General features: G+C 38.2%; 1 protein-coding gene across 1 annotated transcript; it reads left to right on the top strand.

Annotated features, from left to right (window-relative positions):
- The first annotated feature begins 11499 nt into the window (after positions 1 to 11499).
- On the top strand, positions 11500 to 53693 carry LOC132377784 (transketolase-like). The gene is made up of 14 exons (XM_059944134.1): positions 11500 to 11771; positions 15842 to 15959; positions 18676 to 18789; positions 21228 to 21325; positions 23905 to 24096; positions 33854 to 33981; positions 37340 to 37533; positions 37796 to 37960; positions 38244 to 38400; positions 38662 to 38792; positions 41649 to 41732; positions 48984 to 49080; positions 51120 to 51242; positions 51952 to 53693. The coding sequence occupies exons 1-14, from the start codon at positions 11665 to 11667 to the stop codon at positions 52128 to 52130; spliced, it is 1887 nt and encodes a 628-aa protein (XP_059800117.1). The 5' UTR covers positions 11500 to 11664; the 3' UTR covers positions 52131 to 53693.
- Positions 53694 to 55874: the final 2181 nt, after the last annotated feature.

Here is a 55874-nt window from a genome sequence, read left to right as displayed (position 1 = left end):
GTTCAATAGAATCTCCTTAATTTTGTAGTTTCTATCCCTGTAAGTCCAGGTTTCCATATGCTTAACAGACTCAATATGTCAGATACTTTGACCCCAACATACCTTGGTTGGTCTGTTCCTCTTTAAGTACGGGCAGTTCTCATCACCTACTACTAAAGTCAAAGTCTATTATCATATGCACAGGTATATGTATACACAGCTGCAATGAAAACCTTACTTAAAGTAGCATCACAGCACATACTATCATACAAGCAGTACTTAGAAGAAAAACATAAGAAAATCATAAATTATACACAATATATGCACTATATTACTTCACTCCTGCCTGGCCTACTACTGTTTAAAGGAATCCTTCCTCATCCCATCAGCTCTTTGCCCTTGATGCCCCAATTCCTCTACCCTTTGCCTCTTTCATTATTTCCTTAACTCACTAATTGACTAATCTATTGGAGTTTTTTGAGGATGTAACCAGGAAGTTAGACAAGGGAGATCCAGTGGATGTAGTGTACCTCAATTTTCAGGAGGCATTTGATAAGGTCCCCCATAGGAGATTGGTGGGTAAAATCAGAGCTCATGGTATTGGGGGGAAGATATTGACATGGATAGAAAACTGGTTGGCAGAAAGCAAAGGGGTCGTGGTGAATGGGTGTTTCTCGGAATGGCAGGTAGTGACTAGTGGGGTGTCACAGGGCTCGGTATTGGGACCACAGCTGTTTATGGTTTACATCAACGATTTAGATGAAGGCATTGAGAATAACATCAGCAAGTTTGCTGATGATACTAAGCTGGGTGGCAGTGTGACATGTGATGAGGATGTTAGGAGAATTCAGGGTGACTTGGATAGGCTGGGTGAGTGGGCAGATAACGTTTAATGTGAATAAGTGTGAGGTTATCCACTTTGGGAGTAAGAACAGGAAGGCAGATTATTATCTGAACGGTGTAGAGTTAGGTAAGGGAGAAATACAAAGATCTGGGAGTCCTTGTTCATCAGTCAGTGAAGGTGAATGAGCAAGTGCAGCAGGCAGTGAAGAAGGCTAATGAAATGTTGGCCTTTATTACAAAGGGAATTGAGTACAAGAGCAAGGAAATCCTTTTGCATTTGTACAGGGCCCTGGTGAGACCACACCTGGAGTATTGTGTACAGTTTTGGTCTCCAGGGTTAAGGAAGGACATCCTGGCTGTAGAGGAAGTGCAGTTTAGATTCACAAGGTTAATTCCTGGGATGTCCGGACTGTCTTACGCAGAGAGGTCAGAGAGACAGGGCTTGTACATGCTGGAATTAAGGAGATTGAGAGGGGATCTGATTGTAACATATAAGATTATTAAGGGATTGGACAAGATAGAGGCAGGAAGTATGTTCCAGATGCTGGGAGAGTCCAGTACCAGAGGGTGTGGTTTAAGAATAAGGGGTAGGTCATTTAGGACAGAGTTAAGAAAAAACTTCTTCTCCCAGAGAGTTGTGGGGGTGTGGAATGCACTGCCTCAGAAGGCAGTGGAGGCCAATTCTCTGGATACTTTCAAGAAGGAGCTAGATAGGTATCTTATGGATAGGGGAATCAAGGGATATGGGAACAAGGCAGGAACTGGGTTATTGATAGTAGATGATCAGCCATGATCTCAGAATGGTGGTGCAGGCTCGAAGGGCCGAATGGTCTACTACTGCACCTACTGTTTATTGTCTAATTTCTGATACTATTCCTGTACCTCTAAATCTCACCCATCTGGCCCAAAGGTTAATTTACCAACAAAATCTTTAGTATACTCTTAGATAAATTGCATGTCTGTCAACTTAATCAGAAGTATAGTCCAACCCAGTGTGGCTACTGCAGACAGGTGCATGATGGGTTGGAGAACCAATTTAACAGATGGATCAAACAATTCTATGCAATGAATGTGATAGGTGGAATGAAGATATTCAGAAGTTCAGTAGTAGGTAATGTGTTTAGACAATGCTCAATAAAGACACAGTTTTCTTCCTCAAGTGCCATTACAACAAAACTAAATGAAAATCGATCCTAAAGAGCAGTTGCATCTGATGTTTTAAAAACCAAAAAAAAGTTATGGCATGCATGTGTTGTACTGAAAGTAGTTCTCAGATACTCTGCCTGAATGTGATGAAAAATCATGAGGCAAGTAAGTGGAAGCTTAATGCTTATTACAACAATTAAAATGCATTATACAAAGTATTTAGAATTGTGTCCAAAAATCTTTCACATTGCCAATGGTGCTAATGTCATAGCTGTCATGGAATATTTGCTTATGGAGAGAACAGCTCATGAGTACAGATCTTAGCATTATACTGTAGTTGAGATCTTGTTAGGACCTGAAGCCTTCACATCAGTGTATAATGAAGCTGCTTGAATCTTTTCATGCTGGATGTAGGATAGCTTCACTGCATTCGTGCCTTGTTCAGGGATAGTTATGCCTTGAACTTTTGCACTTCACATTCCACCAGGGTTCGTACCTTAGTGAATAGAGGTTAAAGATTTCTGTGGTAATAATGCTATTGCTACTGATGGCCTGGGCATTTCACAATTTTTTCCTATTTGATAGAGCAATAATGCATGAAATGTGACTTCATACTTCCTTAGAGTTACACTGTTCAGATGTGGCTTTAATTTACTACATTGCAGAATAGGAAAAAAGTTATTATAACTAACACTTAGAAAGAAAAGAATTGTAGCCTGGTGATATTTCCTTCAGAACCATCATTAGAGTTCAATTAGTCTGCTTTCAAAATGTTCTTGCTTTTTGGTTCTGGTAGATGAGAAGGTCTGAATTTTGCACCACATACAAAGTGAAGATGCTTTAATTTTTAATGGAAGAAATCAACCTCCCTTGTTGTCAATTAAGCAATGTCTATTCCTTGCTGGGTACGTTGAAACCAAAAGTTTAATTGTTAGATCAAATGGTTATTCTGTTCTTGCATTTTATCTGTGAAAATCTGAAATAAGTCATGTTTAAGTACAGTGAATGTCTAGAATAGATGACTAAATTTCAATGGCTTTTTAAGGATGTTGTTAAATGGTAGGCAGGTATATGAGAATTTGTTTTTATATGCTGTGCATGTTTTATTGCAACTGAAGGTAAATGGATTCTTCCTCCATGAACTTCTGTCAGCATCTCATTATGTGTTCAAGAAAAAAATCAGGAGCTATCAGGACTGGTCCTACATCACTGTAAGTATCTTAGAAAGGGATAATGGTTTAATAGTTCAGAATGTTGGATGAATGATGTTAATTATGCATAATTATCTCTACCTCAATTTTTGCTCTGCTGTTTTTAAGGGTTGTTTTTTTTTTAATGATCGATTTACTGGAGCCCTTTAAGTCCACAAATTATTTGTAAAGAACAGGCTAGTTCTTGGGCATTGGTGTTTCTATACCAGGCCATGATGCACCAGTCAGGACTTTCAACACTAAACTGGTTCCACAACCTGTGGACTCCTCTTCAAGGACTCAATAAATTGTTGCCTCAGCATTGTTTATTTATTTATTTAAATTTATTTTTACATATTTATTTGTACAATTTGTCTTCTTTTGCACATTGGTTGTTTATCAATCGCTGTGTGTAGTTTTTCATTGATTCTATTGTATTTCTTTGCCTGCAAGAAATCTCAAGAGTAGTATATACTAACATATATGTACTTTGATAATAAATTTACTTTGGACTTTGAATATACTCAGCCATTTCTTATGAAATGAGTCAAATGTAGTTTTCGTGGGAACTTCAGGAGGATGCCAGGATGGATCATCCGCTTTGCATTTTTCACTAAACATAATCTTAAGCTCTCCACCCTTGTCTTTTGCTCTCACACCACAAATGCTGGGGGCAGAATGCTTACAGAGCTGCTTCCTTGCTTCAATTGCTTGATTCTGCCACATCCAATTATTCACAGCCCGGTGCTCCTCCAGATGTGCTTTGACATTTTTCATTGAACCAAGATTAGCCTTATAGTTTGATGCAATGGTAGAGTGAAGAAAATGTTTTATCTCAGTTACAGATTGTGATGTAATTAATTCAGGAACTTCAAAAGAACCTCCTTTTGTCAATTTTTCTATTGGTAGATCTGTTGTCAGACTACAAGGTGAAAATATTTATTTATTGAGATACAGCATAGATTAGGCCTTTCAAGCCATGTCTTCCAGCAGCCCTGCAATTTAATCCTAGTCTAATCATGGGAAATTTACAATGACCAACCCACCAATCGATACATTTTTGGACTGTGGGAGGAAACCAGAGCACCCAGAGGAAATCCATGCAGTCACTGGGGGAATGTACAAATTCCTTACAGGCAGCGGCAATCTTGAACCTGGGTTGCTGGTACAGTAATGCATTGTGCTAACCACTATGCTACTGCGCTGCCTCATGAGGGTGTCTGAAGATAGCTCTCATCTCAACATGCACAGTAAACTTCTACAAATATTGTCATGAATAGATGTGTCCGTAAGAACATGGTAGAGAAGAGTTCTCCTTTATGCTGGTTCTCTCATTGCTTACTAAATGCCAGTATTGAAATCACATCCTTCAGAGGTCGGTCAATAGTTGTGTTACTAAGCTGCTGAAGTCCTTTCCCCACAATTCATTAAGTTCTTGCTGCTCCTTACACTTCTAATAGTCTGCATCATACAACACAAAATTCATAATTACCTTTTTCCTAGTGGGTTCAACCACAAGCTACTCTAAAAAGCCATCTCATAGGCATTTTTCAATTTCCCTGTTTAGAACTCCCATCTGGTAATATGGTGGCGTGCTCAGTTGCAGCAGCTTCTACAGGGCCAGCCAAAGGTGTTATTGTCTTTTTTTAAGCATATTTTATAATGGTCACAAGATCCTGCTGGTCATTGAGAACTTAAAGTACTGCAGGTCTACCCCATCAGTTAGCTGCTCGTTGGCAGAGAAACTGAAGGAGCTGGACTTGGTGTGGGTCGTGCTACTGCCTGCATCAGAGGAGTTGGTGCACAAAGGCAGTGAAAGACATTTAAACTTGAATGTCAGAGCCTTTTCACCCTTGCAGTATCTTAACTCTGTGCACAAAGATCCTATACCTTCTGATTCCATGTCACCTCTTTCTAAGGCTTTGATTTCAGCTTTTACCAACAGATCTACCCCACACCCTCTGACTACCTGCCTGTCCTTTCAATACAAAGTGTATCCTTGGATGTTAAATTCCCAACTATGATCTTCTTTTAGCCATAACTCCATGATGTCCACGACATATCTGCTATTCTCTAACTACAACAAAATAACCTATTCTCCATATACTGTGTCAAATCAAATATAACACCTTCAGTTCTGTGTTCATCACCCTTTTTGATTTTGCCATGTTACACCTCAACTCATCCCACTAACTGCAATTTTGCCCAATTATCTGCCTCTTTCCTCAGTCTCACTCCACACTGCATCTATTTATAAAGCAACTGCCTCATGCTCAGCTCTATCACTCCAGTTCCTGTCAAATTATTTAAACCTTCTTCCCAACAGCTATAGCAAACTTGCCCGTAAGGATATTATTGATCCTTAAGTTCAGGTGTACCTGTCCTTTTTGTACAGGTCATACCTTCCCCAGAAAAGATCCCAATGATCCAAAAATCTGAAACCATGCCCCCTGCATCATTTCCTCAGCCTATTCCCTTTCCCTCTCCTGACGGTCATCCAGCCACCTGCTTCCTGCACTTAGGAGCTACAGTAGGTAGTCACTCTTATTTATCACCTCTTCATTCTCCCATATGAGCCAAAAGTTATCCAGCTACAGCTCTAGTTATCAGGGAGACTACAGGTTTCCGAGTTCCCACATCTCACTGGAAGAACATACCACTAAAAGTGGATCCATTCTCACTGTACTAGCTATATGCTGTTAGACAAACTCTAGCACTAGCCAACTCACACAATAGCCACTCTGCTTGTACCTTACTTCCTTTTATTGGCCTTTGCCAGTTGATCTTTCTAAACCTTATGCTGACTCTCCCATGAGTGAGTGCTTGTGATGATTGCAGCCAGCCAAGTAACTAGAGTAAAGTTTAGGGGTTAGATATGAAGAACCTCTAGCCCAACTCATCACAATCAAGTTCTACCTAGAGTTCCAACATCACTACCTGTTCATTCCTAACATATCTGCTGCAGTGTACAGGCATGGAAGTCAGGAATGCACTATCCACAAAGTTCACTTGGCTGACCATCACGTTCAATGATCTAATTTGTGCAGTCTTCATTGATGAACCACAGTGCGTGGCTGCAAGAAGGCGGTCAGGAATGCATTACCCTCAGATAAAACCTCAACAGTGTTTCTCCAAACCACTGACAAAAGGCATTTATGGATTAGACAATTTTGTAAAATATGTAGTTGTTTAAAATTATTATTGAGTATTGACTGACTCAAAATGGAACTGATCTTCTGTAAAGCTGTATTATTGCTTTTTGAAATTCCAAAAGTATTCTGAGAAATACAGTTGAAGCGTGGGCAGCATTGTGGTACCAGCTGTAGAGCTGCTACCTCAGATTTGCAGAGACTCCAGTTCACTCCTCACCTCAGGGACTAACAATGTGTAAATTTCATGTTCTTCCTGTGATCACGTAGAATTTCTCTGGGTACTCCAACTTCCTCCCACATCAGAAAGAAATGCATGATTAGTTAATTGGCCACAGGAAATCTGCCCCTAATACATTGCCTCTAATATCCTACATTTACACTGTTGACGGTCGGTGTGGGTACAGTGGGCTGAAAGGCCTGCTTCCATACCTTATCTCTCTCTCAGATGTTCTATCACCTGTTTCAAGACCTGTGTTTGCTTCTCCAGCCCTCTGGTCTAATTTATTCCTTCAAACTCCAAGCAAAATGTGATATGTTCCACTCCAAAGTTAAAGGTAAATTTATTATCAAAGTACATATATGTCACCTTATACAACACTGAGATTATTTTTCTTGTAGGTAATCACTGTAAAGACAAGAAACTCAATAGAATCAATGAAAGACCCCTCCCAACAGGACAATGTGCAAAAAAAAAACTGAAAATACAAAAAGATAAAACAAGGAATTTTAAAGTAAACAAACAAATAAAATATCAAGAAGAGAGGAAGAGTCCTTGAAAGTGAGTCCAGAGTTTTGTGGGAACAGTTCAGTACTGGGGTGAATGAAGTTATCCCCTCTGGTTCAAGAGCCTGATGGTTGAAGGGTATAACAGTTTCTAAACCTGGTAGTGCATATCCTGAGGCTGCTGTACCTTCTTTCAGAAGGCAGCAGCGAGCATGGCCTGACTGGTTGTGGTCCTTGATGATTGATACTGCTTTCTTGCGTCACCGCTCAGTGTAGATGTGCTCAATGGTTGGGAGGGCTTTACCCGTGATGGACTGCACCGTATCCACTACTTTTTGTAGGCTTTCTGTACAAGGGCATTGGTGTTTCTATACCAGGCCATGATGCAATGAGTCAATATACTCTCCACCATGCATCTGCAGAAGTTTATCAAAATTTTAAATGATATAACAAATCATCACAAGCTTCTAAGAAAGTAGGGGTGCTACCATGCTTTCTTGGTAAAGGCACATAAGTGCTGGGCCAGGACAGATCCTCTGAAATGATTACACCAAGTAATTTAAAGTTGTTGACCCACTTCACTTATAATCTCCCAGGGTAGGATTTGAACAAATGATAAGTGTTGAGGAATGGAGGAACCTAGGAGATCAAGTACATAGTTCACTAAAAGTGACATCACAGACAGATGGAAGAGCTTGTTCGACGCTGTATCACAATAAATAAATAAAAATTAGACTAATTCAGTTGGGTACCTTGGTCAGCATGGACGAGTTGGACCAAAAAGTCTGATTCTGTGCTGTATTACTCTATGACTATGACTATCATAATAAGAACCTAGAGAATTTCTTGACAATTTTGAAAAGAGTTGATTAAAGAAGGGCTGCAGCTCTTACCTGAAATATTTGTTTGCTTCAAGACAAATACAGCAAATACAAATTGGGAAATCTCATCCAAGCTCTTTTGCCTAAAGGATGAGGCTGAAACTCGAAGCCATCTGAGCAACCCAATGGCAATAAATTATCTTTAGAGCACCGTGTGAATATCGCTGAAGTGTCTTTTCTATTGAATATTTTCTTGGATAATAGTTTCACTGTGAAAACAATGTATTACCCTAGTGCACTAACTCAAATAATTAAATGCTTTAATATTTGACTTGAATGCAAAGGTCACTCAGTATACAAAAGATAACATTGTAAAAACATTGCAGGTTAAAGTTCAGAATGCTATGAATGTCCATTTCTTCAGTATTTTCCATCAAAAAGTTAGATGGAGAATTCACCTTGTCTTCATATAAACATTTTGTTTTGACTTGTTGCCCATGAATAATTTTGCTGCATTAACATTATTGCTGAACCCTTTTTGAGATTAGGATCTCTCCTTCTGGACATCCCAGCCATGGGAAACATTATCCACAAGAGACATCTGCCTTTTCAAGTCCCAGGAGAGTTCTATGTGTATTATGAATACACTTACTCAGCATTCTAAAATTGGGTGTAGAATCACTTTGCTTAATTACTCCTCACACAACAAACCAGCCATTTAAGAAATAAATATGGTAAACCCTGTGGTTCATTTTCTCTATCTTCTTTCTTACCACAGTAGAGAAGACATTCTGTATACAACCAGGTGTAGTTGGAATAAAAGGTACCTTCTCTTGTACACAAATTTTGCAATAAAGGGCACCATACTTCCTAGTCTTTCTAGTTTTTCTTTATTTCCACCTGCATGTGAAAAAGGGTCCCAACTGTGTGGAAAACATCATTTGTGGTCACAGTACTCAAGAGGGGCTAACCATGTCCTGAATGACTACCGTCCATTGGGCCTAACCTCACACATCATGAAGACCCTAGAGGGGCCAGCCTGATTCACCTCCGACCCCTGATCAGATCAGCCCTCGATCCTCTGCAGTTTGCCCTCCAGGTTCAAATTGGAGTCAACGATGCTGTCACCTACCTGAACAGAGCCTACTTCCATTTGGATAAGCAGGGAAACACTGTGAGGATCATGCTTTTTTGATTTCTCAAGTGCCTTCAATACCATACAGCCCTCAATGCTGGGGGAACAGCTCTGTTCAAATCAGGTTGGCACTCCCATTGTATTCGGATAATGGACTACCTGACTGACAGACCACAGTTTGTGCTGCTTCAGAGCTGTGCATCTGACATGGCTGTAAACAGAACCCGGGCCCCACAGGGAACTGTATTTTCTCTCTTCCTGTTTACCCTGTATATCTCAAACTTTAGATACAACACTGAGTCATGTCACTTGCAGAAATTCTCTGATGACTCGGCAGCAGTTGGGTATTTAAAGTGAAGACAGGAGGATGAATACAGGGCCCTGGCGGAGGACTTTATCAAACAGTGATAACTTAATCATCTGCCGCTCAACATCAGTAAGACAAAGGAGATGGTGATGGACTTTAGGAAGACTCCTGCACTGCTTCCTGTTACTATTGATGGTGAGGATGTGGATGTGGTGAAGACCTACAAGTACCTGGGGGTGCACCTGGATGACAGACACAGGCTGTGTACAAGAAGGGCCAGAGTATACAGTCCTCTCCTTTACGCTTTACCAGTCTGTTGTTGCCAGTTCTATGCAACGGTGTGCTGGGGCAATGGCATCAGCATGGTAAATGCCAACAAGCTCAATAAACTGATCAGGAAGTCTGGCTCTGTCAAGGAGTCAAACTGGACACACTGGAGGCTGTGTTAGAACAAAGGACCCCAGGGAAAATCCTGGCAATTCTGGACAATGTTTCTCACCCTCTGTGTGCCATCTTGGAGCACTTTTAGTGATTGACTAAGACAAATGCGCTGCTCCAAAGAGCGCCATATTCTTACCCTTGGCCATTCGGCTTTATAATGAGTCAACCTATAGCCAGGGAAGTGATGACCCTCTCCTGCTAGACTGTTTGAGGTAAATAACTTCTTATTCTTTCTTACTTCTCTTCTAATATTTGTATATCTGTACACTTGTAATGCTACTATGACACTGTAATTTCCTTTGGGATCAATAAAGTATCTATCATTGTCAACCTGAGGATAATTTGTATACAAAGGCACTGATGTCTTCCCAAAAACAAATGCCTTACAATCTCTCACCATTTAAAAAACTCTACATTTTTTTCCTGTTAGAATGGATTATTTTATTTTTCCACTTTCATCTTCCATACCGTTACCCATTCACATAATATCTATATTCTCTGAAGCCTCTCTGAGTCTCCTTCATTAACCACACTACCACAAGATTTAATAAAATCAGAATATGCAATATTGTACATTTCAATCACTCATTTCATATGCCTCAAAACTTTATATTTATTTGTTTCCACCAGCAATTAATAAACAAACAGTACACTGCAGTTCTTCAGTTGATAGCTTTTCAGTGCTAAAACTCGCCTCTTTGAAGACTGTTGACTACCATGTCAGTGGGCTTGCTTTTCGTTCCTTCCTGTAAATGAAGACAAGAGCAAGAAAATACCTAGTGCATTAACAGTAGTAAAATATCTCCATACACTTCAGACATTAAGACCACAGATGCCAAGTGGAGCAATATACACAAAATTTTGGAAGAACTCAGCTGGTCAAACAGCATCGATGGAGGGAAATGAACAACTGGCATTTCCGGACACAATCCTTCATGGGGAGTGGAAAGAAAGGAGGACCTCCCAGTGGCAACCCATTTTAATTCCACTCTCCATTCCCATGTGTCCGTCCATTGCCACTTCTCAGCTTGGCAGAAGAGGCTAGGCAGCAATTAGAAGAACAATATTCCATTTTGGTAGTCTCCAACCTAATATTGATTTATCTAACTTCCAGTAACCACTCTCCTGTTTTCCCTCATTACCCCCCCCCCAACCATCCCCTTTACCTATTCTCTTTCCTTCCCTTCTTCATGATCTGCCTATTCCCTTTATTCCATGGTACACTGTAATTTTCCTTCAGATTCCATCTTCCTCAGTTCCTTACCTCATCCATCTATCACCTCCCAGCACTTCACAACATTCCTAACCCCCACCCCTTGCCTGGATTCGCCTATTACCCACCAGTACATACCCCACTCCACCCAACCTTTCATTCTGGCTTTTGTCCCCTTTCTTTCCAGCCCTGACGGAGGATCTCGGCCCTAAACGTCGACTGTTCACTTCCTTTCATTGGTGCTGCCTGACCCGCTGCATTCTTCCAGCACATTTCTTTTCGAACATTGCTCCATACTCTTCTGGGAGTGCTCACTGGGTAAATATTGACACAGCGCCAAATACCAGGAGATATTAGGACATGACCCGCTCTGGGATACCTCTTGGAAAGCCTTTCGACGTACCTTCCTGTTTCAGCCATCTGCTCATGCACTTTTGCAAATCTTACTTCCACTTTAATTGCTGACTCCTACCAATCTCTCTCTGTCTCTTCGAATTAAAAGGCGCAAGACTGACCTCCTGTCAACTCTGGCTAAGCCCTCATCAATGGGGTAACCTGAATGTGAGCAGAGTACGTGCAGCATGGGCCGGCGCATTCCTCTGCTCAGCCTGTCAGGTTGCTGATGGGAGGCCGATAGGCTGAGCTCAGCTCCTCCCTTCTCAGTGCCGGTGCACAGGAAACTCCCTCTTCCCTCTCGGCAGAAACGGAGCTGCCATGGCGTGCTACCACAGACCCGATGCCTGCACCCTGCAGGCCCTGAAGGACATGGCCAACACGCTGAGGATTCACTCCATCACCTCCACCACCGAGGCTGGGTCGGGGTAGGTACGATCCGCCCGTCGGGCCAACTCACGCGGTGTGCGAGCGACGCTTTCCCGCCGCCGCCGCCGCCCGGACACCCTGCAGAAATTAATAAACTGCCAGACCCAACACCAAGTGAAGGCGTCTGTAAAGCGCGGCCACCCGGAACCGAAGGAGAAGGGATCCTTCTCACAAAGTGTCGGCGGTCTGAAGTAAATCTTCATGTTGGAGGAGGCCTCTGCTCGGCCTGAGCCCGCTTGTCAGGAGATGGCGGCAGCCCCGGACTTTAATATCCCTTGCCATTTTTTCCCCTGTTTTGTTCCGCGCTCCATTCCTCAATCCCAAAGTCCCAGGTCGGTGTGGATCAGCAAACCTACTCGGATCGCCACAATGAATCCGCACTGTTAGTTGATTTTAACTACCGCTGGGGTAGGCACTGCTTTCGCAAAAGTCGAAGAGTGAAGTAATTTCGATATACTGATTTGAAAAAAAAATTCCAGTATATTAAATAGTCAATATCTTGACTAATTTTTTTTGTTGGATTTAAATTAAGTAGAAAAAATGATAACAAAGGGCAAATATCGTCTTAGGTTTAATTCCTGGCTAGTTCACCAGTTTTTAATCTAACCCCTCCGACTATTACTCAGTTGTCTTCATTGAAACTCACGTGAAACCGGTATTTCCAGTTATCAAGATGATGAGCATGAATTCTTGAAAGGGTTTTCATTTGAAGGAACGTCTTTATAATTATCTGAGAAATTGAGTTTTCTTTTAGTCAAACAGTATTGACCACCTTGTGGCTAAGTGAATAAGTAATCCCGAGGCTATGCAGATAACGCTGGGCTGAATCTTTTTGGCTTTAGCAGTACTGCTTGGTTACTACTAAGGCTTATGATTTTTCTTGGGGAGTGTCTGAAATGCACACTGCTCATTTTTAAGATTAGTTATTTGGGATAGTCAGCTCACTTTGGGAGACTTTCAAGTGGGTTGATTAGTATGTTTGCAAATGATATAGAAATTGGAAGTTGTGGATCATGAGGAAGGTATTGAAGGATACAGTAGGATATAGATCAGATAGAAATTTGGGCAACAAAGTGTTTAAATGGCGCTTAATCTGCCAAGTGAAGTGGTTCATTTGGGAGGTCAAGTGTAAGAGGGAAGTTTATAGTAAATGGCATGACCCTTCAAAGCAGTGATGTGCAAAGGGATCTTGGGGTGCAAGTCCATGGGCACCTTGAGTAACAACAAGTGGATAGGGTGATAATGAAGGTGTGAGGCATTCTCCCTCCATCAATGGGGGCATTGGATACACAAGATGAGCAGTCACCATACACTAGGAAGGAAGAGGAGGCTTTGGAGAGGGTACAGGAGAATGTTGCTTGGAATTGAGTATATTTTATAACTAAAGGCCTGACAAGCTTGGATTATTTTTTGTGGATCATTTAAACTGAGGGGAGATCAGATGAAGGTGTATAAAAATTGAAAGGTATAGATAGGTCAGAGTGGAAAGGTCAAAATACTATAGAGCATTGGTTTAAGATGAGCAGGAAAATTTAGGAGATTCGCAGGATTTTTTTAAATAAAAAGTGGTACATGCTTGTAATGAGCTGCTTGGGGAGACGGCAAAAACAGATACCATGGGACTTAGCAGAATTAGGTGTTAGACCATTGAGTCTACTTTGCCATTCTGTCATGGCTAATTTATGTTCTCTTAGCCCCCCTTCTCCCCATAACCTTTGATGCCCTTATTAATTAAATACCTATCAAAGTCCACTCTAAAAATACCCAGTGACTTGGCCTCCACAGCCATCAATGGCAATGAATTTCATAGATTCACCACCCTCTGGCCGATGCAATAACAACATTTATGAAACATTTAGACACAAACAGGCAAGAAATGGAGGTAAACAGACCATGTGCGTGCAGATGAGATTAAGTTAGACTCACAGTAATCATGGTAGCTGAAGGCCTGTTCCTTCATTGTAAGGTTATAGGTCTTATTTGAAAACAGGAAAGGTCTTGCTTGTGGTGTTCCTTTAGTAATTGCCTGTGATCTCTTGCTGCCATAGATTAGTCATGAATAAAAAGTAAAAGTTTCCTTCCAGGGAAAAACAGAAGTGGTTAAAAAGAGAAATATTTCCAGCATCTGCTGAATCTTTTGTGTTTAGTTATTCCAGAAAAACACACATTCTCAAAACTGTTCCATTATTGTTTTTCCCTCTTCTGTTATCTTATTTTTATCTGCTCTAGGCAAGTCACCTGCAATCACCACCATCATTTGATCGTCATCTCTTTGGGAGTCCATTCTCTCAAATATTCTCCTAGTTCCCTCCACCTTTCCCCTTTCTCTATTACATATGTTGGATTTCTAGTTTTACTCAGCTCTGGTAAGCTATGAACTTGAACTATTGCCTCTGTTTTTCTCTCTTAGTGCCTGACCTGCTGAATATTTCTAGCATTTCTGTATTAATGACAGCTATATTTTACTGTTCATAAAATAGGAAATGTATTAACCACACTGAGTGCTGTATCTTTTTTATATGTAGAATCAATATCAACTAGAATGTCTCTATAAAGCAGTAAGGAGATTTCAAAGGAAATGTTTAGTTTTCTGTTTCAATGTCTACTATAGTGATTTACTTTGTTCTTATTACCTGTTATTACAGGTTTAGGTCATTTTAGCAAGACACAGAATTTTGATGGAAACTGGTTAAGTATAGCATGAAAGGCTTGCTCAGGACTGGAGCATGTGAAGCATCAATATTTAACATATGATGTGTCTTAAGTAATCCAGTTCCATTTGGGATTTCATTTGGTGGAACTGAGGTTCTGTACAAAATTAACTGTGCTCTAACCTGCATGGAAGATATTTACTAAAAGCAACAGTGGTATGCAGTGCGAATCCAATTTATTATTAATCTGTTGAAATGATATTTCCTGTGTTTCCAAATTATTTTGTTTATTTAACAAATTAATATTGTTTTCATTAGTTGAAGATATGGTTAGCTAGCGTCTCCTCTTAAGATAACAACAAATAAAAATTACAATAAACATTAAGATTTTGATTGCCAAATATTTTTAATAATTTGCTTCTAATATGGAGATTGGTTTATTATTTCGATCAGTGAATGATTGATCCTGTGCCATATGTTCAGATATTTGCTTTGTCTATTGACAATTTTTCATATTTAATTAAGATATTTTTATTGTTAAGCAAATTACATTTTTCAGAAAAAGCTTTTAATGTTATTGATGAAGAATGCTATATATTATAGTAGCTTGTTCTTTGGTGTAGTAACTTTTAAAATAAAGAATTTACTGGGGTGTGAAAGATAGGATCATTTATTATGCTTTGAAACAATGGTCTGCTATTTAGAAAAGGGTGTGCTTTCCATTTCAAAATGAGATAATTAAACAGAAAGATGAACTCATTTTCAATCTATATATTCCCAGACTACTGTTGCCAAAATTGTGTACATCAGTCTTTAATTGTAATTTGTTTTCAAATGCAGTTCTGAAACTGTGGTAAACACAATTTTTTTTTAATGAAGTATTTTGCAAATTGCAATTAATCACATCTAAAATAATTGCCTACTCTAAAAGGAAATGAGACCATAAGATATAGGAGCAGAATTAGGCAATTTAGCCCATCAAGCCTGCTCTGCCATTTTATCATGGCTGATCCAGTTCCCTAATTTGCCCCAATCCCCTGCCTTCTCCCTGTATCCCTTCAGACCCTGACTAATCAACCTGTGCCTTAAATATATCCAATGATTTGGCCTCCACAGCTGCCTGTAGCAGCAAATTCCATAGATTTACCATTCTCATCCATCTATCAGTGATCTCTTCAATTGTCAGTGAATATGGAAGACTCACAGATTTGTTTTTAATTTTATTTATTTAGAGCACAGTAACAAGTCCTTCCCATCCAATGAGTCCATGCCACCCAATTACACCCTTTTGATCAATTAACCTACTAACCCGTAAGTCATTGGAATGTGGGAGGCAGTGGGAATGCTGCAGAGTTGAAGATGATTACTGTCAGACTCTGACTGTGTTCAAGTTAGCTTGCTGTTTATTTGATTTACAGACACCCTACATCATGCTGCAGTGCAGCCGAAATCATGTCTGTCCTGTTCTTCCACACCATGAAATTCAAAGTACAAGATCCGAGGAATCCCAACAATGATCGCTTTATACTTTCAAAGGTAATGGTGATCCAATAAGAAGGAAAAGTCGTCATTAAGTCTTGTAATCTTTGCCTTGAATTGTTAGCAGATAATCAGACAAACTATCAAGCCTTGAGTAGAATACAGTAAGTTATGAACATTCTAATGTTGAAAAAGAAAATGCATTAGAATTTTAATTAATCTTCTGTGTAATAATTCCACAAAATGTAGTTTTAAGTTGTTATGAGTGTATTTTGATTGCTGACTTTTTTCTGATTTTTTTTTTCAAAACTAATCAATTATGAAACATTTCACTTAGGAATATGCTACAAAGTTATTTGAAGTCAGATAGGAGATGAGAAAGTCTGACTTGCACATTCAGCCAGTAGGTCAAAATCTTGCCTGATGAACAGATGAAAATAATCAGCGTTGTTCATTGATAAAGCCATAATTTTTAACAAGATTGAAAGATGAAATTGAATTCAGAAACCATTAAAGTTGTACTTCATAACTATTTATTTTAACAACTTGGATTTTTTCAATTGATGAACACTTAGTAAGGATTAGTTGCATGTTAAAAATCAGTAGTATTGTTGTTAAATGTAAACTCCTGTTAATTGTAAATTCAACTATTCATATGTAGGATGGAAGGGAGTTATTTGGCCCATCAAGTCAGTTTTGACCCTGACTGTTCCACCACTTGTGTCTCGAGAACCAATTCTCTTGCCTGCCCATCGCCCTGATTTTCCTACTGTCCTACTAGGGTTAATTGGCAGTAATTATTTAAGCCAGCAACCTTCAGAAAAGGGAAAGGAAGCTTGGGTAAATGGGTATGCTTGCACAAATGGCACCATAGGTCAGGATCAAATCTGGATCGCTGGACCTGTGAAGCAATAATATGACCTGCTACCCACTGTGCCTACTCTATATCTCTACTAGCATTTTGCTGGAGTGGTCCTGCTCTCCTTTTGCCTTTTATGTTTTAAAAAAGTTTACACATCTTTTGTAAAAGAAGCTAAGGTAGATAAATGCAATAATCTGCCTCATTCTCCTGTGGTATTTCATTGCTCTTACTTAATAAAATGTGTTGAGTGGTTACTGGATGAGTGGTGAGGCTGTCAGATTGCTCATTGCCAGTGATGAGGCTGATCTCTTAGCAGCAGACAATCACAAACTAATATTTGTCCCAAAGCAAATGGTCAGTCTCAGATGATCTTTCAATTTTCAGCAATAAGGCACATCTCATTGATCAAAATCAAAATGTTATTCTGAACTATCTAGCACACCTTTTGCTACCAGAATCAAACAGCACAAAAATAGACCCTCTAACTTAACATGTCCAAGCTGATTGTTTTTGGCCCATCTACACAAATCCCATTTGTCCATGTGAGGACAGTCTTTTTGTATCTTAACTGCCTGTCTAAATGCTTCTATCACCTGTTCTGGTAGTCAATTCCAGGGATCAACTACCATCTGCACATTTATATGTTTAAACAAACTTGGACTCTTTTATAGTCCTACTTTGAGAAAACTACTTTTGTTGCATATACTGTATCCTATTTATGCCAACTTGCCTTATTCACTCCAACAGAAACCAGTCCAACCTATCCATTCTCCCAATAATTAAAGTCTTACAATCTAGACAACATGTTGGTGAATATCTGCACTCTCTGAAACAATCATAACATTCCTGTTTTGTAGCAACCAAAACTGCACAATACTCCAAGTGTGATCTTACCAGTATTTTGTGAAGTTGCAACATAATGTAAGAACTCTTATATTTTGTGCAATGATTTACGAAACAAGCATGGTATTTCTTCATTGGCCCATTGACCTCTTTTATTGCTCTCAGGAAACTATGGACTTGGATTCCAAGGTGTTTCACTTCATTAACATTCCTTAATGCCCTGCCAAATACAATATAAATTATGTCCTATCCCTATTTGATTTCCAAAGTGTAACAGCTCACACTTGGTGGGATTAAGACCCATCTGTGAATACTCTGCCCAACGTTCCAGCTGTTCTATATCCTGTTGTAGCCTTAACTGATCAAACTCACTATCCATAATCTCACCAATTTTTGTCATTTGCAAAGTTGCTAATAATATCCATCTTCACTTTTATATTCACATTCAAGTTGTTAGTCTATGTCACATAAAACAAAGCCCCAGCACCAATTCCTGGTGTACACCATTAATTATAGGCTTTTAATTTTTAAAAAAAAAACGTTATACCACTGCCTCCTACCACTGAGCTAACTTCATGGATCCCATGTACTTTAAAACTTCTGGAGCAGCTTATCATCTGGATCCACGTCAAATACCTTACTAAAGTCCATATGAACAAAGTCTACTAGCCTGTCTTCATGAACTTCATTTGTTTCCTTCTAAGAATATTTTAAACAAAATTATTGAGACAGGATTTTCCCCTTGCAAAGCTATACTGACTATCCCTAATCAGTCCTGCCTTTCCAAGTGTACATAAATCCTGTCCCTTAGAATTTTCTCCAGTAATTTCCCCACCACTAATGTAAGACTCAGCAGTCTGGCTCCCACATAACAGATTCAAGTGGAGGTTGCCTGGCCCTTCACATTTAGAGCTGAGTCTACTATAGGCTGCCAATGGAACAGACCAAATTTTTGTGCTTGTGTATTTTCTTATAAGTAATATTGCTCTAATGACTTTAACTCCGTTTATCTTTGATAGAGTTTTTATTAAAATGCAAAATTAAGCTATTTTGAAACTCTTGTTCTAGGGCCATGCAGCTCCAATACTGTATGCTGTCTGGGCAGAACTTGGTTACCTGAAACTGGATCAGTTACCAACACTGAGGAAAATGGGTTCCATTCTTGAAGGGCACCCTGTTCCAGTGAGTATTAAGGAAATGTCATCTTCATGTACTATGGAACACTTGCTAATGCACTTTAATTTGGGGAATGGAAAGGGGTAATACCTTTTAATTTCACTGGAGTCTGTAGCAGCTGTCATTATTAAGGCGTGACCACATTCATTTGGGCTGCTCTAAGAAATTTAAAGTCCAAGGCAAAGTGAAAGAAGCTGCATGTTTCTTTGGGGGATATAAAACTACTTGTATCCACTTGTCTTCTTTCCAGCACTTTGTTATAGAACAGTACAGCACAGGAACAGGCCTTTCAGTGCACAGTGTTGTGCCAAACCAATTAAATTAGTAATCAAATCACCAACTAATCCTGACAGCATCCTGGTTAATTTTCTGTGGAACCTCTCCAAAGCTTCAACATCCTTCTTATAATGGGGCAACAAACTGTACGCAATATTTCAGATGCAGCCTAACCAGTCTTATAAAACTGCAACATAATTACCTGAATTTTCAACTCAGTGCTTCTCATGCTGACAGCATCCTGGTATATTTAGGTAAGGATGCCACCTGCCTTCTGCCACCCTATCAACCTGTATAACTCGGGGAGCTATGAACTTGGACCCCAAGATCCCTCTGCTCATCAACACTGTTAAGATTCTTGTCCTTAACAGTATACTGTCTCTTTACATTTGACTTGCCAAGACGTAACACTTCACATTTGGCTGGGTTAAACTCCGTCTGCCATTTCTCTGCCCAAATCTACAAATGGTCTATATCATGCTGAATTATTTGCTAGTTTTCTGCACTATTTAGAAAACTACCAATCTTTATATCAAATGCAAACTTACTAACCCGTCCACCTACATTTTAATCCAAGCTATTTATGTACATCACAAACAACAGAGTTGCTAATACGGATCCCTGGGGAACACCACGTAGAGTAAGTCCCTTTGATCAGTATCCTCTGTCTTCTATAGGCAAGCCAGTTCTGAATCTGAATTGCCAATTCACCATGCATCCCATGCATCTTGATATTCTGGATGAGGCTCCCATAAGCGATCTTGCCAACATTCCCTTGAATTACTTTTTTACGGCTGTGTGGGCCAACCATTGCTCTGAGTGGGAAACGTTTATACTACCTGAATGCCACATGGAACTTTAAATGTTTCTTTTTGTAGAATGTATATTGTTAATATTTAGAATGAAGATTGGAAAAATTGCATATTTTTGATATTAATTGAAGGGTATAAATGAAATACGATACAGCAAATAAAATCTTTTACATTTTGTAAGTATTTTTCAGCTGCATGCAATTCCAGCTGCACAGCAAAAAAACTGATGTGCATGGGAGCATTTCAATTACTATGTGGATGTGCAGCTTAGAGGGAACAATGCCTTTTACTAAAATCCATGCAGACCACAGCCACTGCTGCACCTTCAATCACCCTCGTAATCTTGTGGGGGGAATAAAACTTAGTCGAGTTAGTAAGACAGAATTGGCCCTGCACATGTGGCCATGTGGCTCTCCCTAATTAGGCGATAGTTTTCCAAATGCTCATAAATCATATCCTTGATAAATTTCTGCAGTAATTTCCCTACCACTGACATGAGACTCACTGATCTATATTTTCCAGGATTTTCCCTGGTTCCTTTCTTGAAGAATGGAACAACATTAGCTACTCGCCAGTCCTCCGGGACCTCACCTGTGGCTAGAGAGGACACAAATACATTGGTCAAAGCCTCACCAATCTCTTCACTTGCCTTTCTCAGGTATCAGGACTTGAGGACTTATCCACTTTAATGCTCTTTAAGAGACCCAACGCTATCTTCTTCTGTACTCTGAGATGCCCTGGTGTATTATTACTCTCGGCACCAATCTCATTATCCTCCATGTCCTTTTCCTTCGTAAATACTGGTGTAAAATACTCATTAAGAACCTTACCCACATCCTTTGCACCCAAGCAAATGTTTTTCCCCTTTATCCTTCAGTGGTCCTACCATTTCCCTAGACTTCCTCTTGCTGCTGGTGTATATATAGAATGCCTTGAGATTCCCTCTAATCCTACTTGCCAAAGACTTTTCCTTGTCCAGCTGAGCTTTCCTATTTCCCTACTGGAGTTCTTTTCTGGCTTCTTTTTACTCCTCAAGGGCTCTGTTTGATTCTAGCTTCCTAAGATTCAAGTACTCTTTCTTGATGGAAATTCAACCCCACCCTCGACATCTAGTGTTTTCTTACTTTGCCATCCTTGTCCTTTCTTCTGGCTGGAACATACCTGTTCTATACACTGCATTTGGTCTTTAAACACCCTCCATATGTCAGATGTTGGCAGCTATTGCAATTAACTGCTCTACTCCAATTTAATACTCTCTTGCAAGGTCCATATTATCTTTATCTGTAGCTATCTTAAAACTCAAGGATTATGTCCCATGTCATATTGTCATACTTTTGTCTTTTGTTGTTTTTTCAGAAACAAGCTTTTGTTGACGTTGCTACTGGATCCTTAGGACAAGGTCTGGGAGCTGCCGCAGGAATGGCTTATACTGGGAAATATTTTGATAAAGCCAGGTGATCATTTTTATCTCATTAAGCTCTCTTAAAAACCAAATCATTTTCTTTTTTGTTTTTTATACTAAAATTGTAGTTTTAGTCATGCATGCAGATTTTTCTCTTTTTATTGCAACCTGTTGTGCACATTGATATTTCAAAATTTTCACAAACATCATGACGTTCAGTCTTTCACTTCTTCGGCCATTCAACAAAATCAGGCTGCTATCATTAGCTTTGATTTCTATCAGTGGAGTAATTAGAAAATTATTACTATTTGTCTAGAAAAATTCATTTGCCTCAATGTATTTTTTTTCCTGCAGAGTGTTCTAAATTTCCACTGGTTCTCGTGTAAAGAAACTTCTCTGATTTTTATATCTAAATAGTTAAGCTCCAATGTTAAATGTATGGTGCCTTTAGTTTCCCCTTTTAAAAATTTCTTGGTATTAACCTGGTCAAAAATCTTCCTTATTAAATCCCTTGTTCACAGCTGAACATCAATAATATAAGTAATATTCATGCAACCTGTGCACATCTTTAAACCCTGGTATCATCATGTTTTTTTTCTTTATACCCCTCAAGATTGTACATCTTTTTAAGACTGATATCCAAAACAATCTACAGCACTGCTGAAGGCCTTGAACCAATACATTCTGTAACTGAACCATTTTCTTATTTCAGCTCTTAGAAATAAAGACTAAACTGCACTAACCTTTCTGATTACTTTTGGCACCTTTTCACTTGCTATGTTCCTCCAAAACTTCTAGTTTCTGTATTTAAAAAAATTATTATTCTCAAAACTAACATTTTTTTTCCCACTGAAGTTTTTATTTACCTTTGTTTTGTCATTTAGACAGGCCTACTGCCCTGAGGACTTGTGCTTTCCCCCCCCCCCCCCCCTCTGCATGTTCGCTTTCTTTGACCCTCTCATTGCTGGCTATGTCTTTGAATGTTTAGGCTTTCAAATTCAGAAACACCTGCCCATTTAACTCAGTAGTTCATTCTAACTTTATTTTGGTCCTCTTCAAATGTAGGTCAGGTTCAGTGGCCATAATAAAACAAGTATAGGCTAAGCTCATGAACTTTAGTAAATACTAAATGTTAACCATACTCTGGTGCCCCTATGGAAAATGGAGGTAAATACATGTTCAACTCTAAAAGAAATAGTGAAAGTTGCAAAGGAATTAATGAAATGCAGGATCTTAGTTGATGTTGCTTGATGTGATGAGGCTGGTGATTGAAATTGCTGAGGATGTTGAGGGTTAAGGGATACCAAATTTGCTTGCTAAGGATTTACTTAAATTCCATGCAAATAAGGCATGAATAGGTGTTTCACAATTTTTATTAGCAAATTGGATTGATAAATCTGCAATTTTATTACTGGAAATTGTTCAGCCATGGGCAATGGGTGGGAACTGAAACTAACAACAAATACTGTCTGTTAATAAGTTTGTTTCCTTTTTTTTAAAAAAAAGCTGCTTAGTCATAGTGACTTCCAAAGTTTTTACTTGTGTCAAATAGTTAATAGTGGAAGCATTCAGCAGGTCAGACAGCATCTGGGCAAAGTGAAAAGGTTAGGTATTCAAGTCAAGGATCCTTGGTCTCAACTAGGAAAGAGATATTTAACTGTTCAACTTGTTCCTAGTTCTGATGAAGGGTCCCTGGCCTGAAACAATAATTCTGCTTCTCTTTCTGCATAAGCTTTTTTTGTTTTTTGTTTTTACTTTAGACCCAGAATTTGATTTATGTATTTTTTTAAATGTTCGTATACTTTTCACTTTGCAACACATTGCCTTGCTTTAAAAGGATCCCTTTAAATACTAGGGAATATTTCTAATTATAAATAATTTTTGACAGATATTTGCAATGGAAACTTAAATTTAAGGAATTAGAGATGGTCTAAGCACCACCATTGAACCATTGATTCTGATGAATTAAATTGATAATTTCCACATGAAATAACACTACTGTGGCATATTAATTAAATATAATGCACAAGTTCTTTTTTTAAATTGTGTATGAAAGTTAGTAATAAAACACATATTTGAAAACCATTCTGAATCATCATATTTTTTATATTTTTATGAAAAGTACTAGTTTTCTCAAAACACAGTTATGTATGCATTAATATTTAGGATCAGGCTCTTGTTTCAGAGTAATTTATCAATTTAGAATTTTGGTTGTATGTTATTTGGTTACATGTTTACTTTCCTGAATCTAATGTTCTTATCAAACATTCAAACTCAATTTTAAATATTGTCTTTGACTACATTACTGGACATCCAGCTAATAATGTGAAAAAATTGCTCCAGTTAGTTAACAAATAAAGGACAGTGTCAATTGCTAATTCAATTTTACTGTGCGACATGATCTTGACATCAAGTCAGCCTCTGACTGTTTCAAAGTTTCCTGGTTAAATTCATTAATTTTGGGTTAAAGCTTTTAGGAGAATGTTGAGATTGCATTAACTTTGAACTCTGAATTACTTTATTTTGCTTTTATTGGCTTTCATAAGATGACCTCAATTTTAAAACAAGATTTTAAACTGGGCATGAGAAATCTAGAAATTTTATAGATGTTTTATTTTTCTCTGCTTCTAGTTACCGTGTATATTGCTTACTGGGAGATGGAGAATCGTCAGAAGGTTCAGTCTGGGAGGCCATGGCATTTGCTTCTTACTACAAACTTGACAATTTAATGGCTATTTTAGATGTGAACCGCTTGGGTCAAAGTGAACCGACTCCATTGCAGCACAAAATTGAAACCTATCGTAAACGTTGTGAATCTTTTGGGTAAGTTTGCAATTTTGAACTTCAGATGTGGAATTTCAAACGTTGGTTGCTGGAAAAGAGGAAAGGCACAACAATCTGTTCCCTTTTAAATACTGGTAATTGATTAAACAATAGTTTTTGACAATAAGTATGAGGTACTGTCAATGTTTATACTTAAACTAATATTTCAGGAAGTTGAATGATTAGATACTAATTATGGATATTGCTGTGTGCATTCTGAATTGCAGTGCTCCAAACATCATAACAGTAATCTCATCAAAATTACTTCTCTGGCTCTAAGTCACAGGGGAGCAACTTAAAATTCTGAAAAATGCTATCTAAATGTTGTTATTTCTTCACAGTATTATCAATTACATTTTTATGCTTACCTACCAAGTGTCGATCTATATCATTTAGACCCAAAAGAGGGTTAAGATTAAGAACTTCCCAGGCATGAAGATTGGCCATGTGATTGATAGTGAGGAAGAAACTTCTAATCAACAAGAAGTTATCACCGTATTGGTTCAATATGCAGAATAATAACGTGATAGAATTCATTTTGGAGTGTAGGGTAATACATTCTTGGGATGCTAAAAAGGTGAGAGAATACATAATATTCCAGTAGAATATTGAAAGGAGTAGAGGGACAGGAATAATTTTTAAATGCTGGTCTACATATACCTGATTGCATGTTTTACAAAGCTACCATGTCCTTTGGTGAGGCATGGAATACAGGACATTTTAGAACTGCTTAAACCCTGATGATAATAAGAGTATAGTTCTAATTATGTTCCTGAGTAACCCACAATTTTGGAGGAACTTGGGGGTGGAGTTTCAAGATGGCGACGTAAGCATCTGCCTTTTAGGCGCTCTTCATTTTTTCAACTATAATCACCCTTTAATCAAATCTTTTCGAACCTAATCATATGAGTTGATACTTTTGATTAACTTTTTTTTTTCCTAAAACAATATTTGATTTAATCTTGTCAAACTTAAAATGGCTACAAGCAAGAAATTGTCTAAGGATCCTTTATCCATCGACGCTATTTCTCATCTTCTGGATGCTAAACTTGCAACTCTGGAAAGCAGGCTAGAAAGTAAATTGGAAAGTAAACTGGCAAGTTTGGAAAATAAGCTTACCACGAAAATATCTGAACTCGAAGGAGTTGTTAGATCGCTTGATACTAAGCTTCAATCGCAGGCATCAGATATTCAGCGGCATGAAGATAAGATCACGACTCTTGAAAAATTAATTTGTGAAAAAGTACATACAATTGAAGCACTGGAGAAGAAGGTACATTCGACTGTTAAAACATTAGATCAGTATAAGTTTAAAATTACTGATCTCGAAAACCGATCTCGCAGACAGAATTTGCGAATTATTGGGTTCCCCGAAAAAGTTGAGTCCGGTGATTTAACTGAATTTTTCTCTAAATTATTGTGGGAAATTTTCGGTGGTGAAGGTTTGCATACTAAACCTGTTATCGACCGCGCTCACAGAGTTGCGAGGTTTTCGGCTGTGAGTGGCAAACCACGAGCTGTGATTGTTCGCCTTCATTATCCTCGGGAGAAAGAGCTTTTAATTCGATTAGCTCGTAAAAAAGGTATGATTTCTCACAACAGCAACACATTTCGAATTGTTGAGGATTATTCATTCGAAGTAATGAGAGCGAGAATCGCTTTTAAGCCAGTGATGGCAGAGATTCATTCGATTGGACTAAAACAAGCTTTAAGATTTCCAGCGAATCTTAGAATTACGTTGAACGACAACAGTCAACAATTTTTTAATACTTCGGAAGAAGCGAAGAAATTCATTGAAGAATATCGATCTTCTAGTGCAAGTTGAACTATGTGTTATGCTGAAGATTTTTTGGAGAGAAGATGCCATTTCATTTTAAGTTTTAACCTATGAAGCTGGGTTATAACTTCTTATCCTGATCAACGGGTCTGGTTTCTTTTTTTTTACTATCACCATCGTTTATAGATGCTCTTTTAATTTTTTATAATATCTTTTTTTTATTATTCTTTTTTCTGTTTCGGATATACACGTTTATATTTTGTAATAAGGATTTACTTTTTTTAAGATGTCGTTTCTTCTTCCCATAAGACTTTGCTTTCTGTAAGCATTTATTTGTTTGCCTGCACTTGGAAATGGGACGAATGTTTTGGATTTTTTGGGTCTTTTTTTATTATATATTGTAGTGTTTATTAAATCTTTTTTTAATCCTATTTTGATAACTTTTTTTAATTAAATTTTTTAATAGATCGTTGAATTTACATTTATATTTTGTAATATGGCTTTTTCAAAATGTTGTTTCTTCTTCCCATAAGTCTTTGCTTTTGAAACGTCATTTTTCTTGTATTTGAACATGGAATTTTTTTTAAAAGTATATTACACTTTTAAATTTTAATGTTTATACTTTTTTTTATTAATGATCGTTTGTTTTATTATATTATTTTTTTCATTCTGATTGATATACATTTTCTCTTTGCAACCCTATATTTAAATCTGGGTGTTATATAGTTTTTTTTTAATCTTTTCATGGAGCTGCCATCTTGAAATGGGGGTAATATTAGTGTTAGTTTATGCGCCTGCCGCTTGGCTTTCTTTCGAGGGGTGGAGGGAGGGGGTAGGGATCTTTTTTCACGCTTTTGCTTTTTATTTTTTTGCTTTTAGTTCATGGGCGGACTTCAAATTATTAATATTGGTGAGGTGTCATGTTCTCCGGTTGCTCCTGTACCATTTTTCCTTCTTCCTGAATTATGGGTTATGTGTTTTTTTCAACCTTTCATGGTATATACAATTAATATTAGCATGATGGATAAGTCTATTAATTTTATTTCTTGGAATACTAATGGTTTAAATCATCCGATTAAACGTAAAAAAATATTTAAAGTATTCCATAGACTAAATGCTAATATTATCTTTGTACAGGAGACCCATATTAGGAGGGAGGATAATCAACGCTTTTTTAGGTTCTGGAAGGGCCAACAATTTTATTTGAATTGTACTGCCAAAATTAGGGGTGTGTCTATTTTTATAGACCCCTCAATCTCGTTTATACATCATGAAATTATATCTGATCCACAGGGCAGATTTTTGTTGATTACTGGTTCACTTTTTAACCGAAAAGTGGCTTTAGTTAATATTTACGCTCCAAATTTTGACTGCCCTGATTTTTTTAAACGTTTATTTACTACTACCCTTCCTAATCTAAATGAATATATGTTGATAATGGGTGGAGATTTCAATTGTTGTTTGAATCCTTTGATGGATAGATCTAAACCTATTTGAACTCTTCCGAATAGATCAGCTTTACTTATTAACTCTTTTATGGTTGATTTGGGAATTACTGAAATATGGCGGTTTTTGAACCCTAAAGTTAAAGAATTTTCGTTTTTTTCACATGTATATCGTAGTTATTCTAGAATTGATTATTTTCTTATTGATCATCGTTTATTAGCAGATGTTATTGACTGTAAATATGATTCTATTGCTATTTTGGATCATGCACCTTTGAAATTATCTTTCAAGATTTCGGACTCTTTCATTAATACTAGATCTTGGAGACTCAACGCTACTTTGTTTCAAGATCCAGAATTTATTACCTTCATAAAACAGCAAATTGACTTATTTTTTTCAACAAACTATACCAAAGAGATTGACAGGGGAATACTTTGGGACTCTTTTAAGGCTTTTATTCGTGGACAAATTATCTCATATTCTGCTGGTAAAAGAAAACAAAGATATTTAGATATAGCTTTATTGGTGGATAAACTTAAAGAAATTGTTAAGATTTATTCCGTTACTCCTACCAAGGAACTTTATAAGAAGAGAGTTGAACTGCAAATGGAACATAGCTTACTGTTATCTTCTTCAATTGAGAATCAATTAATTAAGACCAGGGCTCAATTTTATATCCATAGAGATCGAACTGGTAAATTGTTAGCTAATCAATTAAAAGCTATTTCGACTAAGCGACAAATTATTAAAATTTGTAAACAAGACGGTAATCTGACTACTGATCATAAAGAAATTATAATACTTTCCAAGATTTTTATAAATCTTTATATCAATCAGAATTTGATGGTGATCTGTCTATGATGGATAATTTTTTTAACAATTTGAATATTCCCAAATTGACAGATGAAGATCGAAGTTTATTTGATGCTCCTATTTCTATGGCTGAGGTAGGAGAGGCTATTTCATCGATGAATTCAGGCAAAACTCCTGGTCCTGATGGTTATATTATAGAATTTTTTAAAACTTTTTCTTCTTTGCTTTCCCCTTGGCTATGTGAAATCTTTAATGATGCATTTATTAAGAAGAGACTACCCCAGTCCTTTTATGAAGCTACTATCTCTTTAATTCTTAAAAAAGATAAAGACCCTACTTTATGTGCATCTTATCGCCCTATATCATTATTAAATGTAGACTCTTAAGATTCTTACAAAAATTTTAGCTATTAGGTTAGAAAAGGTACTATCACAGATTATTTCAGGAGATCAAACTGGTTTCATTAGGAACCGATACTCCTTTTTTAATGTTAGAAAATTGATTAATATAATTTACACTTCCTCACCCACAACCCCAGAATGTGTTATTTCATTAGATGCTGAAAAAGCTTTTGATAGAGTTGAATGGACATACTTATTTAATGCCTTGAAGAATTTTAATTTTAGTTCTAATTTTATATCATGGATTAAATTAATATATTATAAACCTGTTGCTTCTGTTCTTACGAATAATTATAGATCCTCTTTTTTTCAATTATCTCGTGGTACAAGACAAGGTTGTCCCTTAAGTCCTTTATTATTAGAACCTTTAGCCATTGCTGTTCGTGAATCCCCTAATATTTCTGGTATTACCCGTAATGAGAAATTATACGCTCTATGCTGATGACTTGCTGTTATATATTTCTGGTCCTGATAATTCTATTCCCGCTATTCTATCCTTGTTGGTTCAATTTGGTAGTTTTTCTGGTTACAAATTAAATTTGGGTAAGAGTGAACTCTTCCCTTTAAATGCACAAACTTTACTGAATGACAGGATACCATTTAAAATTGTTACTGATAATTTTATTTATTTAGGTATAAAAATTACCAAGAAATATAAAGATTTATTCAGATTGAATTTTTTACCCATGCTTCATCAAATTCAACAACTTACTACTAGATGGTCTCCTTTATCCTTATCATTGGTTGGTCGGATCAATGCTGTTAAAATGATGATTTTACCGAAATTTTTATATTTATTTCAAGCCTTACCAATTTTTATTCCTGTCTTTTTTTGATAGCATTGATTCAAAAATTTCCTCATTTGTGTGACAAAATAAAAACCCCAGATTAAGTAAAAGACAGTTACAGAAATCTAAAAAAGATGGTGGTTTAGCTTTACCCAATTTTAGATTTTACTATTGGGCGAATAATATTCGGAATTTATTATACTGGAAATTAGATTTAGATTTACCATTGTGCCCACAGTGGGTAAATTTAGAATGTAATGGTACACAAGGATATTCCTTATTTTCTGTTCTTGGCTCTTCTCTCCCTGTTGATTTAGCTAAACTTAATAAACAGATATCTAACCCTATTGTCAAACATACATTACGAATTTGGTTCCAATTCCGTAAATTTTTTACTCTAAAAAACTTCGTTCTTGATAGCCCTATCTTACTTAATTTTTTCTTTAAACCCTCTTTAACAGATCAAGCTTTTAGTGTATGGAAAAGGAAAGGTATAATATGTTTCCGCGATCTTTTTTCTGAAGGTAGTTTGATGTCTTTTGATCAACTTTCTAACAAATTTAAATTACCTAAATCTAATTTTTTTAGATACTTACAAATTAGAAACTTTTTGTATAAAGTTTTACCATCCTTTCCTAATTCAACTTTGATAGATTTTTCAGATATGATTTTTACTTTAAATCCCTGTCAGAAGAGATTAGTGGCTCTTATTTATAATATGATTATGAAGATACAACCAGAGATATCAGGTAGAATTAAACAGGAATGGGAAAAAGAACTTCAATACAATATTTCAACGGAAAAATGGGAAAAAATTTTACAAATGGTTAATTCTTCTTCTATATGTTCTAAACATGCTTTAATACAATTTAAGGTTGTACATAGAGCTCATATGTCTAAAGATAAGCTTGCTCGGTTTTATTCTCATGTTAATCCTCAATGTGACAGATGTCATTTAGATGTGGCTTCATTGACCCACATGTTTTGGTCATGTCCTACTTTACATAATTATTGGAAGGACATATTTGCTACCATTTCCTCAATTTGGAATATCGATTTACAACCTCATTTTATTACTGCAATTTTTGGTATACCAAATGAAGATGATAGTCAATTCTCCCCTTCAATTAGATGAATGATTGCCTTTGTAACATTAGTGGCCAGGAGATCTATATTACAAAATTGGAAAGAAGTAAATCCTCCTACCACATTTCAGTGGTTCTCTCAAACTATTTCTTGTTTAAGTTTAGAAAAAATTAGAAGTACTATTTTTGATTCATCAATTAAATTTGAAGAAACTTGGGGACCGTTCATTCGACACTTTCATATGAATTAATTTGACTTCTTCCAGACCTTTACTCTTATTATTCTTGTTCTGGTATGGAGTTCCAGAGTTTTTTGACACTATCATATACTTATAAACTATTATTATTGCCCATGTTAGTTTAGGTTTATTTTTTTAATTATTTCTTTAAATATAAATTTTTTCTTATATTTTACACTTTTTTTTCTTTTGATGATTATTTTTAATCTTTTCATGTATAATCAATATAGATTAGATTGATATTGTATGATCCTTTTTCGCTGATAGTTTAATAAGATATTGTTATCTTGTTACCAACTCAATTTCAAATCTATTGTATTCATAACCTATTTAATATAATATTATGTTAGGTTTTTTTTTAAAAACTAATAAAAAGATTGAAAAAGAAAAGACAATTTTGGAGGAACTCAGCAGGTTACATAAGGTGACTGGAAGGAAATAATACAAACGATGTTTTGGATAGAGACCCTTCAAAATCTGAGCTCTTTACAGAAAGTGGCAAGATATTTACCCAGATCACTGGCACTGTAAGTGTTGGTGAGGAGCCTCTGCCTATAACATTGACTGTTTATATTGTTACGAACCCCGTAACTGGGTCACTTACCAGCAAAGATAGAGAGTCCATTGAAGTCTGATGGTACTATTTTAACAGTATTTATTGATAAAAATACACAAAATATTATCAATGCAAACATACAGATAATATACGTCATCAATACTAAATCTAAAAGCGCAGGTATAATAATAATCAATAAGAAATAGCTCTATCGTTGTCTAGGGGATAATGTATTGTCCGATGGAAATATAAAAGTCACTGTTAGTTCGTTCAAGCTGCAGCGTTTTGGTTTGAGAGAAAGACGGGTTAAAACTTGCCCAGTCCTTTTAGGATGTCAACCCTTTGAGAGTCGTTGGGAGTTGGTTTCCCCGTTGTTAGCTAAAAGCCATTCTCCCGTGGTAAAAGCCACCGGTTCCAGGGCAAATGGAACCGAATGCACGTAGCCTCCTCCCACTGGCTTCCACTATTACGGGATCGCTAGCGTTTTTTCTGGTGCATCTGAGGGGCTGTTCCCACAGACCCTCTTTTATCCTGACTCACAGGGTCTCAGATGTCAATCAGGTTGGGGTGATGCAATCCCTCCCTCAACCAGCCCACTTTGCCTGAGGGCTTCCACGTAGCACAGTATTGTAATACACAAGTCTGTCTCCAAGAGACAATGGCCGTTTCCCGTAGCTTTATATCGCCGGAGGGGTCAAGACATTCCAAAAGTCTCTCTCTCATTTCCCGGGCCTCCTGAACTGACTCAATAGTGATCTTGTGATTCTCACAAAGGAGGGAGCTACCCCGCACCCTTCGGCCCCTCAGAGTTGTGGTACATTCATAACAATATTCTTCTATTGATGCTGCCTGGCCTGCTGAGTTCCTCCACAATTTTGAGTGTGTTGCTACACTAATCACAATGCTGCTATGCTGCCTCTGACTGGATGAACAGAGTGAGCCAACTAGGATTGTTCTTATTTAAATTTCGGGGGGGTGGGGGGGTAGTAGATTTTAAGAGGATGTGATACTGATGTAGCAGAGGTAGTGTATATTTGAGACAAAATGCACAGGGATTCGTTAGGACGAATGAAAGTGGGGATTCTAACAGCAGATAGGCTGAAGCAGAGGCAAGGCCATCTTATGAAGAAGTTTAGAGTTATTATCCTGACGGTATAAGATTGGAAGCTTTATTAAGGGTAAGATTGATGCTAGTAGTGCATGTACTGAATAAAAAGCTGGAGGGGGATACCACTGTTTCAGAAGCAAAAGTATGAATTTAGTACAGAGGCTGAATTGATTTGCCTTTTCATATTTGTTTTTATTTAATAGCTTATAGACCACAAGACATAGGAGCAGATTTAGGTCATTGAGTCTGCTCCGCCATTCCATCATGGCTGGGTTTTTTTTTTGTCCTCTCAACCCCAACCTCTTGCCTTCTTCCTGTAATCTTTGCCATCATTACGAATTAAGAACCTATTAACCTCCACTTTAAATATACCCAAATGACTTGGCCTCCTCAGCTGTCTGTGGCAGTGAATTCCACAGATTCACCACCCTCTGACTAAAGAAATATTTCATCTCTGTTCTAAAGGGTCATCGTTATAGTCTGAGGCTATGGCCACTGGTCCTAGGTTCCCCCACTACAGGAAGCATCCTCCCCACATCCACTCTATCCAGGCCTTTCAGTTTTCAATAGGTTTCAAAGGTACATTTAATGTCAGAGAAATGTATACAATATACATCCTGAAATGCTTTTCATTAGGATTACCCCCCCCCCCCCCCCCCAGTTCTTCTAAACTACAATGTACAGGCCGAGAGCCATCAAATGCTCATTCCCGGAATCATTCTTGTGAACTTCTGGTCGATCCTCTCCAATGCCAGCAAATCCTTTATTAGATAAAGGGTCCAAAGCTTCTTGTACTGTATTACTGTCCTAGGTAAAATAAATTTCCTGATGTGTCAATGATAATAAATCTGATTCTGAGTTAATCTGTAGCAAGTAGTCAGTTAGATATTAGGCCAGAATTTTTCTAACCATTACTAGTTATTGGAATGGAACTACTGGCCTTTAATTAATTAACGGCAGTAAATCCCGTATATTTTAACACTGCGTCCTGTTTATTCCAATAGGAATTACAAGACAAACACTTGGGAGGTATTTGGAAAGAATAGCTACTTTAAGTTGCTTATATTAATACTTTTAATAACTGGTATATTATGTGATAAGTTCAGAATTTTTTGTTTAACAAAATTTTAAATATTATGTAAGTTTCCATTTGTGAAATGTCTCTGAATACCAGACTTCTTAAAAACTCAAAATTTAGTAACAATTCTTATAGCCAACAAAGTCAGGTGTGATTTTGAATGCCCTGTCACTGTTCAGACCTGCTAGAATCCTAAGAAGCATTAAATCATCTGCAGGAGGCTCAGGAAAGTGAGGGCATGAGCATGCCAGGAGCACTTATTCTGATGTCTTTGGCACCAAGTCAGTGAGTTTCAGCCCATTGTTTTAATTGACCAAATAATTTTCTTGCATACTAATTTGTACATTTACTATGACTAGCTCTTTTGAAACTAACCAAGTGACTATATCCTCTTATCAACAGCTTGAATAGGTATTTGTGTTGGTTAGTATGATTTAATCATAAACTCTAATCTTTTTTTATTCAGGTGGCATGCTGAAGTGGTGGATGGACACAGTGTAGATGAACTCTGCAAAGCTTTTTGGCAGGCGGGCATGGTTGACAACAAACCAACCGTTATTATTGCTAAGACTCTTAAAGGAAAAGGCATCGAAGGTACCTTGACTAATTTTCAATGGAAATTCTATTTTTGTTTTGAGTGCAGAGGTCTATATTTGAATACATTAACATCAAAACTGTTATGTGAAGAGAGCAGGACAGTAACTGCGCAGGAGCACTAACAGTAACAGATGCCCAATCAAATTCCCATTATGGCTCATCGTTCATGCTGGGGTTTTTTTTATCTTTAATTCCACAGTGATGAGGAAATTGAAAAGCAAATGCTAAAGTGTAATCCAGTAATCTCTTCCAATTTACATATTTTTTCATCTATTTTATCCCATCATAATTGTGGAGACGTTTGCATGTTGAAAGTCCAATGCACTGGGTCATAAATATAAATCACTTGTAATTCTAACTGATATAACCTTGAGGAGTAATTGAGGAATTGCTTTCAGGGGGAAGCTAGATGCTACTTTATGGGATATGCTCTTAACTATTTTTATAAATACCATTGGCTGAAAGAGTGGGAGAAGGATATACAAAGCATAAACATTAGCAAAGGCAAGTTGAGCCAAATGACTGCTGCAAATTTTATGTGAACTTGTATGCCAAGAGCAACACAAACAAAATGCTGGAGGTACTCAGCATCTATGGAAATGAAACAAACAATTAACATTTTAACATAGAAACACAGAAAACTTACAGCACAATGCTGTGCCAAACATGTCCTTACTTTAAAAATTACCTTGGGTTACCCATAGCCCTCTATTTTTCTAAGCTCCATGTACCTATCCAGGAGTCTCTTAAAAGACCCTATTGCATCCGCCCCCACCACTGTCACTGGTAGCCCATTCCACACACTCACCACTGTCTGTGTTTCTTTAAAAAAAAAACTTACCCCTAACATCTCCTCTGTACCTACTTCCAAGCACTTTAAAACTGCACCCTCTCATGTTGGCCATTTCAGCCCTGGGAAAAAGTCTCTGACTGTCGACATGATCAATGCCTCTCATCATTTTATGCACCTCTGTCAGGTCACCTCTCATCCTCTCTCACTCTGAGGAGAAAAGGCCATGTTCACTCAACCTATTATAAGGCATGCTTCCCAATCCAGGCAACATCCTTGCAAATCTCCTCTGCATCCTTTCTATAATTTCCATATTCCTTCCTGTAGTGAGGTGACCAGAACTGAGCACAATAATCCAAATGGGGTCTGACAAGGGTACTATATAGGTGTAACATTACCTTTCAGCTCTTGAACTCAATCCTATGGTTGATAAAGGCCAATACACCCACCATATGCCGCCTTAACCATACAGTCAATCTGTGTGGCAGCTTTGAATGTCCTGTGGACTTGGACCACAAGATCTCTCTGATCCTCCACACTGCCAGGAGTCTTGCCATTAATACCAAATTCTGCCATCATATTTGACCTACCAAATTAACCACTTCACACTTATATGGATTGAACTCCATCTGCCACTTCTCAGCTCAGTTTTGCATCCTATCGATGCTCTGCTGTAACCTCGGCCTTCCACACTATCCACAACACCCTCAACCTTTGTGTCATAAGCAAATTTACTTAACCCATCCCTCCACTTCCTCATCCAGGTCATTTATAAAAATCACAAAGAGTAGGGATTCCAGAACAGATCCCTGAGGCTCATCACTGGTCACCAACCTCCATGCAGAATATGACCTGACCAGAATATAAACTACTCTTGGCCTTGGCCTTCTGTGAGCAAGTCAATTCTGGATCCAGAAAGCAAGGTCCCCTTGGATCCCATGCCTCCTTACTTTCTCAGTAAGCCTTGCATTGGGTGCCTTATCAAATGCCTTGCTGAAATCCATATACATTACATCTACTGCTCTATCTTCATCAATGTGCTTAGTTCATACTCCAGAAATTCAATCAGGCTCATAAGGCATGACTTGCCTTTGACAAAGCCATGCTGACTATTCCTAATCATATTGTGCCTCTCCAAATGTTCATAAATTCTGCCTCTTAGGATCGTCTCCATCAACTTTCCAACCACAGAAATAATTTCCTGAGCTATCTCAACTCCCCTTCTTGAATAAGGGGACAACATCTGCTACCCTCCAATCCTCTGGAACCTCTCCCATTCTCATTGATGATGCAAAGATCATTGCCAGAGACTCAGCAATCTCCTCCCTCCCCTCCCACAGTAGCCTGGTGTATATCCCATCCGGTTCCACACACACCTTTCCACTGTCAGATTTGATTGGTCCTGTTCTCTATCATCTTATCCTCTTGCTCTTCACATACTTGTCAAATGCCTTGGGGTTTTCTTTAATCTTGCTCACCAAATCTGTCTCATGGCCCCTTCTGGCTCTCCTAATTTCATTCTTAAGCTCCTTCCTGCTAGCCTTACAATTTTCTAGATCTCTAATATTGTATAGTTTTTTGAACCTTTGGTAAGCTTTTCTTTTCTTCTTGACTAGATTTTCAACTACCTTTGTACACCACGGTTTGTACCATCCTTTCCCTGTCTCATTGGAATGTACCTATGCAGAACGCCACACAAATATCCCCTGAGCATTTGCCGCATTTCTGCCGTACATTTCCCTGAGAACATCTGCTCTCAATTAGATCACGTGTCATTTCTAAATCATGGTGCTGTAGCAATTGTGATACCCTGGAAGACTAGGGTATATATTATGTCTTGTGTCTGGAGAATTTTCATGACTGGAATATGTCATAGCTCTGGTGTAGCCTGACTAGCCTTGAATCTTTTTAGTCTTTTTTCTATTTTCTGGAAATCCATATGAAGGGCAATTCCCATGGAGAAAACTAATGTAGTTTTATTGGTAATAGGCACGGAGGATTCTGGAAAGCACAGTGGGGTGGGGGAGGGGAATAAGCAGAACAGGAATTATGTGAACTCTTCAAGGATTTCCCTTGGTACCAAGCTGTTTAACTAAATTCAATAATTAATTTGTAAACAATCCTGTGTGCCAATTTTGTTTGAATCCTAAGTTATTCTGAAACATCTGAAAATTGAATGACTGTCAAGATGAGACCATTGCAATACAATCAGTTTTGAAGCAATTCTATTTTAAAGCTGGAACCTGCCTTCACTTAATTCTAATGAATGTGATGTGCACAAAATCAATGCTTTACAGAGAAATTTTCAGCAAATTTTCTTCCTAATACTGTTGCATTATTCCTAAATGTTAGGTGTTCCTGAATCTTAATGCGTGCAGTCTGCAATATTGATTGCTATGTGTATTCTTTGTGTTCTAAAAGCTTGGAGGATGAAGTAAGAAATTCTCTATGCTGGAGCATAGCAGTTAGAGCAAATTTGCTGATCAGTGGGTTTTGAATTCCTGAGGCTATTGGACTTTGTGGATGTATGTTCTGTTGCCTTCTAAGTTCTTGAAATATTTTCAGGTATTGAGGATCAAGAAAATTGGCATGGCAAACCCATTCCAAAAGATAAAGTGGAAGGAATCATTAACTCCATCAGATCTGGAATCACAAACAGCAAGAAGCTTACCCCAGGGCAGCCAGTGAATGATGCACCAACTGTATCTATTGAAAATATTAAACTGAACTCACCACCAAAGTACAAGCATCAGGAGAAGGTAACCAATCCCACTAATATCCCTGGTCTTGGTCACGAACTCTAATTAGTGTGTTCTCAGAGTTAAAATGCAAATGTGGATTTGCACTAGGGTTTGGGGGAGTGGATGAATGACATCTTGAGCATCAGATAGCTCATAGTTTGGTGGGGTTGGAATGGAGGAGAGGCAATCCAGACCTGATGCTGGTAGGAAAATAGATAACATTTTTGGGATGAAAGGAACTTTCCCTATTTTTTAAAATTACTTATTGGATATTTTTCAGGTAGCTACACGGAAAGCATATGGAACTGCACTGGCAAAGTTGGGTCATGGCAATAAGCATGTAATTGCTTTAGATGGCGACACGAAGAATTCCACCTTTTCAGAGCTGTTCAAGAAAGAACATCCTACACGTTTTGTTGAATGTTTCATTGCAGAGCAGAACATGGTAACTTGTAATATTTAGTTTGTGCATGAAAATAAAACTAAAAGTAAGGACAAATAGTGGCTTACGATAACATTGAGACTGATTGCTTCTTTCTAGGATAGCTTCTTATCTTCATCTCCCTGTTTCTGTACAAGCCAACTCTGCTCATGGGTTGCCACCCAAATAATCTTAGCTATTTGCTAACTTTTTTCTTTCTGGCGTGTTTACACTGTAGCAGGAAATCATTTGGGATTGTTTATGGTGTGAACATTTGTATAAGATAATATTTTTTCTACCTTTGCAGGTGAGTGTTGGTGTAGGCTGTTGTGCACGGGACAGGACCGTTGTCTTCGCCAGCACTTTTGCGACTTTCTTTTGTCGAGCACTTGATCAGATTCGTATGGCAGCAATTTCTGAAAGTAATATTAATCTTGTTGGATCCCACTGTGGTATTTCAATTGGTGAGTTTAATCTAAATACTTCTATTAAAATCCCTAATTCATCTGGAGGCTTTTCTTTAACGCCCTTTCCAGCATTCTACCTGCGCTGAATGTGGGCTTGTATAGGTTTTTCAGTAACTTCTAAAAGTGGTTGTACATTACCTATGAGCAAAGAAAGGTATCAGGTGAATTTTCCTTCATCTTGTCCCTACCTTGGAATCCGAACTTGTATTTCCCTCCAAGAGCAGTAGAATATTCTCTAATGCTGCTAATTCTTTTTAGGTGAGGATGGGCCTTCACAAATGGGTCTGGAAGATTTGGCTTTGTTTCGTGCCATTCCCTCCTCAACAGTCTTCTATCCAAGTGATGCTGTTTCAACTGAACGGGCAGTGGAACTAGCTGCTAACACCAAGGTATAGTCTGCAAACTTTAATTCAGCACCTTTTAAAACCACACGGCTCCTAACAGCGGAGTAACTATTAAACCATCAGTTCGTTCCACACCCCCCCCCCCCAATGACCTGTAACCCCAGTCATCCTGAGAATAGAGAGCAGTATCAATTTGGGGATGACGATTCTTTGAAAATCAAAAGAAAATCTTACAGAATTCTGGAAGTGAATTCCAAGGGGACTATTCGCTTATCAGTTATTTTATTCCACTAAACATTCTCCTTTAACTATTGTTCTTTAATCACATCAGATAGTCCTTTCAGACGAAGCAGCAATTTACTTGCACTTCTCTCAATCAAGATGTGCCTGGTTGAATGTTCCCACACTGAACAACTTCTTCAGTTCTACCCAAGTGCTCCTAGTTTCAGTCCTTCTTGGGCTCCTTAGCTCAACACTTGCTGATACGTTGATGACTGTATTGGTGTTGCTTCCAGCACTCATACAGAACTTGAAGTTTAGTACTCTTGCTGTCATTTTCCACTTTGCCTTTCTCTCACATGGTCCATTGTTCAGAGTCTTCTCTTTCCTTTATGGACCACTCTGTTCTCTCCAGAGAGCTTAGTGACAAACATTCTTTAAGTCCTCTGATTTCCACAGTGATTTCAACTATATTTCCTCCCACCCTGCCTCCTGAACCATTTTCACTTTCCCAAGATAACATTGTGTGTATGTGTGTGTATATATATGCGCGCACATGCCCTTAACTCCTAATGGAGTTGTTGGGGCACCATCATGACAAGCTTTTTGCACTGATATTTTTGGTGATTGCTCATCGTACAGCATGTCTTGGGCATCTGAAACCTAATGGAGCCCATCCCTCTCTAGGAAGATAATATTACCACAATGTAAAATTTGCACATACTCCCTGTGACCACATGTTCTCTCCTGGATGATCCTGTTTCCTCTTATATGCCAAAAGTATGCTATTTGTTCAGTTAATTGGCTATTATAAATTTTCCTAGCAATTGATAGTGGCAGGAAAATTGGGATGGAGTTGGGGATGAAAGATTTAAAATAGGATAAATGGTTTAATTTATGAATTAATAGGATTAATGGCTTGGACGCAGTGGGCCTATTTCTGTGCTGTACGACCCTCGTGTTCCTCCATTTCCATCGTATTTTCAGTTCCATTCAGGTTCTTGTGAGATAGCTATCTTAACTATCATGGTCACTGACTGTACCACATTTTTATCCTGCATCTCTGTTCTGAACTCTTCCTCTCAAATGAGCAAAATTAGAGTTCTGCTGGTCCTAACCTTCCATTCTTCTTCAGTTTATGTTACCTTCAATGAGATTATACCATCAGACAGACCTTCCCCATTCTGAAGGCACCCATTTATGTGTGACTCCCTATTCCAATCTTTTATCGATACCGATCTCATTCTTAATAGCACTTTCTCAAAACATAGCAGGAGGCTTCACACCAGTTCTTTTGCCTTATCTGAACTTATCATCCAGCAGAACAAATAACTCATTCAGGTAATGCGGCAGTTTATTTCAATCAAGTATATTTATGACATTCATTGCTCTCAAAATGGTATCCTCTAATGGAGAAACCAAATGCAGGCCGGGTGACCATTCTATGTTCAACCACTTTATCATTTTAGTTTTCTATCCCACTTCCATCTCTCTGGCCTCCTGTGCCATTTCAATGTTGTCCAATGATGCTTGAGGAACAGAACATCTTCCATCCACATTGGATGGAGATTGATTTTTGGCAATCTCTGGCCTCCTGTTGTAGCTTATCCATCTGTTATTTATAACGCTTTTCCTCCTCTACTAACACTATCCGATTGACTGGGCATTTTCTGCAGTTCTGACATATGATGTATAGATTTTACATGTCCTTTTTGCTTGCTTTGTAACTTATTAATCTATCATCTAGTTGGCTTCATCACCATGGCATTAAAGTCCCCAATCCAATCAAAGGTATTGCCATTGTACTTTCCATTCCTCCTCCCTCACCTGCTTTGTAACTTATAACTAACTTGTTTTCTCTCTTTCCTGAGTTCTGATTAAGTGTCTTCAAACTGAAATGTTAGCTTTTATTCTATTTTTTGCTAATGCTGCCTGACCTCCTGAGTATTCCAGCATTTCTCTAGTCTTTGTATTTCCAGAATGACAAGGCTTTGCTTGAAACAATTTCACAGGTCATGAACGATAGATGTTAACTCTGTTTTTCTTTCTCTACACAGATTTTTAGCATTCTTGAACATTAATGATGTTTTTTAAGCACTGCAGTATTTGGGAAAAGTTAGCAACTGCATTCTGCTCTGCATTACAGTAATAAATTGTGCGGCTAGATTCCCAGTGCAGTAGATTTGCAGCCCAATTAACTGAAAATGATTGGAAGTTGTAGTGTAAATTTTTTCATAAAATTAACATTCGGTTTGATTGAAGACTTGCACAGAAGGGGACTGAGAGGGAGAATGAATCAGCCATGATGGAATGGTGGAGCAGACTCAATGAGCCAAATGGCAGAATTCTGCTCCTGTGTCTTAAAGTTTTTTTGCGACCAAAATGCAGTGTTACTTTTGACCAAGACTGATTTACAAGTTTGGCATTTGATCTTGTTTAGAAAAAAAATGTGAACTTGTATCATGGTTATAAGATTACTTAAAGTGCTTCACAGTGTGATTTTTTACAGTGTTGAAGTTTCAATTAACATTATGTTTTCCTTCCCTAGATGGAGCTGAACCATAATCTTGAATCAGATACAAGTTTTTCTTCAATGATGTCCAGTATTGGTTTTATTTGGAATATTTTCTGTGGATTTAGCCATATTTTGCTTACTAACTGAAATTTTGGTTTCATCTCCAGGGTATCTGTTTCATTCGAACCAGTCGTCCAGAGACTACAATAATTTATAAAAATACTGAAATATTTGAAGTTGGAAAAGCTAAGGTAAGCACGGTAGCAGAAGTTATTCATGAAAACTCATGGAGCAGCTTCTCATTTCATTCTTGTTTGAATGAACATGCCACTCCAGTTGTAGGCAAGCAAGCTTGATTAGCAGTGTCTTTTTCTCATGAGAGGATTGGATTCTTTTGGTGGCTTTTAGTTACCCATTTTTGTGTTATCTGTTATTACCCTGTTACAGTTTGTTCCTGGGCTATATCAACCATGTTATCATTAACTTAGAGAATTCAAGGGCTTATATTAAATATTGTACTTATTGATGATCATGCATCAGCTACACTCGTCTGTTTTAGTTTAAATAGTTAAGAATTGGTCCCGATCCTGCTGGTGTAATCTTGATGCGAATTAGCCTTGCATTTAAGAGTGTTCTCAAGTACAGGGTTATCCACAGAACCATGTGAAAATTCAGATACAAGTAGGTGTGACAACAACTCTGAAGATCTATCCTGGATCCATCATATTGGTGCAATTATTGAAGATGTTCAATTTAATTGTCATCCAACCATACAATAACCATGAATATAGCCAAATGAAACGGGGTTCTTCCGAGGTCAAGGTACAAGACTCAGTACCAGCAGTCATGCACAGCACAAAACATATAGCACGTATAAGTAAACATAGTCACAAAAAAAAGCCCAAATCCCTGAATCCATGAGTGTTGTTGGCAAGAGCAAAGCCACAGCAGTCAGTAGATCAGGGGATAAAGCCACAGCAGTCAGTAGATCAGGGGTGGGCAAACTTTTTGACTTGAGGGCCACAAAGGGTTCTAAAATTTGACAGGGGGGCCGGACCAGGAGCAGATGGGCGGAGTGTTTTGGTAATACACCTCATAAGAGAAAATAAAATATCATGGGATATGTAGAAAACATGTGCTTTAATTTCAATTGAAAATGAACAAATGCATTACAACAAAATATCTGTCTTTGAAGTCCCATGGTATTTAGCTATTTATTGAAATGACTTTTAAAACTCTGAAAATTAAATGAATAAAATATAGCTTTTTTAATAGTAACAGTTATTATTTTAAAGCACTGAAAATTCTGTTATCCTTCAAGATATTATCATCATCACTCTCCTCCTGACTGTCTTTATTTCAAAAACAGTAGGAGATGCAGGTCTACTTGTTCTGCTCCTTCTTATTCAATTGTCCCCTGTGCCAAAACTCAACAACGACCCGCACAATGACAGAACAGTGAGAGCGCGCCAGTATGCGGAGCGCGTTTTTTATTTTGAGAATGTACTTGCACCTGCGCACTACTCATGTCCATCACTTAACAGAAATGATATGTAACATGTAAGGCTTATTGATAAAAATATTTTCAAATGCATTTTTTACATACCACAATGAAGAAACTTATTTTTAATTTCAGTGGGAACAGTGTTGTTGGTCTCCCTTTTTAGCCAGCGCATCAAAGTCTGGATTTAGTTTTGTTGTGGCGATTCTCAGGATGGATCTGAGGTGTTGGTCAGTTAACTTGGATCTGTGGCTGGCTTTGTTGATGTTCATGACGCTGAACGCCTGTTCACACAAATAGGTCGAGCCGAACAACGCCAGCATCTTCTGTGCCGTCCTCCAAAGGTTTGGAAACACCTCTTTACCAAGTGAAGCATAAAAGTCATTCAGTTTAAGAGAGTTGAACTTCTCTTTTAAGACGGGGTCAGACTGAAGGTCGATCAGTTCCAGCTGTAGCTCCTCTGGTGCTGTTTCAGGATCTTGTGACGGGACAGGCCACCATCTGAAGTGACTTGTCAATTTTTTCAAAATCAGAAAAGCGACGGCAGAATTCTCTGTGCAGCACATCCAGTGACTCGCTGTATTTTTTCACATTTGTGCCGGCCTCTTCCAGCGTGGCTAGTGTGGGAAAATGAGTGAATAACTTATTCGAAATTTGCCTGGAGAAAAAAGCCAGCTTGTATTTAAAGGCTTTCACGTTTGTGTACATGTCATGCACAAACTGATCCTTCCCCTGTAGCTTCACGTTCAGTTCATTCATGTGTGAAAATATATCCACAGCAAACGCAAAGTCACAAAGCCAGCTCTTGTTGCTCAGCTCAGGAAATTCGCCAGCCTTCCTCAGTAACTCCAAAAATGCACCGATCTCCTCTTTGAGCTCCCATACTCGTTGAAACACTTTGCCCAAACTTAACCAGCGGACACGGGAGTGATAAAGTAGGTCCTGGTGATCCACATCAGTTTCCTCCAGGAACGTGATGAACTGACAGTGCTGAAGTCCCCTTGCACGTATAAAGTTGACAAGTTTTACGACAGGATTCACAACATGATTCAGCTGTAATACCGATTTACATAGAGATTCCTGGTGGATGATGCAGTGAAGGAAAATAACATCCTGGTCAGGATTTTCATCTTTCACTTTATTCTGTATTCTCCTCAGCAGGCCGACATTTTTCCCCGTCAAATTAGAAGATCCATCTGTGGTGACGCTGATAAGTTTACTCCAAGGGAGCTTCATATTTTCGATGACAGCAGACACCCGGTCATACAAGTCCTCTCCCCGTGTTTTTCCTTTCAGAGACTCCATTGTCAAAAACTCCTCCGTTATTTCAAAAGTATTGTTGATTCCTCGGTTAAAAATGAGGAGCTGAGCAGTGTCTTTTACATCGTTGCTTTCATCCAGTGCTAATGAATATAACGTGAACGACTCTGCCTTTTTATTTAAGTCGCTGGTTATATCTTCATCTATCAGTTCCACACGGCGAGTCACTGTCCTGCGTGATAAACTGATTTTTTCAAATTTGTCTTTGCTCTCCGGACACAATACACCTGCTGTTTCCACCATACATTCTTTTAAAAACTCGCCTTCAGACAGAGGCTTGTTGGCCTTTGCTAATTTGAATGACAGCATAAAACTCACCTTGGTACTTGAGTCATGAATGGCAGTTTGACGGTGAAAAAAAATTTTGTTGAGCCTGTAAGTTAGCTGCCAACCTCTGAGCATTAGCTTCCCGTTCTTTCGTTGACTGGTCGTTAGCATAGTTGGCATGTTTTGTGGCAAAGTGACGGCTGATATTATATTCTTTAAAAACCGCCACAGTCTCTTGGCATATCAGGCATACAGCAGTTGATCTGTGTTCGGTAAAAAGATATTTAGTTGTCCACTCCTTATTAAACACCCGACATTCTCTATCCACTTTTCTTTTCTTAGCTCCACTCATCTTTACAGAAGGGGTGAGAGGTTGTAGCGGTGTGCTACACGCAGCGATAAAATTATGACACGGAGTCGGTAACTGCAGTCAAAGGAAAAAACTTTATTCGAAATCCCCAGGCTCACTTTTAAGCATCCCTCAACCTGCCCCCCGTGGCGCAGAGGCTCCAAAGCTCTGTGCTCGCAAATCCCCGCAGGCTATTTCCCTTAGCCGGAACGCTGGCTAATTGTGGGCCGGTTCGGATGTGCCAGGAAATGGGTCGCCACAAGGTTACAAAGTAAAGCGCAAATGTGGAGTAATACGCTGCACCTCAACAAAGGTCAATGTATATAGAGTGCGTCATCTATTGGGAAAACGCCAGAATTGCGGGGAAAAAACGTTAACAAGGTTTATTAATATAATTTCATCAAGTTCTGCGGGCCGGATTAAAAAGCTTAACGGGCCGCATATGGCCCGCGGGCCGTAGTTTGCCCATGCCTGCAGTAGATGAATGCAACCATCATGTTGTTCATTAAGTGAACACTAGAGGTCACTGTCACCAGCATGAACGCCATGCAACATCACTTGTAGGCACTGACTCTTGACACCGCTCTCCTGTGCAGCCACAAACAGGCAGCAAGTTATAACCAAGGCCAGACAGCTCCCCTGCCTTTGGTCCTGCCAATAAACCAGTGTACTGAACTTGCATGAACATTGATTTCTTCAGCTTCCGGTAATTCCACTTCCCATTCCCATTCCGATATATCTATCCATGGTCTCCTGCAATGTTGTGAGGAGGCCACCCTACCCACCCATTGACTCTGGTGCTCCTCCTCCCTTTTCTTTCTTCCATGGCCTTCTGTCTCTTTCACCTATCAACTTTCAAGCTCTTTACTTCGTCCCTTTCGCCCTTCAGGTTTCACCTATCACCTTGTGTTTCTCTCTCTACTCCCCCCACCCCCCCAGCCATCTTTTAAATCTACTACTCATCTTTTTTTCTCCAGTCCTGCTGAAGGGTTTCAGCCCAAAATGTCGACAATACTCTTTTTCCATTGATGCTGTCTGGCCTGCTGTGTTCCTCCAGCACTGTGTGTGTTGTTTGAATTTCCAGCATCTGCAGATTCTCTCTTGTTTGCAGCATTCCACAATACAGTCAGCCCTCCTTATCCGCGGATTCAGCCAACAGCGGATCAGGAAAACCTGGGAGTTCTCTTTCCAGCACTCATTGATTGAGCATGTACAGACTATTTTTTCGTGTCATTATTCCCTAAACAATACAGTATAACAACTATTTACATAGCATTAACATTGTATTAGGTATTATAAGTAATTTAGAAATGACTTAAAAGTACAGGCAGTCCCCGGGTTATGAATGAGTTCTGTTCCTGAATCCGTCTTTAAGTCAGATTTGAAGTCGGAACAGGTACATCCGGTATTATTTAGTGTCAGTCAAACATTTTTCTTAGTATATAGTACATATTTTACCTTTCTATGCATATAAAACACTTAAGAAACCTATGTATTCCAATAATTAAACCACTGCGTTGCCTAGTAGAAACCGTAGCTTTCATCGGGGCAGGGCCTTTCACATACTCAATTAAAATTGTTCCAATCGTTGACTGACTGTAGCCTAATGTTTTTCCAATGACCGATGGCTTTCACCTCTGTCTGATTGCTTTATTACTTCCAACTTATTTTCAGTCGTGCTCGTGATTATTTTCGTGAACAGAAACACTGCGGATTCAGAGCTACACTGCGGATTCAGAGCTGCACCGCCGGGTCCTAATGTCCACCGCACTGAGAAAGGTTAAATACAGTCCGGGGTTCCGCTGGGTCCTAAAGACCACCGCACTGAAATAGGTTTAAATAAGGGACTTGAGCATCCGCGTTTTTTGTTAACCGTGGGGGTCTTGGAACCAATCCCCCGTGGATAAGGAGGGCCGACCATACTGATGTCCAACAGGGTCTTGAGATCACAGGAAAAATGCCTAAGACAATCACTTGCTGTTAGACTTCACACTGCCTTCACACACAGACTCTCAACACCCGTCTGTAGCAGGCAGCAACAAGATCAATACAGACACGAGAAAATTTGCAGATGCTGGAAATGCAAGGCAAAATGCTGGAGGAACTCAGCAGGTCAGCCAGCATCTATGGCAATGAATCAGTCGCATTCCGGACCGAGACCCTTCATCAAGGGTTGCACGGGATCCAGCTCTTCTATCAAGCTCCTCGCTGAAGGAGTAAACCTGCAGTGCTTGAAGTTGATATCCAGCAGTGTCATGCTGTAAAAAAGTGTAAAAAAGACATTTTTTTTTAAAAAGACGAAAAAAAGAAGGCATATCAGTGGCTGTATTTCATTTAGGAGTTTGAGGAGATTTGGTTTGTCATCAAATACACTAACAAATTTCTACAGATACTGCAGAAATCATTTTAACTGGCTGCATCACTGTGGTATGGAGGAGCCACTGCGTAGGCTTGAAAAAAAGCCGCAGAAGTTTGCAAACGCAGCCAGCTTCATGGGCATTAGCCTCCCCAGCATTGAGAACGTCTTCAAAAGGCAATGCCTCAAAAGGTGGCATCCATCATTAGGAGCCCCATCACCCAGGAAATGCCCTCTTATTATTACCATCAGAAGGAGGTACAGGAGCCTAAAGGTACACACTCTACATTTTAGAACAGTTTATTCCCTTTTGCCATCAGATTTCTGACTGAACATCGAAAACCTACCCATGAGAAAATCTAAATCTACCTACACATGAGAAAATCTGCAGGTGCTGGAAATCTAAAGCAACACACAAAATGCTGGAGGAACAGCAGGTCAGGCTTTCTCCAGGTTATGTACTGCCACAACACAACAAAGTTCATGACGTTGTCAGTAATATTAAGCCAGATTCTGATGTGTATTTTCATAAACAGAAATTGGATATCATGTGGTCAATGAATTGAGGAATTCTTTGTGTTAATGGTATGTTCAGAATTTTTTTAAACAGTATAGCACAGGAACATGTCCTTCACTCAACGATGTTAAATTAATAATTAGCTTGCCAATTAAGTTAATATTTTCTGCGTATGCAGTGTCCATATCCTTCCATTTTCCTCACATTCATGTGCCTATCTAAACAACTCTTAAAAGACTCTAATATACCTGTTTCCACCACAACCTCAGGCTGCACACTCAAGGCACCTACCGTTCTGTGATTTTTTTAAATAAAACTTGCCTCCTCGATCCTCTCATCTTAAATGCACACAATCCGGTATTAGACATTTCAACCCTGGGAAAACTATCCTGTCTACTCTGTCTCAGAATTTTAATGCTCTTCAAGAGACCCAACACAACCTCTTCCTTTACTTCAAAATGCCCTAGTATTAATATCTCTCAATGTTAATACTCTGGCACTGGCCTCCCTATCCATGTCCTTTTCCTTGGTAAGTAATGATGTAAAATACTTATTAAAGGCCTCAATCACATCCTCCGCATCTAGGCCAATGTTCTCCCTTTATCCTTAAGTGGTTCTCTCCTTTCCCTAGTTAATCCTCTTGCTCCAAATGTAAATACAGAATGCCTTGGGATTCTCTTTACTCCTACTTGCCAAGGATTTTTCATGGCCCCTCCTGGCTCCAACTTCTCAAGCTCAAGATCTGCAATCAGAAACAAATTATAACAAATGACTCAGTGCGCTTAGCTTCCATCTATTCTTGCTAAAGCTTGATCACTCTAACACTGGCCCACTCCCAACAATAGACGCTCTGTGTACACTTCACTCAAATAACTCACTCCCAATAAGACTTGCTGTTTTCAAATGGCTCCCACTTTGCAGATATATCGCTCTTGCTCGCTACTTCAAAGACTAGCTCACTCCTGACAAGACTTGCTAGTTTCAAAAATTCAAACTTTCTGTATTTTGAAAAATATCTTTTGTTGTTACAGGATAGCTCAATTCAAGGTATTTGCTCTAAAAATAGTAATGTTGTATATCCTAATTAGTAATCTGATCTCCTGTTTATTCTGTAGATTTTAACACTTCTATGTTTCTATGTCTGCTTAAGGTTCAGTGACATTAATTAAAAGAAACTTGTACATTCTGGCAGGTACTGCGGAAGACTGATAAGGATGCGCTGACCATTGTTGCTGCTGGGGTGACAATGCGTGAGGCATTAGCTGCAGCCACACAACTGGCTGAAGAAGGTAAATATGTTGAAACTGTTGAAACCACAAGTCCTTTTCTAGAGCAGATCACAGTATGTTGTTTTCTATCACAAATAATTACATAACCCTTACAAATTTTATAAATGTAACTGCAGTTCATTTTACATTATGATTGAATTGCTCTTATAAAATTGCACCATCCCTCACATACCAATTTGATAATTTAATGAAGTGCAAACAATTTAATAGATATTGAATGAATTGGTGTGATGTGAATCATGTAGAGTTGTGATACCTCCAATAATTCATCATTCCCTTTAGTATGACATTCAGATTTTAACCCACGCCATCCCGAGAAAATACAGATAAGGGTTAAATACGTATAGCCACTGAGCCAAGGATGAGTTTTGTGAACAGAAATGAGAATCACCAGCTTATTCAAATAGTTTCTGCACATTAAAGCATTGTCTTGCAAACATTTAAACGTTTGATTCTGCTACAAAAAACCCACCAGATTTCAGAAGATTAAAATTGATGGGAGTTTTTGTGGAGATTTGTATTGTGAATAAAGCAAGGTAAAAGAAAGGTGCTTTAGGTTTGGAATGATAAGAATGGAGCTTAGAAGATTTGCTCTGCTTTGCTTGCCAGGTTGAATCTAGTAAGGTAAGGCCTGAGGAAAATAACAAGAACGTTGGGAATGGAGAAAATTAAGCAAAGGACGCCATGGTAGCGCAGCAGTTAGCACGATGCTGTTACAGTTTGGGGTGTTGGAGTTCAATTCCAGTGACCTCTGTAAGAAAATTCATATGTTCTTCCCATGGTTTTCCTCCCACAGTCCAAAGACCTACCAGTGACTAGGTTAATTGGCCATTGTAAAGTGTCCTGTGATTAAGCTGGGGTTAAATCAGTAGGTGGTGCAGTTCAGTGGGCCAAAAAGGCCTGTTCCATGCTGGATGTCTAAATAAGTAAATAATATAAAATATTATTCAACTGGAGGCAGTATATTAGAACTGTAGTAGTCAAATAATCACTAATATAATTTCAACAATTTTTAAATTACTCGATTAAAATGATCAGAAACATTTTGTTAGCTACATAAATGTAGCTTACCTTGAAACTTGTAGGAGTGGGCAGTGAAATTAAGGGAATGAATCTTGTTGACATTAAAGATTCTCAGTATTTAGAGTTACTCGGTATAGTTTTCTATTTGCTGATTTATATAGCAATATATTTGGATCCAAGTGTGAACAAAAATATTCATTCTAGGCTTACTTTCACTCTCACTGAAATAAAGATAGCAAGGAACATACATTACAATTTAAATCAGAAAAGTAGGTGCTAGAATGTGAATTAAAAGTAAATTGGAAAATCACTAATTTGAGCAGCATCTGTGGAGAGAAAAAATGGTTAATGTTGAAGATCCTTCAGCGTGTGTATTTTTGAACTGAATAGCATAATCTCTAAATAAATTTGAAAGCAAACATCAATGTAAATTAGTGATTTTGTGCCATAGGTGCAAATCAGAAATTTTTATTTTGTATAAATGATACTCCAGCCATTATTACTTAAGTTGAGCACATTGAGGAAATGGGTAAACTTAAAGACAGCTTTAGAATCAAAATAAACAATATTTATTGCAATTTTATCATTTTTGGAAATTGTTGAATGCAAAGAAATGAATAACTGAAGAGCAATGGTCAGTCCAAAAATAGAAAATATTATTATGTGCTATTAATGAATTATATCAAGAGTAATACCAGAATATGTTAATATACCTATCCACCAAAGGAACATGTAGAATTTTCTCATTTGAAGAGAAATAATGGAAGATATCTAGATAGATAGGTGGAGGAAGTATGGAATATTTTGGAAGGTAGTAATGCCAGAGAATACAAGATTTTTGCAGGATGTTATGATGAGATTTACTAATGACGATCTCTAGAAGTGCCATTGAGTGCAAATGATCAAGCTTTCAAATTATTCACATACTTATAATTTTCTTGCCATTTTAAAATCTGTACTTGAAATATTTTTTAGCATTTGTGTAATAAAATAAACGTTTGCACCTGATGTTCCAGACGTGTTCGTTCGAGTGATTGATCCATTTACTATCAAACCGCTTGATGATAAAACAATCGTTGCTTGTACCAAAGGCACCAAAACTAAGCAGATTATCACTGTGGAGGACCACTATTATGAAGGTAAGGTTTTAAAATGCATTTGAACAGCAAAGGCACATTTGGATGAAATACTTGCTTTGAAACTACTTGCATAATTTGTAAGGGCCAAACATTTTGCATTTTTTTGCAGTTAGATTGAAAGTGGAGAGTTGTGAGTTGCATTTTATTCTCTAAATAATCATTGAAACTTCAATAAACTATTATTGAAGTGTCCTGAACCTAAGATGTCCCAATACAAAAAATATGGCTTCTCATTTGTAGGTGCATGCAGCTGAAGTTTGTGGGCTTATTTCTGCTTATAAAACCATGGGATCTGTGTCGTACAAATGAGAAGGTTCATTGAGTAAGCGTTCCTAGAGGAAATATGAAGTTTGCCAAAAACATTATTTCACCCCAACTTTAAATACCTCCTCAAAATACACTGAAAAATATTCTTTTATTTCTAATTTCTACTCTTTCTAGGCTGCTTAAGTTTTGTTTCTCTCATGTTTACCATTCGACAATAATAGGTGTCATGAGCTGAAGGGCTGTTCCTGTACTATGTTCTAATATCCTTTTCAAATTGTGTATTAGACTGTCTGTTTAAGAAAATGTACAATAAATGCCATTTCTAGCTAGTCTAGTTGTTCACATACCTTCCCCCCCCCCCCCACCCCATCTTTTATAGTCATTGTGTATATCTTTGAATTAATTAAGCAATAAGATAACTGTATTTTCTCTTTGGTTGTAGGTGGTCTCGGTGAAGCCGTGGCAGCTGCTGTTGCTTTGGATCCCAATATGAAAGTGCACCGCATGGCAGTGTCTGGTGTACCATTTAGTGCAACATCAGCTGAGCTGCTGGAAAAGTTTGAGATTGATGCAAATGCAATAATGAAAACCGTGAAATGCATCATTGGGAATCAGCAATAGTGCCCACGTTGTTAATGTGGGATGAATTTTAATACTTTTCAGGCAGTTTGTTTTTTATTAGAAAGTGCTTTATGTATTTCTTGGGTTTACATAATTGTAATCTTTAAAATGATCTATGAAAGCTAATTGAAAAATGTTGAAGTAGTTCTGTGGTGATATTTGATGTTTTCAATTGTTTTCCAGCCACTGGAAATGTTTTCTGTTCCAGTGCTGAGCTAATAGTCACAAAACATGTTTGTTTAATGGTGTGCTGATATTTACAGCCCCTGATTCTGTTTAATGTGTTACTTGTGGGGAAAACCACCCATTGACAGTTTGTTTTCCCCATCTTAAGGGCAGCTGTGGCTAGAATACGTTCACCTCTTAACCAATGGCAGAGACTCCAACATCTACCCAAACTAGATTTAGATTGAATCAGCTAACTACAATCTCAGCATGCTATTTAAGTGTATTGGTTTCAATAGTCACTAAAACTTTATACTTTCCTTTTATATCCTTGTCCACTTCTGGCTTTCTGTCATTGTAAAGTCACTACATCTTGGTCATTTTCAGACCCTTTAAACCTGTGTTCTCATGCTATCCTTCTTAATGCACTGCATTAACTACCATTTACCCCAAACAGTGCTCATTATCCCATCAAATAAATGTCTTAATCACTCATTAAGCTATCCTTGCCAACTCATCTAGACTTCCTTGTATTTAAATCATTTTGGAGCTTTGCACTTCAACATGGCCATCTAGCTCTAGTCTACATCAATCCCCCACCTCCTTTTATATCCTTCCTTAATCTGACCTCTAGTGTATTCCTTTTCAATTTACCTTTGGTAACTTGCCCTTCACCTTACATGGCTTAATGCTGTAGAATATCCTGAAACCATCCCTTTTCAGCATCTAAAATAAGGTATCAACATAAATATCTGTTGTTCACCTATTGGTTGCTGCTAATGATTACTGGGCCCTGATAAATTTAAATTCATTGAAATTCAGTTAATCCCTTTCTTCATGCAATATATTTTCTCCCCTCACCAGTGCTCAGTGACGGTGTACAGTTAATAGCTACGTTTTATAATCTTGCAAAATTCTTGCAGTGATAAAATAAACCAAAGTAGCATTGAAAATTGGACTGCTACTGTGACAAACAAGTTGGTTTTGTGCCAGTCAGGTGCATATATAATGCTGCTTTACATTTTTCTGCTGGGATGGGTTTTTTTTAACTGTTGAAAGAATTTTTAAAACTTTTTAATGTTTAAAAGATTTTTGAATATATAATTTTCAACTTAAGTTCAGAAATGAAAGTTATCTTTAGGAAATGCTCTGACACAGCAAGATAATAACATTTTTATAAATAGTAAAAATTCTGAAATTTTCTCGTGGCTGTTGTCACTGGATTTTGTTTCCAAATGTTGGTTTAAATCAAATTATGTTATCAGATGAAAGATATTGTTGGAGTGATGTGGAAGTAGGAAGCTGGCTACTGTACTTTTGAAAATTGGTTTAGAAAAACCTTCAGATTTAAAACAAAAACATGTTTGCGTTTGAAATAAATTTCTACAGTTCCAATGAGTTTGTTTTGTTTGTATTTTTTGTAATAACTCCTGGCAAATTAGTTTATTGGACATATGATACTTTCATAGAGTGGTATAGTGTGCTGAACATTTCATACAACTCCAAAGTGCTAATATTTTTTGTTTTATATTTGGAAGGTGCAGTACAGCTCAAAATAATCTGTCTTCTGCTCAAATATTCAATCAGAGCATCTTTTGGTAGAATGATATAAGAATCTGTTGCATGTAGAATTGTTCTCAAAGACAGCTCCTCCAACAATGATTAATGAATGGCTATGTGTCGGGGAACAGTTCTGATTCTGCACCCACCCACCCCTTTCTTCCTGGGTCACTCCTGCTCTCTCAAAAAGTAAAACCAGAGCCTCGATACTGCACGAGCGTCTATACCACACAATTTTAATATTTAATTGTCATTCCTGATGGCACCATCTCCTAGGATAGTCTTCAGTGGGGTGGGGGTTATTTCGTCTTTCCGTTGTTCATTGGTGATTAAGCTTTTTTAACAGGGAGGCATTACAACTGGAATAACTCAAAATTCTGCAGATTTGTCTGGATATTAGAGACTGGTCATATTTTACTTTAGTCTAACAGGTATGTTTTATCGCTAACAGGTACACTGGATGTACTGAAAGATGTTGGTTAAATTATTCTGGCTGAACACTTACCAACATTCCTGGCCTCTAGCTCTATCACCTACTTGACTCCTCATTGAATAAACCACATTTCAAATAATTTCACAAAGGTTGAGTGGCTTTCATTCAATCATTCAGTATTTTTCCAACTTCTGACTCTGCTCTGTCACCTCATTTCCTTGCAAATGTGCTAACTTTTCATGGAGCTCTTCAGCTTACATTTTCCAAAGGTCTCTGTCACCTTCCCACAATCCTTGTCAAGTATGTTGATTAGATCTTCATGACTGAAATTAATGCCACATTATCTATTTTATCTTATTTTGTTCAAATTTTAACAAACTGCAAATGAACTTTCATTATTGTTAGAAGCTTCAAAATTTCCTTGCCTGTTCAGCACTACTTCTCTTGATTGGCTGAGCCTGCTGAATTTGTAAATGTCTTCTGTTAATACTGTCTGATCTGGGCATGTTTATTTCTGCCTGTTTGGTTCAAGGTGACATTTGCAAGCATGTTTTACACTGAATGGGAGAAGAAGTAGTGATGGATTCTCCAATCTTTCCCTCTGTTTTTGCCCAAATTGTCCAAAGTCAGGTGACAGATTTCTTTGGTTTTAACACTAGGCACTTGTCTTACTGCTGAAACCAAAGTGCTCATTAGGTTTTGAATGGAAAGTTTTCCTTATGCTTAACATGGAATTTGGAGCTACTGACCAATTGTATGGGTCATTGTTATTTCTGGATGGTGGATTACACAATCTAGGATTTCAAGGACTGTATGTAGCATTAAGCTGGGGGGGACTGATAATATGAAACAGACAATAGGGGCAAGAGTAGGCCATTCAGCCCTTTGAGCCAGCATAGGTCATTCAATGTTCTCATGGCTGATCATCCACAATCAGTACCCAGTTCCTGCCTTCTCCCCATATCCCTTGACTCCGCTATCTTAAAGAGCTCTATCTAACTGTTTCTTGAAAGCACCCAGAGAATTGGCCTCCACTGCCTTCTGAGGCAGAGCATTCCATAGATCCACAACTCTCTGGGTGAAAAAGTTTTTCCTCATCTCTGTTCTAAATGGCCTACCCCTTATTCTTAAACTGTGGCCTCTGGTTCTGGACTCCCACAACATGGGGAACATGTTTCCTGCCTCTAGCGTGTCCAATCCCTTGATAATCTTACATGTTTCAATCAGATCCCCTCTCATCCTAAATTCCAGTGTATACAAGCTCAGTTTCTCCAATCTTTCAACATATGACAGTCCTGCCCTCCCGGGAATTAATCTCATGAACCTACGCTGCACTCCCTCAATAGCAAGAATGTCATTCCTCAAATTTGGAGACCAAAACTGAACACAATACTCCAGGTGTGGTCTCACCAGGGCCCTGTACAACTGCAGAAGGACCTCTTTGCTCCTATCCTTAACTCCCCTTGTTATGAAGGCCAACATGCCATTAGCTTTCTTCACTGCCTGCTGTACCTGCATGCTTACTTTAAGTGACTGATGAACAAGGACACCTAGATCTCGTTGTACTTCCCCTTTTCCTAACTTGA

The sequence above is a fragment of the Hypanus sabinus genome, chromosome 19 (genome assembly GCF_030144855.1).
Source record: "Hypanus sabinus isolate sHypSab1 chromosome 19, sHypSab1.hap1, whole genome shotgun sequence".
NCBI classification, from domain to species: domain Eukaryota; kingdom Metazoa; phylum Chordata; class Chondrichthyes; order Myliobatiformes; family Dasyatidae; genus Hypanus; species Hypanus sabinus.
The sequence above is the reverse complement of the archived record's forward strand: the minus strand, read 5'-3'. Positions and strand labels throughout refer to the sequence as shown.

What these genes read in the sequence shown, in the direction of transcription:
- LOC132377784 (XM_059944134.1), top strand. Translation starts at nt 11,665, where the DNA reads ATGGCGTGCTACCACAGACCCGATGCCTGCACCCTGCAGGCCCTGAAG. An exon ending in ACCACCGAGGCTGGGTCGGG is followed by an intron (nt 11,772 to 15,841) that starts GTAGGTACGATC and finishes TTTGATTTACAG; the next exon opens with ACACCCTACATCATGCTGCA. An exon ending in TCATTGCAGAGCAGAACATG is followed by an intron (nt 37,961 to 38,243) that starts GTAACTTGTAAT and finishes CTACCTTTGCAG; the next exon opens with GTGAGTGTTGGTGTAGGCTG.